Source organism: Dipodomys merriami, unplaced genomic scaffold (assembly GCF_024711535.1).
Source record: "Dipodomys merriami isolate MVZ:Mamm:240054 unplaced genomic scaffold, mDipMer1.0.p SCAF_73, whole genome shotgun sequence".
Classification (NCBI taxonomy): Eukaryota; Metazoa; Chordata; class Mammalia; order Rodentia; family Heteromyidae; genus Dipodomys; species Dipodomys merriami.
The window spans coordinates 6,267,920-6,334,356 of record NW_027206324.1 but is presented as its reverse complement, the minus strand read 5'-3'; positions in this window follow the sequence as shown (position 1 = coordinate 6,334,356).

Sequence of the window (66,437 nt, the reverse complement as noted above, 5' to 3'; positions counted from 1 at the left end):
GGGTGAGGGTTAGCATTAATGTGAGGATTAGGGTTAGGGTTATGATTAGTGTGAGGATAAAGGTTAGGGTGAGGGTGAGGGTTAGGGTTAGGGTGAGGGTTAGGGTTAGGGTGAGGGTAAGGATGATGGTTAGATTAGGGTTAGGGTTAGTGTTATTGTTAGTGTTATGGTTAGGTTGAAGTTTACAGTGAGGGTGAGGCTGAGGGTGACGGTTAGGTTTAGGGTTAGGGTGAGGTTTAGGTTAGGGTTAAGGTAAGGTTTAGGTTGAGGTTTTAGGTTAGATTTAGGGTTACGGTGAGGGTGAGTGTTAGGGTTAGGTTGAGGGTGAGTGTTAGGGTTAGGTTGAGGGTTCGTGTCATTGTTAGGGTTAGGGTTAGAGTTACGGTGAAGGTGAGGGTGAGTGTAAGGTTTAGGGTTAGGGTGAGGTTTAGGGTTAGGGTTAGGTTTAGGGTGAGGGTGAGGGTGAGGTTTAGGGTTAGATTTAGGGTTAGGTTGAATCTTTTGGTGAGGTTTAGTGTTAGGGTTAGTGTTAGGGTTAGGGTTAGGGTGAGGGTTAGGATGAGGGTGAGGGTTAGGGTTAGATTTAGGATTAGGAATAGGGTTAGTGTTAGGGTGAGTGTTTGGGTTAGGCTTAGGGTTAGGGTTAGGCTTAGCATTAAGCTGAGGGTGAGGGTGAGGGTGAGGGTTAGGGTTAGCGTTTGGGTGAGAGTTAGGGTTAGGGTGAGAGTTAGGGTTAGGTGTAGGGTGAGAGTTAGGATGAGGATTAGGATTAGGATTAGTGTTAGGGTTATTTTTAGGGTGAGGGTTAGGATGAGGGTGATGTTTAGGGTTAGGGTTAGGGTGAGGGTGAGGGTGAGTTTAGGATTAGAGTTAGGGTTAGGGTGAGGGATAGGGTGAGGTTTAGGGTTAGTGTTAGTGTTAGAGTTAGGGTTAGGGTGAGGATTAGTGTTAGGGTGAGGGTTAGGTTTAGGGTTAGGATTAGGATTAGGGTTAGTGTGAGGGTGAGTATGAGGGTTAGGGTTAGGGTTAGGTTTAGGCTAAGGGATAGGCTGAGGGTGAGGGTGAGGGTGAGGGTTAGGGTTAGGGTGAGGGTGAGTTTTAGGGTTAGAGTTAGTGCTAAGTTGAGATTTACTGTGAGGGTTAGTGTTAGGTTTAGTGTTAGGGTTAGGGTTAGGGTGAGGGTTAGGGTGAGGATTAGGATTACAGATAGGGTTAGGTTTAGGATTAGTTTTTGGGTGAGGTTGAGTGTGAGGGTTATGGTTAGGGTTATGAATAGGCTTAGCGTTAGGCTCAGGGTGAGGGTGAGGTTTAGGTTTAGGGTGAGGTTTAGGTTTAGCGTTAGGGTGAGGGTTAGGATGATGGTTAGGTTTAGGATTAGGATTAGAGTGAGGGCTAGCATGAGGGTGAGGTTTAGGGTTTCGGTTAGGGTGAGGTTTAGGGTTAGGATTATTTTTAGGCATAGGGTGGGTGTTAAGGTTAAGGTTATGATGAAGGTGAGGGTTAGGGTAAGGTTGAGGGTTAGGATTAGGTCTAGGTTTACGGTGAGGGTTAGGGTGAGGGCTAGGGTGAGGGTGAGGTTTAGGGTTAGGGTGAGGTTTAGGGTTAGGCTGATGGTTAGTGTTAGTGTGAGGATTATTGTTAGGGTTAGGGTTAGTGTTAGGGTGAGGGTAAGTGTTGGGGTGAGGGTTAGGGTTATGGTGACGGTTATGGTTACAATGAGGGTTAGGTTTAGGTTTAGTGTTATTGTTAGGGTTAGGGTTATGGTTACTGTGAGGGTGAGGGTTAGGGTTCGGTTTAGGGTGAGGTTTATATTAAGGGTTAGGGTTAGAGTTAGGGTTAGGGTGAGCGTGAGGTTTAGGGTTAGAGTTAGCGTTAGTGTTAGTGTTAGGGTTAGGGTGAGGGTTAGTGTGAGGGTTAGGGTTAGGCTTAAGCTTAGGGTTAGGCTTAGGCTTAGGCCGAGAGTGAGGGTGATTGTTAGGGTTAGGGTTAGGGTAAGGGTTAGGGTTAGGGTTAGGGTGAGTGTTAGGATGAGGTGTAGGATTAGGATTAGGGTTGGGGTGAGCGCTAGGGTGATGGTTAATGTGAGGGTTAGGGTTAGGGATAGGGTTACGTTTAGGATTAAGTTTAGATTGTGGGTAAGTGTGAGGGTTAGGGTTAGGCTTAGGGTTAGAGTCAGTGTTAGGGCTAGGGTTTGGTTTAGGGTGAGGTTGAGGGTTAGGGTTAGGGTTAGGGTGAGGGTGAGGGTTAGGATTAGGGTTAGTGTGAAATTTAGGGTTATGGTGAGGGTTATGGTTAGGGTGAGGTTTAGGGTTATGGTTAGGGTTAGGGTGAGGGCTAGGGTGAGAGTGAGGTTTAGGGTTAGGGTTAGGGTGAGGTTTAGGGTGAGGTTGAGTTTTAGGGTTAGTGTGAGGGTGAGTGTCAGGGTTAGGGTGAGGGTTAGTGTTATTGATAGGGTTAGGGTTAGAGTTACTGCGAAGATTAGGATGACTCTGAGGGTCAGGTTTAGGGTGAGGTTTAGGGTTAGGGTTAGGTTTAGGGTGAGGGTGAGTGTGAGGTTTAGGTTTAGTTTTAGGGTTAGGGTAAGGGTTAGGGTGAGGTTTAGGATTAGGGTTAGAGTTAGGGTTTGGGTTAATGTGAGGGTTAGGATGAGGGTGAGGGTTTAAGGTGAGGGTTAGGGTTAGGATTAGGATAAAGGTTAGTATTAGGGTGAGTGTTTGGATTAGGATTAGGTTAAGGTTAGGCTTAGCGTTAAGCTGAGGGTGAGGGTGAGGTTGAGGGTTAGGGTTAGGGTTTGGGTTAGGGTTAGCATTTGGGTGAGAGTTAGGGTTAGGGTTAGGGTGAGAGTTAGAATGAGGATTAGGGTTAGGATTAGTGTTAAGGTTAGTGTTAGGGTGAGGGTTAGGATGAGGGTGATGTTTAGGGTTAGGGTTAGGATGAGGGTGAGGTTGAGGTTTAGGGTTAGAGTTATGGTTAGGGTAAGGGATAGGGTGAAGTTTAGATTCAGGGTTAGTGTTAGTGTTAGGGTTAGGGTGAGGGTTAGTGTTAGGGTGAGGGTTAGGTTTAGGGTTAGGATTAGGATTAGGGTTAGTGTGAGGGTGAGTATGAGTGTTAGGGTTAGGGTTAGGTTTAGGCTTAGGGATAGGCTGAGGGTGAGGGTGAGGGTTAGGTTTAGGGTGAGGTTGAGTTTTAGGGTTAGAGTTAGTGTTAAGTTGAGATTTACTGTGAGAGTTAGTGTTAGGTTCAGTGTTAGGGTTAGGGTTAGGATGAGGGTTAGGGTGAGGGTAAGGGTTAGGGATAGGGTTAGGTTTAGGATTAGGTTTTGGGTGAGGTTGAGTGTGAGGGTTATGGTTAGGGTTATGATTAGGCTTAGGGTTAGGCTGAGCGTGAGGGTGAGGTTTAGGTTTATGGTGAGGTTTAGGTTTAGGGTTAGGGTGAGCGTTAGGATGAGGGTTAGGTTTAGGTTTATGGTTAGGGTGTGGGCTATCATGAGGGTGAGGGTTAGGGTTAAAGTTAGGGTGAGGTTTAGGGTTAGGATTAGCTTTAGGCATAGGGTGGGGATTAGGGTTAAGGTTATGATGAGGGTGACGGTTAGGGTAAGGTTGAGGGTTAGGATTAGGTCTAGGTTTAGGGTGAGGTTTAGGGTTAGGGTGATGGTTAGGGTTAGTGTGAGAATTAGTGTTAGGGTTAGGGTTAGTGTTAATGTGAGGGGAAGTGTTTTGGTGAGGGTTAGGTTTATGGTGACGCTTAGGGTTACAATGAGGGTTAGGGTTAGGTTTAGTGTTATTGTTAGAATTAGGGTTAGGGTTACGGTTACTGTGAGGGTGAGGGTTAGCGTTCGGTTTAGGGTGAGGTTTATATTAAGGGTTAAGGTTAGAATTAGGGTTAGGGTGAGGGTGAGGTTTAGGGTTTGAGTTAGCGTTAGTGTTACTGTTAGTGTTAGGGTGAGGGTTAGTGTGATGGTTAGTCTGAGGGTTAGGGTTAGGCTTAAGCTTAGGTTTAGGTTTAGGCTTAGGCCGAGATCGAGGGTTAGGGTTAGGGTTAGGGTGAGGCCTAGGGTGAGAGTGAGGTTTAGGGTTAGGTTTAGGGTGAGGTTTAGGGTGAGGGTGAGGTTTAGGGTTAGGGTTAGGGTGAGGTTTAGCGTTATGTTTAGGGTTACGGTTAAGGTGAGGGTGAGGGTTAGGATTAGAACTAGGTTTAGGGTGAGGTTTAGTGTGAGGATTAGTGTTAGTGTTAGTGTTAGGGGTAGGGTTAGGCTGAGAGTTAGGGTGAGGGTGAGGGTTAGGGTAAGGTTTAGAATTAGGATTAGGGTTAAGGTGAGGGTGAGTTTGAGGTTAGTGTTAGTGTTAGGGTTAGGGTTAGCATTAGGGTTAGGGTGAGGGTGAGGGTTAGCTTTAGGGTTAGGTTTAGAGTGAGGGTAAGGTTGAGGCTTATGGTGAGGGTTAGGGATAGGATTAGCGTTAGGTTATGTGCTAGGATGAGCAATAGGGTTAGGGTTAGCTTTAGAGTGAGGGTTAGGGTGAGGGTTAGGTTTAGGTTTAGTGTTAGGGTTAGGGTTGGTGTTAGGGTTAGGAGTAGGGTTACGGTGACTGTGAGTGTGACAATTAGGGTTAGGGTTAGTGTTAGGCTTAGGGTTAGGCTGAGGCTAAGGGTGAAGGTGAGGGTTAGATTTAGGGTGAGGGTTTGGTTTATGGTTAGAGTGAGGGTTAAGGTGAGGGTTAGGGTTAGATTAGGGTTAGGGTATGTCCTAAGGTGAGGATTAGGGTTAGTGTTAGGTTTAGGGTGAGGTTTAGCTTTAGGGTTAGGGTCAGGGTTAGGGTTAGGGTGAGGGTGAAGTTTAAGTTTAGGTTTAGGGTCATGGTTATTCTTAGGTTTAGGGTTAAGGTTATGATGAGGTTGAGGGTTAGGGTAAGGTAGAGGGTTAGTATTAGGTCTAGGTTTAGGGTGAGGGTTAGGGTTAGGGTGAGGGTAAGGGTTAGGGATAGGGTTAGGTTTAGGATTAGGTTTTGGGTGAGGTTGAGTGTGAGGGTTATGGTTAGGGTTATGATTAGGCTTAGGGTTAGGCTGAGCGTGAGGGTGAGGTTTAGGTTTATGGTGAGGTTTAGGTTTAGGGTTAGGGTGAGCGTTAGGATGAGGGTTAGGTTTAGGTTTATGGTTAGGGTGTGGGCTATCATGAGGGTGAGGGTTAGGGTTAAAGTTAGGGTGAGGTTTAGGGTTAGGATTAGCTTTAGGCATAGGGTGGGGATTAGGGTTAAGGTTATGATGAGGGTGACGGTTAGGGTAAGGTTGAGGGTTAGGATTAGGTCTAGGTTTAGGGTGAGGTTTAGGGTTAGGGTGATGGTTAGGGTTAGTGTGAGAATTAGTGTTAGGGTTAGGGTTAGTGTTAATGTGAGGGGAAGTGTTTTGGTGAGGGTTAGGTTTATGGTGACGCTTAGGGTTACAATGAGGGTTAGGGTTAGGTTTAGTGTTATTGTTAGAATTAGGGTTAGGGTTACGGTTACTGTGAGGGTGAGGGTTAGCGTTCGGTTTAGGGTGAGGTTTATATTAAGGGTTAAGGTTAGAATTAGGGTTAGGGTGAGGGTGAGGTTTAGGGTTTGAGTTAGCGTTAGTGTTACTGTTAGTGTTAGGGTGAGGGTTAGTGTGATGGTTAGTCTGAGGGTTAGGGTTAGGCTTAAGCTTAGGTTTAGGTTTAGGCTTAGGCCGAGATCGAGGGTTAGGGTTAGGGTTAGGGTGAGGCCTAGGGTGAGAGTGAGGTTTAGGGTTAGGTTTAGGGTGAGGTTTAGGGTGAGGGTGAGGTTTAGGGTTAGGGTTAGGGTGAGGTTTAGCGTTATGTTTAGGGTTACGGTTAAGGTGAGGGTGAGGGTTAGGATTAGAACTAGGTTTAGGGTGAGGTTTAGTGTGAGGATTAGTGTTAGTGTTAGTGTTAGGGGTAGGGTTAGGCTGAGAGTTAGGGTGAGGGTGAGGGTTAGGGTAAGGTTTAGAATTAGGATTAGGGTTAAGGTGAGGGTGAGTTTGAGGTTAGTGTTAGTGTTAGGGTTAGGGTTAGCATTAGGGTTAGGGTGAGGGTGAGGGTTAGCTTTAGGGTTAGGTTTAGAGTGAGGGTAAGGTTGAGGCTTATGGTGAGGGTTAGGGATAGGATTAGCGTTAGGTTATGTGCTAGGATGAGCAATAGGGTTAGGGTTAGCTTTAGAGTGAGGGTTAGGGTGAGGGTTAGGTTTAGGTTTAGTGTTAGGGTTAGGGTTGGTGTTAGGGTTAGGAGTAGGGTTACGGTGACTGTGAGTGTGACAATTAGGGTTAGGGTTAGTGTTAGGCTTAGGGTTAGGCTGAGGCTAAGGGTGAAGGTGAGGGTTAGATTTAGGGTGAGGGTTTGGTTTATGGTTAGAGTGAGGGTTAAGGTGAGGGTTAGGGTTAGATTAGGGTTAGGGTATGTCCTAAGGTGAGGATTAGGGTTAGTGTTAGGTTTAGGGTGAGGTTTAGCTTTAGGGTTAGGGTCAGGGTTAGGGTTAGGGTGAGGGTGAAGTTTAAGTTTAGGTTTAGGGTCATGGTTATTCTTAGGTTTAGGGTTAAGGTTATGATGAGGTTGAGGGTTAGGGTAAGGTAGAGGGTTAGTATTAGGTCTAGGTTTAGGGTGAGGGTTAGGGTTAGGGTGAGGGTAAGGGTTAGGGATAGGGTTAGGTTTAGGATTAGGTTTTGGGTGAGGTTGAGTGTGAGGGTTATGGTTAGGGTTATGATTAGGCTTAGGGTTAGGCTGAGCGTGAGGGTGAGGTTTAGGTTTATGGTGAGGTTTAGGTTTAGGGTTAGGGTGAGCGTTAGGATGAGGGTTAGGTTTAGGTTTATGGTTAGGGTGTGGGCTATCATGAGGGTGAGGGTTAGGGTTAAAGTTAGGGTGAGGTTTAGGGTTAGGATTAGCTTTAGGCATAGGGTGGGGATTAGGGTTAAGGTTATGATGAGGGTGACGGTTAGGGTAAGGTTGAGGGTTAGGATTAGGTCTAGGTTTAGGGTGAGGTTTAGGGTTAGGGTGATGGTTAGGGTTAGTGTGAGAATTAGTGTTAGGGTTAGGGTTAGTGTTAATGTGAGGGGAAGTGTTTTGGTGAGGGTTAGGTTTATGGTGACGCTTAGGGTTACAATGAGGGTTAGGGTTAGGTTTAGTGTTATTGTTAGAATTAGGGTTAGGGTTACGGTTACTGTGAGGGTGAGGGTTAGCGTTCGGTTTAGGGTGAGGTTTATATTAAGGGTTAAGGTTAGAATTAGGGTTAGGGTGAGGGTGAGGTTTAGGGTTTGAGTTAGCGTTAGTGTTACTGTTAGTGTTAGGGTGAGGGTTAGTGTGATGGTTAGTCTGAGGGTTAGGGTTAGGCTTAAGCTTAGGTTTAGGTTTAGGCTTAGGCCGAGATCGAGGGTTAGGGTTAGGGTTAGGGTGAGGCCTAGGGTGAGAGTGAGGTTTAGGGTTAGGTTTAGGGTGAGGTTTAGGGTGAGGGTGAGGTTTAGGGTTAGGGTTAGGGTGAGGTTTAGCGTTATGTTTAGGGTTACGGTTAAGGTGAGGGTGAGGGTTAGGATTAGAACTAGGTTTAGGGTGAGGTTTAGTGTGAGGATTAGTGTTAGTGTTAGTGTTAGGGGTAGGGTTAGGCTGAGAGTTAGGGTGAGGGTGAGGGTTAGGGTAAGGTTTAGAATTAGGATTAGGGTTAAGGTGAGGGTGAGTTTGAGGTTAGTGTTAGTGTTAGGGTTAGGGTTAGCATTAGGGTTAGGGTGAGGGTGAGGGTTAGCTTTAGGGTTAGGTTTAGAGTGAGGGTAAGGTTGAGGCTTATGGTGAGGGTTAGGGATAGGATTAGCGTTAGGTTATGTGCTAGGATGAGCAATAGGGTTAGGGTTAGCTTTAGAGTGAGGGTTAGGGTGAGGGTTAGGTTTAGGTTTAGTGTTAGGGTTAGGGTTGGTGTTAGGGTTAGGAGTAGGGTTACGGTGACTGTGAGTGTGACAATTAGGGTTAGGGTTAGTGTTAGGCTTAGGGTTAGGCTGAGGCTAAGGGTGAAGGTGAGGGTTAGATTTAGGGTGAGGGTTTGGTTTATGGTTAGAGTGAGGGTTAAGGTGAGGGTTAGGGTTAGATTAGGGTTAGGGTATGTCCTAAGGTGAGGATTAGGGTTAGTGTTAGGTTTAGGGTGAGGTTTAGCTTTAGGGTTAGGGTCAGGGTTAGGGTTAGGGTGAGGGTGAAGTTTAAGTTTAGGTTTAGGGTCATGGTTATTCTTAGGTTTGGGTTAAGGTTATGATGAGGTTGAGGGTTAGGGTAAGGTAGAGGGTTAGTATTAGGTCTAGGTTTAGGGTGAGGGTTAGGGTTAGGGTGAGGACTAGGGTGACGGTGAGGTTTAGGGTTAGGGTGAGGTTTAGGGTTAGGGTGATGGTTAGTGTTAGTGTGAGGATTAGTGTTAGTGTTGGGGTTAGTGTTAAGGTGAGGGTAAGTGTTAGGGTGAGGGTGAGGGTTATGGTGACGGTTATCTTTACAATGAGGGTTAGGTTTAGGTTTAGTGTTATTGTTAGGGTTAGAGTTAGGGTTACGGTTACTATGAGGGTTCGGGTTAGGGTTCGGTTTAGGGTGAGGTTTATATTAAGGGTTAGGGTTAGAGTTAGGGTTAGGGCAAGGGTGAGGTTTAGGGTTAGAGTTAGCATTAGTGTTACTGTTAGGGTTAGGGTGAGGGTTAGTGTGAGGGTTAGGGTTAGGCTTAAGCTTAGGGTTAGGCTTAGGCTTAGGCCGAGAGTGAGGGTGATTGTTAGGGTTAGGGTTAGGGTCAGGGTTAGGGTTAGGGTTAGGGTGAGTGTTAGGATGAGGTGAAGTGTTAGGATGAGGGTTAGAGTGAGCACTAGGGTGATGGTTAATGTGAGGGTTAGGCTTAGTTATAGGGTTAGGTTTAGGATTAGGTTTAGATTGAGGGTGAGTGTGAGGGTTAGGGTTAGTGGTAGGCTTAGGGTTAGAGTCAGTGTTAGGGTTAGGGTTTGGTTTAGGGTGAGGGTGAGGTTTAGGTTAGGGTTAGGGTGAGGGTGAGGGTGAGCGTTAGGGTTAGGGTTAGTGTGAAAGTTAGGGTTATGGTGAGGGTTATGGTTAGGGTGAGGGTTAGGGTTAGGTTTAGGGTTAGGGTGAGGGCTAGGGTGAGAGTGAGGTTTAGGGTTAGGGTTAGGGTGAGGTTTAGGTTGAGGGTGAGGTTTAGGGTTAGTGTTAGCGTGAGGTTTAGGGTTATGGTTAGGGTTACGGTTAAGGCGAGTGTGAGGGTTAGGGTTAGAATTAGGTTTAGGGTGAGGGTTATGGTGAGGGTTTGTGTTAGTGTCAATGTTAGGGGTTGGGTTAGGATGAGGGTTAGGGTGCGGGTGAGGATTACGGTAAGGGTTAGGATTCAGATTAGGTTTAAGGTGAGGGTGAGTGTGAGCATTAGGGTTAGGGTTAGGGTTTGCATATGGGTTAGGGTGAGGGTGAGGTTTAGCTTTAGGTTTAGGTTTAGAGTGAGGGTCTGGGTGAGGGTTATGGTGAGTGTTAGGGATAGGATTAGCGTTAGGGTATGTTCTAGGATGAGCAATAGGCTTAGGGTTAGGATTAGAGTGAAGGTTAGGGTGAGGGTTAGGTTTAGGGTTAGTGCTAGGGTTAGATTTGGTGTTAGGGTTAGGATTAGGGTTAAGGTGACTGTGAGCGTGACAGTTAGGTGTAGGGTTAGTGTTAGGCTTAGGGTTAGGCTGAGTTTGAGTGTGAGGGTTAGAGTTAGGTTTTGGGTTAACGTTAGGCTTAGTGTTAGGCAGAGGGTGAGGGTGAGGGTGAGGGTTAGGTTTAGGGTGAGGGTGAGGTTTAGGGTTAGGGTTAGTGTTAGGGTGCGGGTTAGTGTGAGGGTTAGGGTAAGGGTTACTGTTACGGTTACGGTGAGAGTGAGGGTGAGTGTGAGGGTTAGGGTTTGCCTTAGTGTTAGACTTATGCTTAGGCCGAGCTTGAGGGTGAAGGTGAGGGTTAGGGTTAGGGTGATTTTTAGGGTTTTAGGGTTAGGGTGAGTGTTATGGTTAGGCTTAGGGTGAGGTTTAGGTTTAAGATTAGGGCTTGGGTTAGTGCTAGGGTGAGGGTGAGTGTTAGGGTTAGAGTTAGGGTGAGGTTTAGTGTTAGGGTTAGGTTCAGGGTTAGGGTGAGTGTTACGTTGAGGGTGAGGGTTAGGGTTAGGGTGAGGTTTAGGGTTAGTGTGAGGTTTAGGTTATGGTTAGGGTAAGGGTTAGGGTGAAGGTTTGTGTTAGGGTTAGGGTTACGGTGAGGGTGAGTGTTAGGGGTAACGTGAGGGTTCGTGTTATTGTTAGGGTTAGGGTTAGAGTTACGGTGAAGGTGAGGGTGAGTGTGAAGGTTAGGGTTAGGGTGAGTTTTAGGGTTAGGGTTAGGTTGGGGGTGAGGGTGAGGGTGAGGGTGAGGTTTATTGTTAGATGTAGGGTTAGGGTTAGTGTTAAGGTGAGGTTTAGGGTTAGGGTTAGTGTTAGGGTTAGGGTGAGGGTTAGAATGAGGGTTAGGGTTAGGGTGAGGGTTAGGGTTAGGGTTAGGGTTAGGATTAGGATCAGAGTTAGTGTTAGGGTGAGTGTTTGGGTTAGCCTTAGGGTTAGGGTTAGGCTTAACATTAAGCTGAAGGTGAGGGTGAGGGTGAGGGTTAGGGTTAAGGTTTGGGTTAGGGTTAGCGTTTGTGTGATAGTTAGGGTTAAGGTTAGGGTGAGAGTTAGGATGAGGAATAGGGTTAGGATTAGTTTTAGGATTAGGGTGAGGGTTAGGATGAGGGTGATGTTTAGGGTTAGGTTTAGGGTGAGGGTGAGGGTGAGGTTTAGGGTTAGAATTAGGGTTAGGGTGAGGGATAGGGTGAGGTTTAGGGTTAGGGTTAGTGTTAGAGTTAGGGTGAGGGTTAGTGTTAGGGTGAGGGTTAGATTTAGGTTAGGATTAGGATTAGGGTTAGTGTGAGGGTGAGTATGAGGGTTAGGGTTAGGGTTAGGTTTAGGCTTAGGGATAGGCTGAGGGTGAGGGTGAGGGTGAGGGTTAGGGTTAGAGTTAGTGTTAAGTTGAGGTTTAGTGTGAGGGTTAGTGTTAGGATTAGTGTTAGGGTTAGGGTTAGTGTGAGGGTTAGGGTGAGTGTTAGGGTTAGGGATAGGGTTACGTTTAGGATTAGGTTTTGGGTGAGGTTGCGTGTGCGGTTTATGGTTAGGGTTAGGATTAGGCTTACGGTTGGGCGTAGGGTGAGGGTGAGGTTTAGGGTTAGGGTGAGGGTTAGGATGAGGGTTAGGTTTAGGATTAGGATTAGGGTGAGGGCTAGCATGAGGGTGCGGGTTAGGGTTGGGATTAGGGTGAGGTTTAGGGTTAGGATTAGGTTTAGGCATAGGGTGGGGGTTAGGGTTAAGGTTATGATGAAGGTGAGGGTTAGGGTAAGGTTGAGGGTTAGGATTAGGTCTAGGTTTAGGGTGAGGATTAGGGTTAGGGTGAGGGCTAGGTTGACGGTGAGGTTTAGGGTTAGGGTGAGGTTTATTGTTAGGGTGATTGTTAGGTGTTAGTGTGAGGATTAGTGTTATGGTTAGGGTTAGTGTTAGGGTGAGGGTAAGTGTTAGGGTGAGGGTTAGGGTTATGGTGACAGTTATGGTTACAATGAGGGATAGGGCTAGGTTTAGCGTTATTGTTAGGGTTAGGGTTAGGGTTACGGTTACTGTTAGGGTGAGGTTTAGGGTTCGGTTTAGGGTGAGGTATATATTAAGGGTTAGGGTTAGAGTTAGGGTTAGGGTGTGGGTGTGGTTTAGGGTTAGAGTTAGCGTTAGTGTTAGGGTTAGGGTTAGGGTGAGGGTTAGTGTGAGGGTTAGGGTTAGGCTTAAGCTTAGGGTTAGGCTTAGGCTTAGGCCGAGAGTGAGGGTAATGGTTAGGGTTAGGGTGAGGGTGAGAGTGAGGGTGAGGGTGAGGGTTAGGGTTAGTGTGAGTGTTAGGATGAGGTGTAGGGTTAGGATTAAGGTTAGGGTGAGCGCTAGAGTGATGGATAATGTGAGGGTTAGGGTTAGGGATAGGGTTATATTTAGGATTAGGTTTAGATTGAGGGTGAGTGTGAGTGTTAAAGTTAGGGTTTGTTTTAGGGTGAGGGTGAGGGTAAGGGTTAGGGTGAGTGTGAAAGTTAGGGCTATGTTGAGGGTCATTTTTGGGTGAGGGTTAGGGTTAGGGTTAGGCTTAGGCTTAGGTTTAGAGTGAGTGTTAAGGTTAGGGTTTGGTTTAGGGTGAGGGTGAGGTTTAGGGTTAGGGTTAGTGTGAAAGTTAGGGTTATGGTGAGGGTTAGGGGTAGGGTGAGCGTTAGGGTTAGGGTTAGGCTTAGGGTGAGGGCTAGGGTGAGAGTGAGGTTTAGGGTTAAGTTTAGGGTGAGTTTTAGGGTGAGGGTGAGGTTTAGGGTTAGGGTTAGGGTGAATTTTAGGGTTATGGTTATGGTTAGGGTTAAGGCGAGGGTGAGTGTTACAGTAAGGGTGAGGGTTAGGATGAGGGTTAGGATTAGGGTGAGGGTTAGGATGAGGGTGAAAGTAAGAGTAAAGGTGAGGGTTAGGCTGAGGGTTAGGGTTATGGTAAGGGTGACGGTGAGAGTTAGAGTTAGGGTGAGTGTGAGGGTTAGATTGAGGATTAGTGTTAGGGTTTGTATGAGGTTTAGGGTGAGGATGATGGTTAGGGTTAGGGTGAGGGATAGGGTGAAGTTGAGGGTTAGGGTTAGGGTTTGGGTGAGGTTTAGGTTTAAGATGATGGTTAGCGGTAGTGTGAGGGATTGTGTTAGGGTTAGTGTTAGTATTACGGTTATCGTAAGTGTTAGGGTAAGGTATAGTTTTAGGGTGAGGTTTAGGATTAGGGTTAGGGTTTGGGTTATGGTGAGGGTGAGGTTTAGGGTTAGAGTTAAGTTTAGGGTGAGGGTTAGGGTTAGGGTTAGGGTTAGGTAACTGTTAGGTTAGGGATAAGGTGAGGTTTATTGTGGGGGTGAGGGTTAGTGTTAGGGTTAAGATTAGGATTAGGGTTAAGGTGAGGGTGAGTGTGAGTGTTAGGGTTAGGGTTAGGATTAGGATTAGAGTTAGGGTGAGGGTGAAGGTTTCGGTTTGGGTGAGTGTTGGGGTTAGGTTTAGTGTGAGGGTTAGGGTGAGGGTTAATCTTAGACTTAGGATTTGGGTGTGGGCTAGGGTTAGGGTGAGGGTGAGGGTTAGGGTTGGGGTGAGAGTTAGGGTGAGGGTTAGTTTCGTGTTAGGTTTAGGGTTGGGATTAGGGTTAGGCGAAATGTTAGGCTGAGGGTGAGGTTGAGGGTGAGGGTTATGGCGAGGGTGAGGGTTAGGGTTAGGGTTAGGGTGAAATTTAGTGTTAGGGTTAGGGTTAGTGTTAATCTTAGGGTTAAGTTGAGAGTTAGGGGGAGGTTTTGGGTTAGGGTGAGACTTAGGTTTAGCATTAGGGTTAGGGTGAGGTTGAGGTTTAGGGATAAATTAGGGTTAGGGTGAAGCTGAGGGTGAGGGTTAATGTTAGGGTTAGTGTTAGGGTTAGGGTTAGGGTGAGGGTTAGGGTGAGGGTGAGGATTAGGGTTAGGGTTAGGATTAGGATTAGAGTTAGGGTTAGTGTGAGAGTTAGGGTTAGGGTTAGCCTTAGGTTTAGGCTGAATGTGAGGGTGAGGGTTAGGGTTAGGTTTAGGTTGAGGGTTAGGTTTAGGGTTAGGGTGAGGTTTAGTGTTAGGGTTAGGGTTAGAATTAATGTTAGGGTGAGGGTGAAGTTTAAAGGTAGAGTAAGGGATAGGGTGAGGGTTAGTGTGAAGTTTAGGGTTAGGGTGAGGTTTAGGGTGTGGGTGACCATAAGGGTAAACATGAGGGTTAGGCTGAGGGTGAGAATTACTGTAAGGGTGAGGGTTAGGTTTAGGGTGAGGTTTAGGATGAGGATGAGTGTAAGGGTTAGGGTGAGTGCTAGGGTGAGGGTGAGGGTTAGGGTTAGGGTTAGGGTGAGGGTAAGTGTTAGGTTGAGGGTTGCGGTAAGGTTGAGGGTTATGGTTTGGGTGAGGGATAGGATTAGGGTTAGGGTTATTGTTATGTTTAGGGTTAGGGTTTAGGTTACGGTGAGGGTGAGTGTGAAGGTTAGGGTTAGGCTTAGGTTTAGGCTTAGGGTTAGGGTGAGGTTTAGGGTTACAGTTATGGGGAGGGTTAGGATGAACGTTAGGGTTAGGATTAGGGTTAGAGTGAGGGCTAGAGTGAGGGTGAGGTTTAGGGTTAGGGTTATGGTGAGGTGTAGGGTTAGGTTTAGGGTTAGGGTTAGGGTGAGGTTGAGATTTTGGGGTTAGAGTTAGGGTTAGGTTGAGCCTGAGGGTGAGGGTTAGGGTTAGGGTTAGTGTTAGGGTGAGGATTAGGTTGAGGGTTAGTGTGATGGTGAAGGTTAGGGTTAGGTTTAGGATTAGGATTAGGGTTAGTGTCAGGGTTAGGGTTAGGATTAGGGTTAGGGTGAGTTTGAGTGTTATGATAATGGTTAGGTTTAGGGTTATGGTTAGGTTTAGGGTTAGGATTAGTGTTATTGTTAGGGTTAGTTTTAGGGTTAGGCTGACCATTAGGCTGAGTGTGAGGTTTAGGGTGAGGATGAGCGTTAGGGTTAGTGTGAGGGCTAGGTTGAGGGTGAGGGTTAGGGTTAGTGTTAGGATGAGGTTTAGGATTAGGGTGATGGTTAGGGTTAGTGTGAGGGTTAGTGTTAGGGTTAGGGTTAGTGTTAGGTTGAGGGTTAGGGTTAGGGTGAGTGTTATGGTTATGGTTAGTGTGAGTGTTAGAATTAAGGTTAGGGTTATTGTTAGGGTTAGGGTTAGGGTTATGTTTAAGGTGAGGGTAAGGGTGTGAGTTAGGTTTGGGGTTAGGATGAGGTTTAGGTTTAAGCTTAGAGTTAGAATTAGGGTTAGGGTGAGGGTGAAGTTTAGGGTTAGAGTTAGGTTTAGTGTTAGGGTTAGGGTTAGGGTTAGGGTTAGGCTTAGACTTAAGCTTAGCCTTAGGCCGAGCATGAGGGTGAGGGTTAGAGTTAGGGTTCGGATGAGGGTTAGGGTTAGGGTTAGGATGAGGTTTACGTTTAGGATTAGGGTTGGGGTGAGGGCTAGGGTGAGGCTTAGCGTGAGGCTTAGGGTTAGGGATAGGGTTAGTTTTAGGATTAGGTTTAGGTTGAGGGTGAGTGTGAGCGTTAGGGTTAGGGTTAGGCTTAGGCTTAGGGTTAGGGCTTGTGTTAGGGTGAGGGTGCGGCTGAGGGTTATGGTTAGGTTTAGGGTTAGGTTTAGGGTTAGGGTTAGTGTTAGGTTGAGGGTTACAATGAGGATTAGGGTTACGCCTAGGGTTAGGCTTAGGGTTAGGCTGAGGGTGGGAGTGGGGTTAGGATTAGGGTTAGGGTTCGGGTTAAAATTAGTGTTATTGTCAGTGTTATGGTTTTGGTTAAGTTTGCGGTGAGGGTGAGGCTGAGGGTGAGGGTTATGGTTAAGTTTAGGCTTAGGCTTAGGGTTAGGCTGAGGGCGAGGTTGGGGGTGAGGAATAGGTTTTGGGTGATGGTTAGGGTTCGGTTTAGGGTGAGGGTTAGGATGAGGGTAAGGGTTAGGATTAGGTTTAGGGTGAGGGCTAGGGTGAGGTTGAGTGTTAGGGTTAGGGTTAGGGTTAGGCTTAGGTTTAGGCTGAGGGTGAGGGTGCGGGTGAGGGTTAGGGTTAGGGTGATGGATAGGGTTAGGGTTAGGGTGAGTGTTAGAATGAGGGTTAGGGTTAGGGTGAATGTTAGGGTAAGCGTGATGGTCAGAGTAAAGATGAGTGTTAGGCTGAGGGTGAATGTTCCCCTAAGGGTGAGGGTTAGGATTAGGGTGATTGTTAGGGTAAGGATTAGTGTGAGGGTGAGGGATAGATTGAGGATTAGGGTTAGGGTTAGTGTGAGGTTTAGGGTGAGGATGAGGGTTAGTGTTAAGGTGAGGGTTAGGGTTAGAATTAAGGTTAGAGTGGGGGCTAGGGTTACGCTGAGGGTTAGGGTTAGGGTGAGGTTTAGGGTTAGGGTGACAGTTAGGGTTACTATGAGGGTTAGTGTGAGAGTTAGGGTTAGTGTTAGGGTGAGGGTATGTGTTAGGGTGAGGGTTAATGTTAGGTTAAGGCTTTGGTTTAGGGTGAGGGTTAGGGTTAGGGTTTGGGTTAGGGTGTGGGTGAGGCTGAGGATTAGGGTTAGGTTTAGGGTTAGGGTTAGGGTTGGGTTTAGGGTTAAGGTTAGGATTATGGTGAGGGTTAGGGTTAGGGTTAGGCTTAGGCTAAGGGTTAGGCTGAGGGTGAGGGTGAGGGTGGGGGTGTGGATTAGGTTTAGGGTTACGGTTAGGTTTAGGTTTATTGTTAGTGTTATGGTTGGGGTTAAGTTTGCGGTGAGGGTGAGGCTGAGGGTGAGGGTTATGGTTATGGTTAGGCTCAGGGTTAGGGTTAGGGTTAGGGTTAGGTTTAGTGTTATTTTTAGGGTTAGGGTTAGAGTTACGGTGAGGTTGAGGGTGAGAGTGAGGGTTTTGTTTAGGGTGAGGGTGAAGTTTAGGGTTAGAGTTAGGGTGAGGGGGAGGGTTAGGGTGAGGGTTAGGGTTAGGTTTAGTGTTAGGGTTAGGGGGAGGGGGAGGGTTAGGTTGATGTTTAGGGATAGTGTTAGGTTTAGGATTAGGGTTAGGGTGAGGGTGAGTATGAGGGTTAGTGTGAGGGTGAGGCTTAGGCTTAGGGTTAGGCTGGGGTGAGGTTGGGTGTGAGGATTAGGGTTAGCGTGATGGTTCAGGTTTGGGTTGGTGTTATTGTTAGGGTTAGGGTTACAGTTACGGTGAGGGTGTGGGTGCGGGTGAGGATTAGGGTTAGGGTTTGGGTGAGGGTTAGGATGAGGATTAGGGTTAGGATAAGGGTTAGGGTGAGTGCTAGGGTTTGGGTGAGGGTTAGGGTTAGTGTTAGGGTGAAGTTTAGGGTTAGGATTAGGGTTAGGGTGAGGGTGAGTGTTAGGATTAGGGTTGGGTTTAGGTTTAGGTTAGGATTAGTGTTATTGTTAGGGTTAGGGTTAGAGTTATGGTGATGGTGATGGTACGGGTGAGAGATTGGGTTAGGGTTATGGTGGGGTTTAAGGTTAGGGTTAGTGTTAGGGTTAAGGTGAGGGTGAAGTTTAGGGTTAGATAGAGTTTTGGTGGGAGGGTTAGGGTGAGGGTTAAGTTTAGGGATAGTGTTAGGGTTAGTGTGAGGGTGAGAGTTAGGTTGAGGTTTAGGGTTGGGATTAGGGTTAGTGTGAGGGTTAGTGTTAAGGTTAGGGTTAGTGTTAGGTTGAGGGTATTTGTTAGAGTGAGGGTTTGGGTTAGGGTGAGGGTTATGGTTCGGGTGAGGGTTCGGGTTAGGTTTAGGGTTATTGTTAGGGTTAGGGTTAGATTTACAGTTACGGTGATGGTGAGAGTGAGTGTTATATTTTGGGTTAGGATGAGGTTTAGGTTTAGGGTTAGGGTTAGAGTTAGGGTTAGAGTGAGAGTGAGGTTTAGGGTTAGAGTTAGCCTTAGTGTTACAGTTAGGGTTACGGTGAGGGTTAGGGTTAGGATTAGGCTTAGGCTTAGGCTTAGGCCGAGCATGAAGTTGAGGGTTAAGGTTAGGGTTAGGGTGAGGGTTAGGGTTAGGGTTAGGGTGAGGGTGAGCAGAGGTTTAGGGTTAGAGTTAGGTTTAGGGGGAGGTTTAGGATGAGGGTTAGGGTTAGGATTAGGGTTAGGGTAAGGGCTAGGTTGAGGCTGAGTTTTAGGGTTAGGGTTATGTTGAGGTTTACGTTAGGGTAAGGGTTAGGGTTAGCCTGAGGCTGAGTGTGAGGATTAGGGTTAAGGTGAGTGTTAGTGTTAGGGTTAGGTTGAGGGTTTAGCTGAGGGTGAGGGTTAGGATTAGGGTTAGGATAAGGATTAGGGTTAGGGTTTCAGTGAGTTTGAGGGTTAGGGATAGTATTAGGTTGAGGGTTAGGTTTAGGGTGAGGGTTATGTTTAGGGCTAGGATTACGGTTATGATGAGGGTGAGTGTGAGGTTTAGGGTTAGGGTGAGGTTTAGTGTTAGGGTTAAGGTTAGAGTTAGGCTTAGGATGAGAGTGAGGTTTAGGGGTAGAGTTAGGGTTAGGGAGGGGGGTTAGGATGAGGGTTATGGTTAGCGTGCGGGTTAGGGTGGGGGTGACGGTAAGGCTAAAAATGAGGTTTATGCTGAGTGTGAGGGTTATGGTAAGGGTGAGGGTTAAGTTTAGGGTGAGGGTTAGGGTTAGGGTTCAGGTGAAGGTGAGGGTTAGATTGAGGATTAGTGTTAAGGTTAGTGTGAGGTTTAGGGTGGGGATGAGAGTTAGGGTTAGGGTGAGGGCTAGGGTGAGGATGAGGTTTAGGATTAGTGTTAGGGTGAGGTTTAGGGTTAGGGTGATGGTTAGGGTTAGTGTGAGGGTTAGGGTTAGGGTTAGCGTTAGTGTTAGGTTGAGGGTTAGGTTTAGGGTGAGGGTTATGGTTATGGTTATGTTTAGGGTGAGGGTTAGGGTTAGGGTTAGGGTTATTTTTAGTGTTAGGGTTAGGGTTATGTTTACCGTGATGGTAAGGGTGTGGGTTAGGGTTGGGGTTAGAATGAGGTTAGGTTTAGGATTAGGTTTAGAGTTAGGGTTAGGGTGAGGTTGAGGTTTAGGGTTAGAGTTAGGGTTAGTGTTAGGGTTAGGGTTAGGGTGAGGATTAGTTTTAGGATTAGTGTGAGGGTTAGGGTTAAGTTTCGGCTTAGGCTTAGGCTTAAGCTTAGGCTTAGGCTTAGCATGAGTGTGAGAGTTAGGGTTAGGGTTAGGGTGACGGTTAGGGTTAGGGTTAGGATGAGGTTTTGGTTTACACTTACGGTTAGGGTGAGGGCTAGGGTGAGGGTTAGTGTGAGGGTTAGGGTTAGTGATAGGTTTAGGTTTCAGATTAGGGTTAGGGTGAGGTTTAGTGTGAACGTTAGGGTTAGGGTAGGTTTAGGCTTAGGGTAAGGGTGAGGCTGAGGACTAGAGTTAGGTTTAGGGTTAGGTTTAGGGCTAGGGTTACGGTGAGGGTTAGGTTTAGGCCTAGGTTTATGCTTAGGGTTAGGCTGAGGGTGAGGGTGGGTGTGAGGATTAGGGTTAGAGTTAGGGTTTAAATTAGGGTTATTGTTAGTGTTATGGTTTGCTTTAAGTTTGCAGTGAGGGTGAGGTTGAGGGTGAGGGTTATGGCTAGGGTTAGGCTTAGGCTTAGGATTAGGCTGAGGGTGATCTTGGGTGTGAGGAATAGGTTTTGGGTGATGGTTAGGATTATGGTTATGGTGAGGTTTATGATAAGGGTTAGGGTTAGAATTAGGTTTAGGGTGAGGGCTAGGGTGAGGGTGAATGTTAGGGTTAGGGTTAGGCTTAGGCTTAGGTTTAGGCTGAGGGTGAAAGTGAGGGTGAGTTTTAGGGTTAGGGTGATGGATAGGGTTAGGGTTAGGGTGAGTGTTTGGATGACGGTTAGGGTTAGGGTTAGTGTTAGAGTGAGGGTGAGGGATAGATTGAGGATTAGGGTTAGGGTTAGTGTGAGGATTAGGGTGAAGATGAGGGTTAGGGTTAGGGTGAGTGTTAGGGTTAGAATTAAGTTTAGGGTGGGGGCTAGGGTGAGGCTGAGTGTTAGGTTTAGGGTGAGGGTGAGGTTTAGGGTTAGGGTGAGATTTAGGGTTACTGTGAGGGTTAGTGTTAGAGTTAGGGTTAGTGATAGGGTGAGGGTAAGTTTTAGGGTGAGGTTTAGGGTTAGTTTTAGGGTTATTGTGAGGTTTAGGGTTAGGGGTACGGTGAGGGTGAAGATGAGGGTTAGAGTTAGGGGAGGTTTAGGGTTAGGGTTAGGGTTAGAGTTAGGGTTAGGGTGAGTGTGAGGTTTAGGGTTAGAGTTAGGGTTCAGGTGAGGGTTAGGATGAGGGTTAGGGTTAGTGTTAGTTTTAGGTTTAGGGTTAGGGTGAGGTTAAGTGTTAGGGTTATGGTTAAAATTAGCGTTAGGGAGAGGGTGAGTATGTGGGTTAGGGTTAGGTTTAGTTTAGGCTGAGGGTTAGGCTGAGGGTTCGGTTGAGGGGGAGGTTTAGGGTTCGGGTCCAGGTTAGGGTTAGGGTTAGTGTGAGGGTTAGGATGAAGGTTAGGTTTAGGATTAGGGTTAGGGTGAGGGCTACTGTGAAGTTGAGGTTTAGGGTTAGGGTTAGGGTGAGGTTTAGTGTTTGGGTTAGGGTCAGTGTGAGTTTGAGATTTAGGGTTAGAGATAGGGTTAGGGTGAGTGTTAGGGTGAGGGTTTGGCTTAGTGTTAGTCTTATAGTTAGGGTTAGGGTGAGGGTTATGGTGAGGGTGTGTGTTAGGGTTAGGGTTAGGATTAGGATTAGGGTTAGGGAGAGCGGGAGTGTGAGGGTTAGATTTAGCCTTATGTTTAGGCTGAGGGTGAGGGTGACGGTGAGTGTTAGTGTTAGTTTGAGGGTTAGGTTTAGGGTGTGGTTTAGTGTTAGGGTTAGTGTTAGAGTTAGGGTTTGCTGAGTTTTAGGTTGAGTGTGAGGGTTAGGGTGAGGTTTAGGGTGGGGGTGAAGGTAAGGGTAAACGTGAGGGTTAGGCTAAGGGTGAGGGTTTGGGTTAGGTTTATGTTTAGGGTGAGATTTAGGGTTCGGGTTAAGTTAGGGTTAGGGTGAGGGTTAGGGTAAGGGTTAGGGTGAGGGTGAAAGTTAGGGTTAGGTTGAGGGTTAGGGTTAGGATTAGGGTTAGGGTAAGGGTGAGGGTTAGGGTTAGTGTTAGGGTGAGTGTTAGAATGAGAGTTAGGGTTAGTATTAGGGTTAGGGTGAGGGCTAGGGTGAGGGTGAGAGTTAGGGTTAGTGTTAGGTTGAGGTTTAGGATTAGGGTGATGGGTAGGGTTAGTGTGAGGGTTAGTGTTAGGGTTAGGGTTAGTGTTAGGTTGAGGGTTAGGGTTAGGGTGAGTGTTATGTTTATGGTTAGGGTAAGTGTTAGGGTTAGGGTTAGGGTTATTGTTAATGTTAGGGTTAGGGTTATGTTTAAGGTTAGGGTAAGGGTGTGGTTTAGGGTTGAGTATAGGATGAGGTTTAGGTTTAAGATTAGGGTTAGAGTTAGGGTTAGGGCGAAGGTGAGGGTGAGGTTTAGGGTTAGAGTTAGCTTTAGTGTTAGGGTTAAGGTTAGGGTGAGGGTTAGGGTTAGGGTTAGGGTTAGGCTTAGGCTTAAGCTTAGGCTTAGGCCGAGCATGAGGGTGAGGTTTAGAGTTAGGGTTAGTGTGAGGGTTAGGGTTAGAGTTAGGATGAGGTTTAGGTTTAGGATTAGGGTTAGGGTGAGGACTAGGGTGAGGCTTAGGGTGAGGTTAAGGTTAGGGATAGGGTTAGGTTTAGGGTTAGGGTGAGGGTTAGGGTTAGGGTTTCGGTTAGGGTGAGGGTGCGGCTGAGGATTAGGGTTAGGTTTAGTTTTAGGTTTAGAGTTAGGGTTAGGGTTAGATTTAAGGTTACAGTGAGGATTAGGGTTAGGCCTAGTTTTAGGCTTAGGCTGAGGGTGAGGGTGGGGGTGAGGATTAGGGTTAGTGTTATGGTTAAAATTAGGGTTATTGTCAGTGTTATGGTTTGGGTTAAGTTTGCGGTGAGGGTGAGGCTGAGGGTCAGGGTTAGGGTTAGGCTTAGACTTAGGCTGAGGGTTAGGCTGAGGGTGAGGTTGGTGGTGAGGAATAGGTTTTGGGTGATGGCTAGGATTCGGGTTAGGATGAGGGTTAGGATGAGGATTAGGGTTAGGATTAGGTTTAGGGTGAGGGCTAGTGTGAGGATGAGTGATAAGGTTAGGGTTAAGCTTAGACTTAGGTTTAGGCTGAGGGTAAGGGTGAGGCTGAGGTTTAGGGTTAGGGTGATGGATAGGGATAGGGTTAGGGTGAGTGTGCGAATGAGGGTTAGGTTTAGGGTGACTGTTAGGGGGAGCGTGACAATAAGAGTTAAGGTGAGGGTTAGGCTGAGGGTGAATGTTCCCCTAAGGGTGAGGGTTAGGATTAGGGTGATTGTTAGGGTCAGGGTTAGGGTGAGGTTTAGTGTGAGGGTGAGGGATAGATTGAGGATTAGGGTTAGGCTTAGTGTGAGGTTTAGGGTGAGGATGAGGATTAGGGTTAGGGTGAGGGTTAGGGTTAGAACTAAGGTTAGGGTGGGGGCTAGGGTGAGGCTGAGGGTTAGGTTTAGGGTTAGGGTGAGGTTTAGGGTTAGGGTGAGAGTTAGGGTTACTGTGAGGGTTAGTGTGAGAGTTAGGGGTAGTGTTAGGGTGAGGGTAATTGTTAGGGTGAGGGTTAGGGTTAGGTTAAGGCTTAGGGTTAGGGTGAGGGTTAGGGTTAGGGTTTGTGTTAGGGTGTGGTTGAGGCTGAGGATTAGGGTCAGGTTTAGTAGGGTTAGTGTTAGGGTTAGGTTTAGGGTTAAGGTTAGGATTATGGTGAGGGTTAGGGTTAGGGTTAGCCTTAGGCTTAGGGTTAGGCTGAGGGTGAGGGTGAGGGTGGGGGTGCGGATTAGGTTTAGCATTAGGGTTAGGTTTAGGTTTATTGTTAGTGTTATGATTAGGGTTAAGTTTGCAGTGAGGGTGAGGCTGAGGGTGAGGGTTATGGTTAGGGTCAGGGTTAGGGTTAGGGTTAAGGTTAGTGTTATTGTTAGGGTTAAGGTTAGAGTTACGGTGAGGTTGAGGTTGAGGGTGAGGGTTTTGGTTAGTGTGAGGTTTAGAGTGAGTTTTAGGGTTAGGGTTAGTTTTAGGGTGAGGGTGAGGTTTAGCGTTAGAGTTAGGGTGAGGGTGAGGGTTAGGGTGAGCGTTAGGGTTAGGTTTAGTGTTAGGGTTAGGGGGAGGGGGAGGGTTAGGTTGAGGTTTATGGACAGGGTTAGGTTTAGGATTAGGGTTAGGGTGAGATTGAGTATGAGGGTTATGCTTAGGCTTAGCGTTAGGCTGAGGGTGAGGTTGGGTGTGAGGATAAGGATTAGGGTGATGTTTCGGTTTGGGATAGTGTTATTGTTAGGGTTAGGGTTAGAGTTACAGTGAGGGTAAGGGTGGGGGTGAGGGTTAGGGTTAGGGTTAGGGTGAGGGTTAGAATGAGGATTAGGGTTAGGATTAGGGTTAGGGTGAGTGCTAGGGTTTGGGTGAGGGTTAGGGTTAGTGTTAGCTTGAGGTTTAGGGTTAGGATTAGGGTTAGGGTGAGGGTGAGTTTTAGAATTAGGGTTGGGCTTTACGTTAGGGTTAGGTTTAGGGTTAGGGGTAGTGTTATTGTTGGGGTTAGGGTTAGAGTTATGGTGAGGGTTGACGGTACTGGTGAGGGTTTGGGTTACTGTTATGGTGTGGTTTAGGGTTAGGGTTAGGGTTAAGGTGAGGGTGAGGTTTAGGGTTAGATAGAGTTTTAGTGGGAGGGTTAGGGTGAGGGTGAAGTTTAGGGTTAGTATTAGGGTTAGTGTGAGGGTGAGGGTTAGGTTGAGGTTTAGGGTTAGGATTAGGTTTAGTGTGAGGGTTAGAGTTAGGGTTAGGGTTAAGGTTAGGCTTAGTGTGAGGTTTAGGATGAGGATTTGGGTTAGGATTAGGGTTAGGGTGAGGGCTAGGGTGAGGGTGAAGGTGTGGGTGTGGGTTAGGGTTATTGTTAGGGTTAGGGTTAGGTTTAGGGTTAGGGTGAGGGTGAGTGTTAGGGTTAGGGATAGCATTAGGGTTAGCATGAGGGTGAAGGAGAGAGTTAGGTTTAGGCTTAGGGTTAGGGTGATGGTTAGGGTGAGTCTTCAGGTCAGGGTTAGGGTTAGGGTTGGGGTGAGGTTAGTGTTAGGGTGAGATTTAGGGAAAGGGTGAGGATTAAGGTGAGGGTGAGGGTTAGGGTGATTGTGAGCATTAGGGGTTGGGTGAGGGTTAGGGTGATTGTGAGGGTTAGGGTGAGGGTGAGGGTTAGGGTTAGCATTAGGGTGAGCGTTAGGGTTAGGGTTATGTTGAGGGTGAGTTTTAGGATTAGGGTTATGTTGAGGGTGAGGGTTAGGGTGAGGGTTAGGGTTAGGTTTAGCTTTAGGGTTAGCATGAGGGTGAGGGAGAGGGTTAGGTTTAGGATTAGGGTTAGGTTTGGGATTACGCTTAGGGTGAGGGTGATGGTGAGGATGAGGCTAAGGGTCAGGGTTAGGTTTAGTGTTAGGGTGAGGGTTAGTGTAAGGGTGATATTTAGGGAAAGGGTGAGGGTTAGGGTGACGGTGAGGGTTAGAGTGAGGGTGAGGTTTAGGGTTATGGTTAACATTAGCATGAGTGTTAGGGTTAGGGTTAGTGTGAGGTCTAGGGTTAAGGTTATGGTTAGTGTGAGGGTAAGGTTTAGGGTGAGGTTTAGGTTGAGAGTGAGGTTTAAGGAGAGGGTTAGGTTTAAGGTGAGGGTTAGTTTGAGGGTTAGGGTTAGGATTAGGTTGAGGGTCTGTGTTAGGGTGAGGTTAAAGTTAGGGTGAGGGTTAGGGATACGATTAAGGTTAGGGTTAGGGTGAAGGTGAGGGTGAGTGTTAGTTTTAATGTTAGGTTCAGCGTGAGGGTGAGGTTCATGGTTAGAATTAGGGTTAGGGTTAGGGTTTGGCTAGGGTGAGGGTGAGGGTGAGGGTTAGGGTTGGGGTGATCTGTAGGGTTAGGGAGAGGTTTAGGATTAGGTTTAGGATGAGGATTAGGCTGAGGGGTGGGGTTAGGATAAGGGTTAGGGTGAGGGTTAGGGTTAGGGTTAGGGTTATTGTTAGGGTTAGGCTTAGGTTAGAGTTTGGGTTAGGGTGAGGGTGAGGATGAGTGTTAGGATTAGGCTTAGGAATAGGGTTTTTGTTAGGGTTAGGGTTAGCGTTAGGGTGAGGGTGAGGGTTAGGTTTAGGATTAGCGTTAGGATTATTGTTAGGGTTAGGGTGAGGGTGAGGGTTAGGTTTAGTGTGAGGGTTAGGTTTAGGGTTAGGTTTAGGATGAGGTTAAGTTTTAGGGTGAGGGTTAGGTTAAGGTTGAGCTTTAGGGATAGCATTAGGGTTAGGGTTAGGGTGAGGGTTAGGGTTAGGGTTAGGGTGAGCGTGAGGGTGAGGGTTAGGGTGAGGGTGAGGTTGAGGGTGTGGGTTAGATTTAGGTAAGGGAGAGGGTGAAGATAAGGTTTAGAGTTAGGATTAGGGTTAGGGTTAGGGTGAAGTTGAGGGTTAGGGTAACGGTTAGGTTGAGGTTTAGGGTTAGTGTGAGGGTTGGGTGAGCATGAAGGTAAGGGTTAGGGAGAGGGTTATTGTGAGGGTGAGACTTAATGTTAAGGTTAATGTTAGGGTGAGGGTTAGTGTGAGGGTAAGGGTTAGTGTTTGGTTTAGGGTTAGTGTGAGGATGAAGGTTAGGGTTAGGGTTAGGGGGAGGGTTAGGGTTAGTGTGAGGGGTAGGGTGAAGGTGAGGGTAAGGGTTAGGGTGAGGGTTAGGGTTAGGTTTAGGGTTATGTTTAGGATGAGGGTTATGGTGAGGGTGAGGGTTAAGGTGAGGGTGAGGGTTAGTGTGAGGATGAGGATTAGGTTTAGGTGAGTTTTAGGGTTAGGATTAGGGTTAGGATGAGGGTTATGGTGAGGGTCAGGGTTAGTGTTAGGGTTAGGGTTAGGTTGAAGGTTAGGGTTAGGTTGAGGGATAGGGTGAGGGGTACGTTTAGGGTTAGGTTTAGGGTAAGGGTAAATGTTAGGATGAGTTTTAGGGTGAGGATGAGGTTTAGGGAGAGGAATAGGGTTAGGTTGAAGGTTAGGGTTAGGATTAGGGTGAGGGTATGTTTTAGGGTGAGGGTTAGGGTGAGGGTTAGGTTTAGGGTGAGGGTTAGGGATATGGTTAGGATTATGGTTAGAGTGACAGTGAGAGTGAGGGTTAGTTTTAAGGTTAGGGTTAGGATTAGGGTTAGGGTTAGGGATACGGCAAGGTTTAGGGTTAAGGTGACAGTGAGGGTTAGGGTTAGGGTTAGGGTTATGGTGAGGGTAAGGTCTAGGGTGAGGTTTAGGGTGAGGGTGAGGTTTAGGGTGAAGGTTAGTGTGAGGGTTAAGGTGAGGGTGAGTTTATGTGTTAGATTGAGGGTTAGGTTGAGGGTTAGGGTTAGGGTGAGGTTTAGTGATAGATTTACGGTTAGGGTTAGGGTGAGGGTGAGTGTGAGGGTTAGGGTTAGGTTTAGGTTCAGGGTGAGGGTGAGGTTCAGGGTTAGGATTAGGGTTAGATTTAGGGTTAGGCTGAAGGTGAGGGTGTGATTGAGGGTTAGGGTTCGGGTGAGGGTGAGGATTAGGGTGAGTTTTAGTGTGTGGGTTAGTGTTAGGGTTAGTGTGAGGATTAGGGTTAGGGTTATGGTGAGGGTAAGGGTTAGGTTTAGGTTTAGGGTAAGGTTTAGTGTTAGGGTTATGGTGAGAGTGAGGGTTAAGTTTAGTGTGAGTGTTAGGGTGAGGTTTAGGTTTAGCGTTAGCTTTAGGGTGAGAGTGAGGGTTAGGTTGAGTATGAGGGTTAGGGTTTGGGTGAGGGTTAGGGTGAAGGTGAAGGTTAGGGCGAGGGTGAGACTTAGAGTTAGGGTTAGGGTTAGGATGAGGGTTAGTGTGAGGATAAGGGTTAGGGTTAGGTTTAGGTTTAGTGTGAGGATTAGGTTTAGGGTGAGAGTTAGAGTTATGGTGAGGGTGAGGGTTAAGTTTAAGGTTGTGTGAGGGTTAGGGTTAGAGTCAGGGTTAGGGTTAGGTTTTGGGTTAGGGTGAGGGTGAGGGTGAGGGTGAGGGTGAAGTTGAGGGCGATGGTGAGGGTTAGGGTTAGGGTTAGGTTGAGGTTTAGGCTTAGTGTGAGGGTTGGGTGAGGGTTAAGGTGAGGGTGAGAGTTAAGGTTAGGGTTAGGGTTAGGTTGAGGGTTCGTGTGAGGGTTAGGGTTAGGGTTAGGTTTAGGGTTAGGGTGAAGTTTAGGGTTAGGGTGAGGGTAAGTGTTAGGGTGAGGGTTAGGATTATGGTGAGGGTTATGGTTAGGGTGAGGGTTTGGGTTAGGGTTATTGTTAGGGTTAGGTTTAGGGTTACAGTTAAGGTGAGTGTGAGGGTGAGTGTTAGGGTTAGGGCTAGGGTGAAGTTTAGTGTTAGGGTTAAGATTAGAGTTAGGGTTAAGGTGAGGGTGAGGTTTAGGGGTAGAGTTAGGATTAGGGTGAGGATTAGGGTGAGGGTTAGTGTTAGGTTGCGGGTTAGGGTGGTGTTGAAGGTAAGGGTAAATTTGAGCGTTAGGCTGAGGGTGAGGGTTACAGTAAGGTTGAGGGTTAGGGTTAGGGTGAGCGTTAGTGTTAGCATTAGGGTTTATGTTAGGGTGAGGGTAAGTGTTAGGGTGATGGTTAGGGTTAGGGTGAGGGTTATGGTTAGGGTGAGTGTGAGTGTTAGGGTTATATTATTGTTAGGGTTAGGGTTAGGGTTAGGGTTATGCTTAGGGTTAGGGTTAGGGTTAGGTTTAGGATGAAGTTTACTTTTAGGGTTAGGATTAGAGTTAAGGTTAGAGTGAGGGTGAGATTTAGGGTTAGAGTTAGGGATAGTGTTAGTGTTAGGGTGAGGGTTAGGTTTAAGCTTAGACTTAGGCTTAGGCTTAGGCTGAGCATGAGGATGAGTTTTAGGGTTCGGGTTAAGGTTCGGGTTAGCCCGAAGGTTAGATTGAGGTTTAAGGTTAGGATTAGGGTAAGGGTGAGGGCTAGGGTTAAGGTTAGGGTGAGGGCTAGGATTAGGGATAGCGTTAGGTTTAGGATTAGGGTTAGGGTGAGGGTGAGTGTGAGGTTTAGTGTTAGGGTTAGGCTTAGAGTTAGGGTGAGGGTTAGGGTTAGGGTTTGGGTTCGTGTGAGGGTGAGGCTGAGGATTAGGGTTAGGTTTAGGGTTAGGTTTAGCGTTAGGGTTAGTGTTAGTGTTAGGGTTAGGTTTAGGGTTAGGATTAGGGTGAGGGTATGATTTAGGGTGAGGTTTAGGGTGAGGGTTAGGGATACAGTTAGGGTTATGTTTAGAGTGACGATGAGAGTGAGTGTTAGTTTTAAGTTTAGGGTTAGGGTTAGGCCTAGGGTTAAGGATACGTTTAGGGTTAGGGTTAGGGTGATGGTGAGGTTTAGGGTGAGGTTCAGGGTGAGGGTGAGGTTTAGGGTGAGGGTTAAGTTGAGGGTTAGGGTGAGGGTGAGGGTATGTGTTAGATTGAGGTTTAGGTTGAGGGTTAGGATTAGGGTGAGGTTAGTGATAGGTTTACGGTTAGGGTTAGGGTGAGGGTGAGGGTGAGGTTTAGGGTTAGGGTTAGGTTCAGAGTGAGGGTGAGGTTCAGGGTTAGGATTAGGGTTAGAGATAGGGTTCGGCTGAAGGTGAGGGTGTGGGTGAGGGTTAGGATTAGGGTGAGGGTGAGGGTTAGGGTGAGTTTTAGTGTGTGGGTTAGTGTTAGGGTTAGTGTGAGGATTAGGGTTAGGGTTATGGTGAGGGTAAGGGTTAGGGTAAAGGTTAGGGTAAGGTTTAGTGTTAGGGTTATGGTGAGAGTGAGGGTTAGGTTTAGTGTGAGTATTAGGGTGAGGTTTAGGTTTAGTGTTAGCTTTAGGGTGAGGGTGAGGTTTAGGGTGAGTGTGAGGGTTAGGGTTTGGGTGAGGGTTAGGGTGAAGGTGAAGGCTAGGGTGAGGGTGAGACTTAGAGTTAGGGTTAGGGTTAGGGTGAGGGTTAGTGTGAGGATAAGGGTTAGGGTTAGGTTTAGGGTTAGTGTGAGGATTAGGGTTAGGGTGAGGGTTAGAGTTAGGGTGAGGGTGAGGGTTAAGTATAAGGTTGTGTGAGGGTTAGGGTTAGGCTGAGGGTTAGGGTTAGGTTTTGGTTTAAGGTGAGGGTGAGGGTGAGGTGGAGGGTGAGGGTGAAGTTGAGTGTGATGGTGAGGGTTAGGGTTAGGGTTAGGTTGAGTTTTAGGCTTAGTGTGAGGGTTGGGTGAGCATGAGGTTAAGGGATAGGGTGATGGTTAGGGTTAGGGTGAGGGTTAGGGTTAGGGTGAGTGTGAGTTTTAGGGTTATTGTTAGGGTTAGGGTTAGTGTTAGGGTTATGGATATGGTTACGGTTACGGTTACGGTTAGAATGAAGTTTAGTTTTAGGGTTTGGGTTAGAGTTAAGGTTAGGGTGAGGGTGAGATTTAGGGTTAGAGTTCGGGTTAGTGCTAGTGTTAGGGTTAGGGTGAGGGTTAGGGTTAGGCTTAGGCTTAGGCTTAGGCTTAGGCCGAGCATGAGGGTGAGTGGTAGGGTTCTGGTTAGGGTTCGGGTTAGGGTGAACGTTAGATTGAGTTTTAGGTTTAGGGTTAGGGTGAGGGCTAGGGTTAGGGATAGGTTTAGGTTTAGGATTAGGGTTAGGGTGAGGGTGAGTGTGAGGTTTAGGCTTAGAATTAGGGTGAGGGTTAGGGTTAGGTTTTGGGTTAGTGTGAGGGTGAGGCTGAGGATTAGGCTTATTTTTAGGGTTACGTTTATTGTTAGGGTTAGTGTGGGGTTAGGGTTAGGGTTATGCTGAGAGTTAGGGTTAGAGTTAGGATTAGGCTTAGGGTTAGGATGAGGGTGAGGGTTTGTTTGAGGATTGGAGTTAGGGTTAGGGTTAGGCATAGGGTTAGGCTTATTGTTTGTGTTATGCTTAGGGTTAAGTTTGCGGTGAGCATGACGCTGAAGGTGAGGGTTATGCTTATGGTTAGTGTTAGGGTTAGTGTTATTCTTAGGGTTAGGGTTAGGGATACGGTGAGGATGAGGTTGAGGGTGAGGGTTAGGTTTAGGGTGCGGTTTCGGGATAGGTTTAGAGTAAGGGTTAGGGTGAGGGTGAGGTTTAGAATTAGAGTTATTGTTAGGGGGAGGGTTAGGGTTAGGGTTTGGGTTAGGGTGAGGGTGGGGGTGAGGATTAGGGTTAGGTTTAGGGTTAGGGTTAGGGTTAGGTTTTTAAGATAGGGTTAGGGTTAGGGTTACGGTGAGGGTTAGGGTTAGGGTTAGGCTTAGGGTTAGGCTGAGGGTGATAGTGGGTGTGAGGATTAGGGTTAGGGTTAGTGTTAGTGTTAGGGTTATTGTTAGTGTTATGGTTAGGGTTAAGTTTGCTGTGAGGGTGAGTCTTAGGGCGAGGGTTTTGGTTATGGTTATGGTTATGGTTAGGGTTAGAGGTATTGTTAGGGTTAGGGTTAGAGTTACCGTGAGGGTGAGGGTGAGGGTGAGGTTTAGGGTTCAGATTAGGGTTCGGGATAGAGTGAAGGTTAGATTGAGGTTTAGGGTTAGGATTAGGGTAAGTGTGAGGGCTAGGGTTAGGGTTAGGGTGAGGGCTAGGGTTAGGGATAGGGTTTTGTTTTGGATTAGGGTTAGGGTGAGGGTGAGTGTGAGGTTTAGGGTTAGGGTTAGGCTTAGAGTTAGGGTGAGGGTTAGGGTTAGGGTTTGGGTTAGTGTGAGGGTGAGGCTGAGGATTAGGGTTAGGTTTAGGGTTAGGTTTAGGGTTAGGGTTAGTGTTAGGTTTAGGGTTAGGATTAGGGTTATGGTGAGGTTTAGGGTTAGAGTTAGGATTAGGCTTAGGGTTAGGATGAGGGTGAGGGTGGGTTTGAGGATTAGAGTTAGGGGTAGGTTTAGGCTTAGTGTTAGGTTTATTTTTAGTGTTATGCTTAGGGTTAAGTGAACATGAGGTGAGCATGAGGCTGAAGCTGAGGGTTATGGTAAGGGTTATGGTTAGGGTTAGTGTTAGTGTTATTCTTAGGGTTAGGGTTAGAGATATGGTGAGGATGAGGTTGAGGGTGAGGGTTAGGGTTAGGGTGCGGTTTAGGGATAGGTTTAGGGTAAGGGTTAGGGTGAGGGTGAGGTTTAGAATTAGAGTTATTGTTAGGGGGAGGGTTAGCGTTAGGGTTTGGGTTAGGGTGAGGGTGGGGCTGAGGATTAGGGTTAGGTTTAGGTTTAGGGTTAGGGTTAGGTTTTTAAGTTAGGGTTAGGGTTAGGGTTACGGTGAGGGTTAGGGTTAGGGTTAGGCTTAGGGTTAGGCTGAGGGTGAGGGTGGGTGTGAGGATTAGGGTTAGCGTAAGGGTTAGTGTTAGGGTTATTGTTAGTGTTATGGTTAGGGTTAAGTTTGCTGTGAGGGTGAGTCTGAGGTTGAGGGTTATGGTTATGGTTAGGGTTATTGTTAGAGTTAGGGTTAGAGTTATGGGGAGGGTGAGGGTGAGGGTGAGGGTTAGGGTTCGGGTTACGGTGAAAGTTAACTTACGGTTTAGGGTTAGGATTAGGGTAAGGGTGAGGGCTAGGGTTAGGGTTAGAGTTAGGGATATGGGGAGGGATAGGGTTAGGTTTAGGGTTAGGTTTAGGGTTAGGGTTAGGATTACGGTGAGGGTTAGGGTTAGGATTAGGCTTAGGCTTACAGTTAGGCTGAGTTTGAGGCTGAGGGTGAGGGTTATGTTGATGGTTAGGGTTAGGATTAGGGTTAGGGTAGGTGTTATTGTTAGGGTTAGGGTTAGAGTTATTGTGAGGTTCAGGGTGAGGTTGAGGGTTAGGGTTAGGTTGAGGTTTAGGGTTAGGTTTAGTGTTAGGGATAATGTTAGGGTGAGGGTATCGGTAAGGTTAAAGTTGAGTGTTAGGCTGAGCATGAGGGTTACGGTAAGGGTGAGGGTTAGGCTTAGGGTGAGGGTTAGGGTTAGGGTTGGGGTGAGAGTTAGGGTTCGGGTTCAATTTAGGGTTAGGTTGAGGGTTAGGGTAAGGGTTACGGTGACGGTGAGGGTTAGGGTTAGGTTGAGGGTTAGTGTTAGGATTAGGGTTAGTGTGAGGTGAAGGTTAAGGTTAGTGTTAGGGTGAGGGTTAGGATGAGGGTTAGGGATAGGATTAGGGTTAGGGTGAGGGCTAGTTTGAGGGTGAGGTTTAGGGTTAGGGTTAGGTTTAGGGTTCGGGTTAGGGTGAGGGTGAGGTTTACGGTTAGAGTTATGGTTAGGGTGAGACTGAAATTGAGGGTTAGGGTTAGGGTTAGTGTTAGAGTTAGGGTTAGGGTGAGGGTTAGGTTGAGGGTGAGGGTTAGGCTAAAGGTTAGGATTAGGATTAGCATAAGGTTTAGGGTGAGTGTGAGGGTTAGGGTTAGGGTTAGGCTTAGGGTTAGGCTGAGGGTGAGGTTGAGAGTGAGGGTTTGGGTTAGGTTTACTGTGAGAGTTAGGGTTCGGGTAAATTTAGGGTTAGGGTGAGGGTTAGGGTTAGGTTTATGGTGAGCTTGAGTTTTAGGGTAAGGTTGAGGCTTAGGGTTAGGATTATGTTTAGGGAAAGGGTTAAGGTTAGGGTTAGGGTGAGGTTAAGAATGAAGATTAGGAATAGGGTGAAGGCTAGGTTGAGGGTGAGCTTTAGGGTTAGTGTTAGATTAAGGTTTAGGGTTAGAGTTAGGGTTAGGGTGAGGGTTAGGTTGAGGGTTAGATTTACTGTGAGGGTGAGGGTTAGGGTTAGGGTGAGGATGATGGTAAGAGTAAAGGTGAGGTTTAGGCTGAGGTTGAGTGTTAGGGTGAAGGTTAGGGTTAGGTTTAGGGTTAGGGTAAGGGATAGGGTTAGGTTCAGGGTGAGTGTTAGATTGAGGATTAGGGTTACTGTTAGTGTGAGGTTTAGGGTGAGGATGTGGGTTAGGGTTAGGGTGAAGGTGAGGGTTAAAATTAGGGTTATGTTGAGGGCTAGGGTGAGGATGAGTGTTAGTGTTAGGGTTAGGGTTATGGTGAGGTTTAGGATTAGGTTGAGGGTTAGCGTTAGTGTGAGGGTTAGTGTTCGGGTTAGGGTCAGTGTTAGGGTGAGGGTAAGTGTTAGGGTGAGGGTTAGGTTTAGGGTGAGGGTTATGGTTATGGTGAGGGTTAGGGTTAGGGTTATTGTTAGTGTTAGGGTTAGGGATACGGTTACGGTGAGTGTGAGGGTGAGAGTTAGGGTTAGGTTTAGGGTGAAGTTTAGTGTTAGGGTTAGGGTTAGGGTTAAGGTGAGGGTGAGGTTTAGGGGTAGAGTTAGGTTTAGGGTGAGGGTTAGGGTCAAGGTTAGGGTTAGGGTGCGGGTTAGGGTGGGGTTGAAGGTAAGGGTAAATTTGAGGGTTAGGCTGAGGGTGAGGGTTACAGTAATGGTGAGGGTTAGGGTTAGGGTGAGGGTTAGTGTTAGGGTTAGAATGAGGGTGAGGGTTAGATTGAGGATTAGTGTTAGGGTTAGTGTGAGGTTTAGAGTGAGCTTGAGGGTTAGGGTTATTGTTAGGATGAGGTTTATGGTTAGGGTGAGGCTTAGGGTTAGTGTGAGCATTGGTGTTAGCGTTAGGGTTTATGTTATGGTGAGGGTAAGTGTTAGGGTGAGGGTTAGGTTTAGGGTGAGAGTTATGGTTAGGGTAAGTGTGAGGGTTAGGGTTAGGGTTATTGTTAGGGTTAGTGTTAGGGTTATGGTTAGTGTTAGTGTTAGTGTTAGGGTTAGGGTTAGGGTTAGGATGAGGTTTAGTTTTAGTCTTAGGATTAGATTTAAGGTTAGATGAGAGTGAGATTTAGGGTTAGAGATAGGTTTAGTGCTAGTGTTAGTGTTAGGGTGAGGGTTAGGGTTAGGTTTAGGCTTAGGCTGAGGCTTGGGCTTAGGCCGAGCATGAGGGTTCGGGTTAGGGTTCGGGTTAGGGTTCGGGTTAGTGTGAAGTTTAGATTGAGGTTTAGGGTTAGGATTAGGGTAAGGGTGAGGGCTAGGTTTAGGGTTAGGGTATGGGCTAGGGTTAGGGATAGGGTTAGGTTTAGTATTAGGGTTAGGGTGAGGGTGAGTGTGAAGTTTAGGGTTAGGGTTAGGCTTAGAATTAGGGTGAGGGTTAGGGTTAGGGTTTGGGTTAGTGTGAGGGTGATGCTGAGGATTAGGGTTAGTTTTAGGGTTAGGTTTAGGGTTAGAGTTAGGGTTAGGCTTAGGCTTAGGATGAGGGTGAGGGTGGGGTTGAGGATTAAAGTTAGGGTTTGGGTTAGTCTTAGGGTTAGGTTATGATTAGGGTTAATTTTGCGGTGAGCATGAGGCTGAAGGTGAGGGTTATGGGTAGGGTTAGGGTTAGGGGGAGGGATAGGGTGAGGTTTAGGGTTAGGGTTAGTGTTAGGGTAAGTGTGAGGGTGAGGGTTAGGTTGAGCTTTAGGGATAGGGTTAGGTTTAGGATTAGGGTTAGGGTGAGACTGATTGTGAGGTTTAGGTTGAGGATTAGGCTTAGGCTTATGGTTAGGCTAAGAGTGAGGGTGGGGGTGAGGATTAGGGTTAGGGCTAGGCTATGGCTTAGGCTGAGGGTGAGGATGGATGTGAGGATGATCGTTAGGATTAGGGTAAGGGTGAGGGCTCGGGTGAGGGTAAATGTTAGGGTCAGGCTTTGGCTTAGTCTTCCAGTTAGACTGAGGGTGAGTTTGAGGGTGAGGGTTAGGGTTAGCGTGATGGTTAGGTTTAATGTTAGGGTGAGGGTTAGAATGAGGTTTAGGGTTCGGTGAGGTTAGGGTGAGGATGATGGTAAGGGTAAAGGTGAGGTTTACGCTGAGGGTAAGGGTTAAGATGAGGGTGAGGGTTAAGGTAAGGGTGAGGGTTAGGGTTAGGGTGAGGCTGAGTGTGAGGTTTAGGGTGAGGATTAGGCTTAGGTTTACAGTTAGGCTAAGGGTGAGGGTGGGGGTGAGGGTGGGGGTGAGGATTAGGGTTATGGTGATGGTTAGGGTTAGGGTTAGTGTTATTGTTAGGGTTAGGGTTAGAGTTACGTTGAGTGTGAGGGTGCGGGTGAGGGTTAGGGTTAGGGTTAGGGTGGGGTTTAGGGTTGGGTTAGGATTATGGTTAGGTTGAGGGTGAGGTTTAGGGTTAGATATAGTGTTAGGGGTAGGGTTAGGGTGAGGGTCAGGGATAGGGTTATTGTTACTCTTAGGGTGAGTGTGAGGGTTAGGTTGAGGTTTAGGGTTATGGTTACGATTAGGGTTAGTGTGAGGGTTAATGTTATGGTTAGGGTTAGTTTTAGGTTGAGGGTGGTTGTTAGGGTTTGGGTTATTGTGAGGGTTATCGTTGGGATGAGGGTTAGGATAAGGGTTAGTGTTATTGTTAGGGTTAGGTTTAGTGTTTCGGTTACGGTGAGGGTGAGGGTTAGGGTTAGGTTCAGGGCGAGGTTTAGGGTTTGGTTTAGGGTTAGAGTGAGGGTTAGGGTGAGTGTGAGGATTAAGGTTAGAGTTAGGTTTAGGGTGAAGGTTAGGTTGACCTTTAGGGTTAGGGTTAGTGTTAGGGTTAGGGTTAGGCTGAGAGTTAGGGGGAGAGTTAGGATTACTGTTAGGTTTAGGTTTATGGTTAGGGTTATCTTTAGTGATAGGGTGAGGGTGAGGTTTAGAGTTTGAATTAGGGTTAGGGTGAGGCTGAGGCTGAGGGTGAGGGTTAGGATTAGGGTTAGCATTAGGATTAGGGTTTGGGTTAGGGTGAGTGTGAGGGTTAGGGTTAGGGTTAGTGTTAGCCTTAGGTTTAGGCTGAGGGTGAGGGTGAGGGTGAGGGTTAGGGTTAGTTTAAGGGTTAGGGTTAGGGTGAGGTTTAGTGTTAGACTTAGTGTTAGAGTTAGGGTTAGAGTGAGGGTGAGGTTTAGGGGTAAAGTTAGGGTTAGGGTGAAGGTTAGGTTGAGAGTTAGGGTTAGGGTTAGGGTTAGGATGGGGGTGAAGGTAAGGGTAAACGTGACAGTTAGGCTGAGTGTGAGGGTTATGGCAAGGGTGAGGATTAGGGTTAGGGTGAGAGTTAGGGTTAGGGTTAGTGTGGGAGTTAGGGTTCGGGTTAAGTTTAGGGTTAGGGTTAGGGTTAGGCTAAGAGTTTCGGTGAGGGTGAGGGTTAGTGTCAGTTTGAGAGTTAGGGTTAGGATTAGGGATAGGGTGAGGGTTAGTGTTAGGGTTAGTGTTACGGTGAGGGTTAGGATGAGGGTTAGGGTTAGGATTAGGGTTAGGGTGAGGGCTAGTGGCAGGTGAGGTTTACGGTTAGTGTTAGGGTGAGGTTTACGGTTAGGGTTAGGGTTAACGTTAGGGTGAAGTTGAGTTTCGGGTTAGAGTTAGGGTTAGGGTGAGGCTGAGGTTGAGGGTTAGGGTTAGGGTGAGGTTTAGTGTTAGGATTAGTGTTAGAGTTAGGGTTAGAGCAAGGGTTAGGTTGGGAGTGAGGGTTAGGCTTACCTTTAGGAATAGGTTTAGGCTGAGGGTGTGGGTGAGTTTGAGGGTTATGGTTAGGTTGAGGGTTCGGCTTAGGTTGAGGGTTAGGTTTAGGATTAGGGTTAGGGTGAGGGTTAAGTTTAGGGTTAGGGTGAGGGTAAGAATGAGGATTAGGGTTAGGATTAGGGTTATGGTGAGGGCTAGGGTGAACGTGAGGGTTAAGGTTAGTGTTAGATTAAGGTTTAGGGTTAGGGATAGCTATAGGGTGAGGGTTCGGTTGAGGTTAGGGTTACAGTGAGTGTGAGGGTTAGTGTTAGGGTGAGGGTTAGGGTTAGGATTAGGGTTAGGTGAGAGTGAATGTTAGGATTAGGGTTAGGTTTAGGGTTAGGGTTAGGTTTAGGGTTAGGGTGAGGGTTAGGGTTAGGATGATGGTAAGGGTAAAGGTGAGGTTTAGGGTGAGGCTGAGGGTTAAGATAAGGGTGAGGGTTAGGTTGAGGCTTAGGTTTAGAGTAAGGGGTAGGATTAGGGTCAGGGTGATTGTTAGATTGAGGATTAGGGTTAGGGTTAGTGTGAACTTTAGAGTGAGGATGAGGGTTAGGGTTAGGGTGAGGGTGAGTGTTAGAATTAGGTTTAGGGTGCGGGCTAGGGTGAGGGTGAGGGTTAGGGTAAGGGTTAGGCTTAGGCTTAGGATTAGGCTGAGCGTGAGATTGAGGGTGAGGGTTAGGGTTAGTGTGATGGTTAAGTTTACAGTTAGGGTTAGGGTTAAAATGAGGTTTAGGGTTAGGGTGAGGTTTAGGATGAAGTTTAGTTTTAGGGTTAAGGTTAGACTTAGGGTTATGGTGAGGGTGAGGTTCTGGGGTACAGTTAGGGTTAGGATGAGGGTTACGGTTAGGGTGCAGGTTAGCCTGAGGGTGACGGTTAGGTAAAGGTGAGGGTTAGGCTGAGGGTGAGGGTTCCGGTAAGGGTGAAGTTTAGGGTTAGGGTGAGGGTTAGTCTTAACATTAAGGTGAGGGTGAGGGTTAGATTGAGGATTAGTGTTAGGGTTAGTGTGAGGTTTAGGGTGAGGATGAGGGTTAGGGTTAGGGTGAAGGCTAGGGGAGTGTGAGGGTTCGGGTTAGGGTTAGGGTGAGGGTAAGTGTTAGGGTGAGGGTTAAGGTTAGAGTGAGGTTTATGATTAGGGTGAGGGTTAGGGTTAGGGTTAGGTTTATTGTTAGGTTGAGGGGTAGGGTTACTGTTTCTGTGAGGGTAAGCATGAGGATTATGGTTAGGGTTAGGATGAGGTTTAGGTTTAGGGTTAGGGTTAGAGTCAGGGTTAGGGTGAGGGTTAGGCTTAGGCTTAGGCTTAGGCTTAGGCTTTGGCCGAGCATGAGGTTGAAGGTTCGGGTTCGAGTTCGGGTTTGGTTTAGGATTAGGTTTAGGGTTAGGTTGAGAATTAGGTTGAGGTTTAGGGTTAGGATAAGTTTAAGGGTGAGGGCTAGGCTGAGGTTTAGGGTGAGGGTTAGGGTTAGGGATAGGGTTATGTTTAGGATTAGGGTTTGGGTGGGGATGAGTGTGAGGGTTAGGATTAGGGTTAGGATTAGGGTTAGGGTTAGGCTTAGAGTTAGGATGAGTGTTAGGGTTAGGGTTTGGGTTAGGGTGAGGTTGAGCCTGAGGATTAGGGTTAGGTTTAGGCTTACTGTTAGTGTTAGGGATAGGTTTAGGGTGAGGGTGAGGTTTAGATGTAGGGTTTGGGGGTGGGTTAGGGTGAGGGTTAGGGTTAGGGTTAGTGTTTGGTTTAGGTTGAGGGTGAGTGTTAGATTGAGGTTTAGTGTTAGGTTTAGGGTTAGGGTCAGTGTGAGGGTTAGTGTTAGTGTTAGGGTTAGTGTTAGGGTGAGGGTAAGTGTTCGGGTGAGGTTATGGGTTAGGGTGACGGTTATGGATAGGGTGAGGTTTAGAGTTAGGGTTAGAGTTATTGTTAGGTTTAGGTTTAGGGTTTCGGTTACGGTGAGGGTGAGTGTGAGGGTTAGGGTTAGTGTTAGGTTGAGGTTTAGGGTTTGGGTTAGGGTTAGAGTTAGGGTTAGGGTGAGGGTGAGGTTTAGTGTAAGAGTTAAGGTTAGGGTGACGGTTAGGGTTAGTTTAGGGTGAGAGTTAAAGGGAGGGTAAGGCTTAGTGTTAGTTTTAGGGATAGGATTAGGGTTAGGGTTAGGGTGAGGGTCCGTGTGTTTGTTAGGGTTAGTTCTGGGTTTAGGCTTAGGTTTAGGCTGAAGGTGCGGGTGATGGTTAGAGTTAGGGTTAGGGTTAGTGTTAGGGTTAGGGGGAGGGTTAGGATGAGGGTTAAGGTTAGGATTAGGGTTAGGGCAAGGGCTAGGGTGAGGTTGAGGTTTAGGGTTAGAGTTAGGTTGAGGTTTATGGTTAGGGTAAGGGTAAAGGTGAGGGTGAGGTTTAGGGTTAAAGTTAGGGTTAGGGTGAGGCTGAGGGTGAGAGTTAGGGTTAGGTTTAGTGTTAGGTTTAGGGTTAGGGTTAGGATGAGGGTTAGGGTGAGTGTTAGGGTTAGGTTTAGGGTTAGGTTTAGGCTGAGGGTGAGGGTGAGGGTGAGGGTTTGGGTGAGGTTAAGGGTTAGGGTTAGGATGAGGGCTAGGGTTGGGTGAGGGTTAGGGATAGGGTTATCGTGAGGTTTAGGGTTAGGGTGATGGTTAGGGTTAGTGTGAGGGTTAGTGTTAGGGTTAGGGTTATTGTTAGGGTTGGGGTAAGTGTTAGGGTGAGGTTTAGGGTTAGGGTGATGGTTATAGTTAGGGTGAGGGTTAGGATTATGGTTAAGGTTATTGTTAGGGTTAGGGTTAGGATTATGGTGAGTGTGAGGGTGAGGGTTACGGTTAGGGTTAGGATGAGGTTTAGGTTTAGGGTTAAGGATAGAATTAGGGTTCGGGGGACAGTGAGGTTTAGGGTTAGAGTTAGGGTTTTTGATAGTTTTAGGATTAGGGTGAGGGTTATAGTTAGGCTTAGGCTTAGGCTTAGGCTTAGGCTGAGCATGAGAGTGAGGGTTAGGGTTAGGGTGATGGTTCTGGTTAGGATTATTGTTATTGTTAGGGTTAGGGTTAGAGTTACAGTGAGGGTGAGGTGCAGGTGAGGGTTAGGGTTAGGGTTAGGGTGGGGTTTACCGTTAGGGTTAGGGTTAGGGTTAGGTTGAGGGTGAGGTTTAGGGTTAGATTTAGGTGAGGTTTAGTGTTAGGGTTAGGGTTAGGGTTAGGTTAAGGTGAGGTTTAGTGTTAGGGTTAGGGTTAGGGTGAGGCTGAGGGTTAGGGTTAGGGTTAGGGTTAGGTTTAGGGTTAGATTTAGGGTTAGGGTGAGGGTGAAGTTGAATGTGAGGGTTAGGCTTAGGGTTAGGATTAGGTTTAGGATATGTGTTAGGGTGAGTGTGAGCGATATGTTTAGGGTTAGGGTTAGGCTTAGGGTTAGACTGAGGGTGAGGGCTGGGGTGAGGGTTAGGTTAAGGTTGAGTGTGAGGGTTAGGGTTAGGGTGAGGGTTAGGGTTAGGGTTACTGTGAGCGTGAGGGTTAGGGTAGGTTGAGAGTTAGGGTTAGTGTTAGAGTTAGGGTGAGGGTTCAGGTTAGGGTTAGGGTGAGTGTAAGGATGAGGATTAGGGTTAGGATTAGGGTTATGGTGAGGGCTAGGGTGAGGTTGAGGGTTAGGGTTCGTGTAAGATTAAGGTTTAGGTTTAGGGTTAGGGTTAGGGTGAGGATTAGGTTCAGGATTATGGTTACAGTGAGGGTGAGGATAAGGGTTAGGGTTAGGGTTAGGGTTAGGATTAAGGTTAGCTTGAGGGTGAGTATTAGCATTAGTGTTAGGGTTAGGTTTAGGGTTAGGATTAGTGTTATTGTTAGGGTTAGGGTTAGAGTTATTGTGAGGGTGAGGGTGTGGGTGGGGGTTAGGGTTAATGTTAGGTTGAGGTTTAGGGTTAGAGATTAGGATTAGGGTAAGTGTGAGGGTGAGGTTTAGGGTTAGATTTAGGGTTAGTTGGAGGATTAGGTCGAGGGTGAGGGTTAGGTTTAATTTTAGTATTAAGGTTAGGGTGAGGGTTAGGTTGAGGTTTAGGCTTACCGTTAGGGTTAGGGTTAGGATTAGGGTTAGGGTGAGGGTGAGTGTGAGCGTTAGGGTTAGGGTTAGGCTTAAGCTTAGAGTTAGGCTGAGAGTGAGGGTGGGGGTGAGGATTAGGTTTAGGGTGATGGTTAGGGTTAGGGTTAGGGTGAGGGTTAGAATGAGGGTTAGGATTAGGATTAGGGTGAGGGTGAGGGCTAGGCTGAGGGTGAGGGTTAAGGTAAGGGTTAGGCTTAGGATAAGGTTTAGGCTCAGCTTGAGGTTGAGGGTGAAGGTTATGTTTAGTATGATGGTTAGGTTTACAGTTAGGGTGATGTTTAGGATGAGGCTTAGGGTTAAGGTGTGGGTTAGGGTGAGGTTTAGTGTTTGGGTTAGGGTTAGACTTAGGGTTATGGTGAGCTTGAGGTTCTGGGATACAGTTAGGGTTAGGATGAGGGTTAGGGTTAGGGTGCAGGTTAGCCTGGGGTTGACCATAAGGGTAAAGGTGAGGGTTAGGATGAGGGTGAGGGTTTCCCTATGGGTGAGGGTTAGGGTTAGGGTGAGGGTTAGTGTTAGCATTAGATTGAGGGTGAGGGTTAGATTGAGGATTAGTGTTAGGGTTAGTGTGAGGTTTAGGGTGATGATGAAGGTTAGGTTTAGGATGAAGGCTAGGGTGAGTGTGAGGGTTAGGGTTAGGGTTAGGGTGAGGGTAGGTGTTAGGGTGAGGGTTAAGGTTAGGGTGAGGGTTATGGTTAGGGTGAGGGTTAGGGTTAGGGTTAGTTTTATTGTTAGGTTTAGGGGTAGGGTTACGGTTACTGTGAGGGTGAGGGTGAGGATTAGGGTTAGGCTTAGGCTTAGGCTTATGCTTAGGCCGAGCATGAGGTTGAGGGTTCGGGTTCGTGTTGGGATGAGGGTTAGGTTTAGGTTTAGGGGTAGGTTGGGAGTTAGGTTGAGGTTAAGGGTTAGGATAAGTTTAAGGGTGAGGGCTAGGCTGAGGGTTAGGGTGAGGGTTTGGGTTTGGGATAGGGTTAGGTTTAGGATTAGGGTTAGGGTGAGGGTGAGTGTGAGGGTTAGGATTAGGGTTAGGGTTAGGCTTAGAGTTAGGATGAGTGTTAGGGTTAGGGTTTGGGTTAGGGTGATGTTGAGGCTGAGGATTAGTGTTAGGTTTAGGGTTAGGTTTAGGGTTAGTGTTAGTGTTAGGGTTAGGTTTATGGTTAGGGTTAGGGTGAGGGAGAGGTTTAGATATAGGGTTAGGGGGAGGGTTAGGGTTAGGTTTAGTGTTAGGTTTAGGTTGAGTGTGAGGGTTAGGTTGAGGTTTAGGGTTAGGGTTAGGTTTAGGGTCAGTGTGATGGTTAGTGTTAGTGTTAGGTTTAGTGTTAGGGTGAGGGTAAGAATTAGGGTGAGGTTATGGGTTAGGGTGATGGTTATGTTTAGGGTGAGGGTTAGGGTTAGGGTTAGGGTTATTGTTAGGTTTAAGTTTAGGGTTACGGTTACGGTGAGTGTGAGTGTGAGGGTTAGGGTTAGGTTGAGGTTTAGGGTTTGGGTTAGGGTTAGAGTTAGGGTAAGGGTGAGGCTGAAGTTTAGGGTTAGAGTTAGGGTTAGGGTGACGGTTAGGGTTAGGGTTAGGGTGAGAGTTAGGGGGAGGGTAAGGGTTAGTGTTAGGGTTAGGGATAGGATTAGGGTTAGGGTTAGGGTGAGGGTCAGTGTGTTTTTTAGGGTTAGGTCTAGGGTTAGGCTTAGATTTAGGCTGAGGGGGAGGTTGATGGTTATGTTAGGGTTAGGGTTAGGGGGAGGGTTAGGATGATGGTTAGGGTTAGGATTAGGGTTAGGGCAAGGCCTAGGGTGAGGGTGAGGTTTAGCGTTAGAGTTAAGGTGAGATTTATGGTTAGGGTTAAGGTTAGGGTGAGGGTGAGGTTTAGGGTTAGAGTTAGGGTTAGCGTGAGGCTGAGGGTGAGGGTTAGGGTTAGGCTTAGTGTTAGGTTTAGTGTTAGGGTTAGGGTGAGGTTTAGGGTGAGGGTTATGGTTAGATTTAGGATTAGGGTTAGGCTGAAGGTTAGGGTGAGGGTGAGGGTTAGGGTGAGGATAAGGGTTAGGTTTAGGGTGAGGGCTAGGTTTTGGTGAGGTTTAGGAACAGGGTTAGCGTGAGGTTTAGGGTTAGGTTTATTTTTAGGGTTAGGCTAAGTGTTAGGGTTAGTGTTAGGTTGAGGGTGAGGTTTAGGGTTAGATTTAGGGTGAGGGTTAATGTTAGCGTTAGGTTCAGTTTTAGGGTGAGTCTAAGGGTTATGGTGAGGTTTTGGGTTAGGGTGAGGTTTATGGTTAAGCTGAGGGTTAGGAATCGGTTTAGAGTTATTGTTAGGGTTCGGTTTAAGTTTACGGTTACAGTGAGGGTGAGGATGAGGGTTAGGGTTAGGCTCAGGGTGAGGTTTACTGTGAGGGTGAGGTTTAGGGTTAGAGTCAGTGTGAGGGATAGTTTGAGGGTTTGGGTTAGGGTTAGTGTTAGTGTTAGGGTTAGGGTGAGAGTTAGGGGGAGGTTTAGGGTTAGGGTTAAGTTTAAGATTAGGTTAAGAATGAGGCTGAGTGTGTGTGTTAGGGTTTGGTTTAGGGTTAGGCTTAGGGTTAGGCTGAGGGTGAGGTTGAGGGTGAGGGTTAGGGTTAGGTTTAGGGTTAAGATTAGGGTTAGGGGGAGGGATAGGATGAGGGTTAAGGTTAGGATTAGGGTTAGGGTGAGGGCTAGGGTGACGGTAAGGTTTAGGGTTAGGGTTAGGGTGAGGGTTAGGGTTTTGTTTAGGGTGAGTGTTAGGGTTTGGGTTAAGTTTAGGTTTAGGGTGAGCGTTAGGGTAAGGGTTACAGTGAGGGTGAGGTTTAGGGGTAGGTTGAGGGTTAAGGTTAGGATTAGGGATAGTGTGAGGGTGTGGGTGAGGGTTGGGGTTTGGTTTAGGGTGAGGTTTAAGATGAGGGTTAGGGTTAAGATTAGGGTAAGGGTGAGGGCTAGGGTGAGGGTGAGGGTTAGGGTAAGTGTAAGGCTTCGTCTTAGTGTTAGGTTGAGTGTGAGGTTGAGGGTGAGAGTTAGAATTAGGGTAATGGTTAAGTTTACACTTAGTGTTAGAGTTAGTATGAGGTTTAGGCTTAGGGGGATTTTTAGGGTGAGGATGATGGTAAGGGTAATGGTGAGGTTTAGGCTGAGGGTGAGGGTTAAGATAAGGGTGAGCGTTAGGGTTAGGTTTAGGGTTAGATTAAGGGCTAGGGTTAGTGTTAGGGTGAGGGTTAGATTGAGGATTAGGGTTAGGGTTAGTGTGAGGTTTAGAGTAAGGATGAGGGTTAGGGTGATGGTTATGCTTAGGGTGAGAGTTATGGTTAGGTTGAGGGTTAGGGTTAGCATTAGGGTGAGGTTTAGTGTTAGGGTTAGGTTTAGAGTTAGGGTTAGGGTGAGGGTGAGGTTTAGGGTGGAGTTAGGGTTAGGGTGAGGGTTAGGATGAGGGTTACTGTTAGTGTTAGTGTTAGTGTGAGAGTTAGGGGCAGGGTTAGGGTTAGGGTTAAGTTTAAGATTAGGGTTAGGATGAGGGTGAGTGTGTGTGTTAGGGTTTGGTTTAGGGTTAGGCTTAGGGTTAGGCTGAGGGTGAGGTTGAGGTTGAGGGTTAGGGTTAGGATTAGGGTTAGGGGGATGGTTAGGATGAGGGTTAAGGTTAGGATTAGGGTTAGGGTGAGGGCTATGGTGAGGGTAAGATTTAGGGTTAGGGTTAGGGTGAGGGTTAGGGTTTTGTTTAGGGTGAGCGTTAGGGTTCGGGTTAAGTTTAGGGTTAGGGCGAGCGTTAGTGTTCGGGTGACAGTGAGGGTGAGGTTTAGGGTTAGGTTGAGGGTTAGGGTTAGGATTAGGGTTAGTGTGAGGGTGTGGGTGAGGGTTAGGGTTAGGGTTAGGGTGAGGGTTAGGGTTAAGATTAGGGTTAGGGTGAGGGCTAGGGTGAGGGTGAGAGTTAGGGTAAGTGTAAGGCTTAGTCTTAGTGTTAGGCTGAGTGTGAGGTTGAGGGTGAGGGTTAGGGTTAGTGTGATGGTTAGGTTTACAGTTAGTGTTAGAGTTAGTATGAGGTTTAGGGTTAGGGGGATTTTTATGTTGAGGATGATGGTAAGGATAATGGTGAGGTTTAGGCTGAGGGTGAGGGTTAAGATAAGGGTGAGCGTTAGGGTTAGGTTTAGGGTTAGATTAAGGGCTAGGGTTAGGGTTAGGGTGAGGGTTAGATTGAGGATTAGGGTTAGGGTTAGTTTGAGGTTTAGAGTGAGGATCAGGGTTAGGGTGAGGATTAGGGTTAGCGTGAGAGTTATGGTTAGGTTGAGGGTTAGGGTTAGGGTTAGGGTGAGGGTGAGTATTAGATTGAGGATTAGTGTTAGGTTTAGTGTGAAGTTTAGGGTGAGGATGAGCTTTCGGGTTGAGGGCGAGGTCTAGGGAGAGTTTGAAGTTTAGGGTTAGTGTTAGGGTGAGGGTAAGGGTTAGGGTGAGGGTTAGGGTTAGGGTGAGGGTTATGTTTAGGGTGAAGGTTAGGGTTAGTGTTAGGGTTATTGTTAGTGTTAGGGTTAGGGTTAAGGTTATGGTGAGCGTGAGGTTAAGGGTTAGGGTTAGGTCTAGGATGAGGTTTAGGGATAGGGTTAGGGTTAGGGTTAGGGTCAGAGTGAGGTTCAGTGTTAGATTTAGGGTTAAGGTGAGGCTGAGTGTGAGGGTTAGGGTTAGGAATAATGTTAGGGTTAGGCTTAAGTTGAGGGTTAGGTTGAGGGTGAGGGTTAGGGTTAGGATTAGGAGTAGGATTAGGGTTAATGTTAGGGTGAGCCTGAGGGTTAGGGTTAGGGACAGGCTTAGGGTTAAGCTGAGGTTGAGGGTGAGGGTTAGGGTTAGGGTGAGGTTTAGGGTTAGGGTTAGGGTGAGTGTGAGGGTTATTGTTAGGTTTAGGCTTAGGATTAGGCTCAGAGTTAGGGTGTGGATTAGGGTTAGGGTTAGTGTTAGGGTGAGGTTTAGGGTTTGGGTTAGGGTTAGAGTTAGGGTTAGGGTGAGGGTGAGTTTTAGGGTTAGAGTTAGGGTTACGGTGAGGTTTAGGTTGAGGGTTATGTTAAGGGTTAGTTTTAGGGTTAGGGTTAGGGTGAGAGTTAAGGGAAGGGTTAGGGTTAGGGTAAGGGTTAGGGATAGGATTAGGGTTAGAGTGAGGGGGAGTTGTGTGTTAGGTTTAGGTTTAGGGATAGGCTTAGGGTTAGGCTGAGGGTGAGGTTGAGGGTGATGGTTAGGGTTAGGGGGAGGGTTAGGATGAGGGTTAGGGTTAGGATTAGGGTTAGGGTAAGGTCTAGGGTGAGTGTGAGGGTGAGGTTTAAGGTTATGGTTAGGGTTAGCGTTAGGGTGAGGGTGAGGTTTAGGGTTAGATTTAGGGTTAGGCTGAGGCTGAGGGTGAGGGTTAGACTTAGGATTAGGATTAGGTTTAGGGTAAGGGATAGGGTGAGTGTTAGGGTTAGGGTTATGCTTAGGGTCAGGCTGAAGATGAGGGTGAGGGTGAGGGTTAGGGTTAGTGTTAGATGAGAGTTAGGGTTCATTTATGTTTAGGGTTAGGTTGAGAGTTAGAGTTACGGGGAGCGTGAGGTTTAGGGTTTTTTTGAGGGTTATGGTTAGGGTTAGGGAGAGGGTTAAGGTTATGGTTAGGGTGAGGGTAAGGATGAGGATTAGGTTTAGCATTTGTGTTAGGGTGAGGGCTAGGTTGAGGGTGAGGGTTAGTGTTAGTGTTAGGTTAAGGTTTAGGGTTAGGGTGAGGGTTAGTGTGAGAGTTAGTTTGAGGGTTAGGGTTACTGTGAGGGTGAGATTTAGGGTTAGCTTGAGGGTTAGGTTTAGGATTAGGGTTAGCAAGAGGGTGATGGTTAGGATTACAGTTAGGGTTAGGGTTAGGGTTAGGTTTAGGGTTAGGATTAGTGTTATTGTTAGGGTTAGGGTTAGAGTTATGGTGAGGGTGAGGGTGAGGGTGAGGGTGAGGGTTAGGGTTAGTGTTAGGGTGAGGTTTAGGGTTAGGGTTGGGGTGAGGTTTAGGTTTAGGGTGAGGGTGAGGTTTAGGGTTAGATTTAGTGTTAGTTGGAGGGTTAGGTCGAGGGTTATGGTTAGGGTTAGTTTTAGGCTTAAAGTTAGAATGAGGGTTAGGTTGAGGTTTAGGGATAGGGTTAGGATTAGGGTGAGGGTGAGGGTGAGGTTGAGGGTTAGGGTTAGGCTTATGCTTAGGATTAGGGTTAGGCTGAGTGTGAGGTTGAGGGTGAGGGTTAGGGTTAGGGTGATGGTTAGGTTTACGGTTAGGGTGAGGGTTAGGATGAGGTTTAGCTTGAGGGTGAGGGTTAGGGTGATGATGATGGTAAGGGTAAAGATGAGGTTTAGGCTGAGGTTGAGGGTTAAGATAAGGGTGAGGGTTAGGGTTAGGTTTAGGGTTAGGGTAAGGATTAGGGTTAGGTTAGGGTTAGCGTGAGGGTTAGATTGAGGAGTAGGGTTAGGGTTAGTGTGAGGTTTAGGGTGAGGATCAGGGTTAGGGTTAGAGTTAGGGTGAGGTTTAGGGTTTGGATTAGGGTTAGAGTTAGGGTTAGGGTGAGGGTGAGGTTTAGGGTTAGAGTTAGGGTTAAGGTGAGGTTTAGGTTGAGGGTTATGGTAAGGGTTACTTTTAGGGTTAGGTTTAGGGTGAGATTTAGGGGAAGGGTTAGGATTAGGGTTAGGGTTAGGTATAGGATTAAGGTTAGAGTGAGGGGGAGTGTGTGTGTTAGGTTTAGGTTTAGGGATAGGCTTAGGGTTAGGCTGAGGGTGAGGGTGAGGGTGAGGGTTAGGGTTAGGGTGAGGGTTAGGATGAGGATTAGGTTTAGGTTTAGGGTGAGGTTTATGGTTAGGGTTATGGTTAGGGTTATGGTTATGGTGAGGGTGAGGTTAAGGGTTAGGGTTAGGTCTAGGATGAGGTTTAGGGATAGGGTTACTGTTAGGGTTAGGGTCAGGGTGAGGTTCAGTGTTAGAGTTAGGGTTAGGTTGAGGCTGAGGGTGAGGGTTAGGGTTAGGATTAATGTTAGGGTTAGGCTTAAGGTGAGTGTTAGGTTGAGGGTGAGGGTTAGGTTTAGGATTAGGAGTAGGATTAGGGTTAATGTTAGGGTGAGCCTGAGGGTTACGGTTAGGGACAGGCTTAGGGTTAAGCTGAGGTTGAGGGTGAGGGTTAGGGTTAGGGTGAGGTTTAGGGTTAGGGTTAGGGTGAGTGTGATGGTTAAGGTTAGGTTTAGGCTTAGGATTAGGCTGAGAGTTAGGGTGTGGATTAGGGTTAAGGTTAGTGTTAGATTGAGGTTTAGGGTTTGGGTTAGGGTTAGAGTTAGGGTTAGGGTGAGGGCGAGTTTTAGGGTTAGAGTTAGGGTTAAGGTGAGGTTTAGGTGAGGGTTATGGTAAGGGTTAGTTTTAGGGTTAGGGTTAGGGTGAGAGTTAAGGGAAGGGTTAGGGTTAGGGTTAGGGTTAGGGATAGGATTAGGGTTAGAGTGAGGGGGAGTTGTGTGTTAGGTTTAGGTTTAGGGATAGGCTTAGGGTTAGGCTGAGGGTGAGGTTGAGGATGATGGTTAGGGTTAGGGGGAGGGTTAGGATGAGGGTTAGGGTTAGGATTAGGGTTAGGGTAAGGTCTAGGGTGAGTGTGAGGTTGAGGTTTAAGGTTATGGTTAGGGTTAGCGTTAGGGTGAGGGTGAGGTTTAGGGTTAGATTTAGGGTTAGGCTGAGGCTGAGGGTGAGGGTTAGATTTAGGGTTAGGATTAGGTTTAGGGTAAGGGTTAGGGTGAGTGTGAGGGATACGGTTATGCTTAGGGTCAGGCTGAAGGTGAGGGTGAGGGTGAGGGTTAGGGTTAGGGTTAGAGTGAGAGTTAGGGTTCATTTATGTTTAGGCTTAGGGTGAGGGTTAGAGTTACGGGGAGCGTGAGGTTTAGGGTTTTGTTGAGGGTTATGGTTAGGGTTAGGGATAGGGTTAAGGTTATGGTTAGGGTGAGGGTAAGGATGAGGATTAGGTTTAGCATTAGTGTTAGGGTGAGGGCTAGGTTGAGGGTGAGGGTTAGGGTTAGTGTTAGGTTAAGGTTTAGGGTTAGGGTTAGGGTTAGGGTTAGGGTTAGTGTGAGGGTGAGGGTGAGGTTGAGGGTTAGGCTTAGGCTTAGGCTTAGGCTTAGGGTTAGGCTGAGCGTGAGGTTGAGGGTGAGGATTAGGGTTATGGTGATGGTTAGGTTTATGGTTAGGGTGAGCATTAGGATGAGGTTTAGCATTAGGGTGAGGGTTAGGGTGATGATGATGGTAAGGGTAAAGATGAGGTTTAGGCTGAGGTTGAGGGTTAAGATAAGGGTGAGGGTTAGGGTTAGGTTTAGGGTTAGGGTAAGGGTTAAGGTTACGTTTAGAGTTAGGGTGAGGTTTAGATTGAGGATTAGGGTAGGTTTATTGTGAGGTTTAGGGTGAGGATGAGGGTTAGGGTTAGGGTCAGGGTGAGGTTTAGGATTAGGGTGAGGGTTAGGGTTAGTGTGAGGGTTAGTGTTAGGGTTATGGTTAGTGTTAGGGTGAGGGTAAATGTTAGGTTGAGTGTTAGGTTTAGGGTGAGGGTTATGGTTAGTGTGAGGGTGAGGGTTAGGATTAGGGTTAGAGTGAGGTTTAGTGTTAGGGTTAGGGTAAGTGTTAGGGTTAGGGAGAGGGTGAGTTATAGGGGTACATTTAGGGTTAGGGTGAGGGTTAGGGTTAGGGTGCTGGTTAACGTGGGGGTGACGGTAAAGGTAAAGGTGAGGGTTAGGCTGAGGCTGAGGGTTACGGTAAGGGTGAGTGTTAGGGTAAAGGTGAGGGTTAGTGCTAGCCTTAGGGTGAGGTTGGGGGTTCGATTGAGGATTAGTGTTAGGGTTAGTTTGAGATTTATGGTGAAGATGAGGGTTGGGGTTACCCTGAACTCTAGTGTGAGGGTGAGGGTTAGGGTTAGTGTTAGGGTGAGGTTTAGGGTTAGGGTGATGTTTAGGGTTATTGTGAGAGTTATTGATAGGATTAGGTTTAGTGTTAGGGTGAGGGTAAGTGTTAGGGTGAGGTTTAGGGTTAGGGTGAGGGTTATGGTTAGAGTGAGGGTTAGGGTTAGGATTAGATTAAGGGTGAGGGCTAGGTTAAGGTTTAGGCTGATGGTTAGGGTTAGGGATAGGGATAGCTTTAGGATTAGGGTTAGGGTGAGGGTTAGGACTAGGGTTATGGTTAAGCTTAGAGTTAGGATGAGGTTTAGGGTTAGGGTTTGGGTTAGGGTGAGGGTGAGGCTGAGGATTAGGGTTAGGTTTATGGTTAGGTTTGGGTTAGGTTTAGCGTTAGTGTTAGTGTTAGGGTTAGTGTTAGGGATCCAGTGAGGGTTGGTGTTAGGGTTAGGGTTAGGTTTAGGCTTAAAGTTAGGGTGAAGGTTAGAATGAAGTTTAGGTTTACGATTAGGGTTAGGGTCAGGGCTAGGGTGAAGGTGAGGATTAGGGTTAGTGTTACGGTAAGATTTAGGGTTAGTGTTAGAGTTAGGGTGAGGGTTAGGATGAGCATTAGGGTTACAGTGAGGATGAGGGTGAGGGTGAGGGTGAGGGTTAGGGTTACGGTGAGCGTGAGGGTTAGGGTTAGGTTGAGGGTTAGGTTTAGGGTTAGGTTTAGAGTGAAGGTTAAGGTTAGGGATAGGGTGAGGGTAAGCATAAGGATTAGGGTAAGGATTAGGGTTAAGGTGAGGGCTAGGTTGAGGGTGAGGGTTAGGGTTAGTGTTATATTAAGGTTTAGGGTTAGGGTTAGGGTTAGGGTGAGGGTTAGGGTTAGGGTTAGGGTGAGGTTTAGTGTTAGGGTTAGGGTTAGAGTTATGGTTAGGGTGAGGGTGAGATTTAGAGTTAGAGTTAGTTTTAGGATGAGGGTTAGGGTGAGTGTTAGTGTTAGGGTGAGGGTTAGGGTAGGGGTGACGCTAAGGCTAAATGTGAGGGTGAGGCTGAGGGTGATGGTTACAGTAAGGTTGAGGGTTAGGGTTAGGGTGAGGGTTAGAGTTAGGGTTAGGGTGAGAGTTAGGGTTCGGGTAAAGTTTAGGGTTAGGGTGAGGGTTAGAGGAAGGGTTATGGTGAGGGTGAGGGTTAGGGTTAGGTTGAGGTTTAGGTTTAGGATTAGGGTTAGGGTGAGGGTGAGGGTTAGTGTTAGTGTTAGCGTGAGGGTACGTGTTAAGTTGTGGGTTAGGGTTAGGTTGAGGGTTATGTTTAGGTTGAGGGGTAAAGTTAGGGTTAGGGTTAATGTTAGGGTTAGGGTTAGGGTTATAATTATGGTGAGGGTGAGGGTGAGGGTTAGGGTTAGGTTTAGGCTGAGTGTGAGTGTGCGGGTGAGGATTAGAGTCAGGGATAGGGTTAGGGTTATTGTTAGTGTTATAGTTAGGATTAAGTTTGCAGTGAGGGTGAGGCTGAGGGTGAGGGTTATGGATAGTGTTAGGATTAGGGTTAAGTTAGTGTTATTGTTAGGGTTAGGGTTAGAGTTACAGTGAGGTTGAGGTTGAGGGTTAGGTTTAGGGTGAGGTTTAGGTTTAGAGTTAGGGTTAGGGTTAGGGTGAGGGTGAGGTTTAGTGTTAGGGTTAGGGTTAGGGGGAGGGTTACAGTGAGGTTTAGGGTTAGTTTTAGGGTTAAGGTGAAGGTGTGTGTTAGGTTGAGTTTTAGGGATAGGCTTAGGGTTAGGATTAGGGGTAGGGTGAGCGTGAGTATGAGGGTTAGGGTGAGGGTTAGGCTTAGGCTTAGGGATAGGCTGAGGGTGAGGGTGGGGGTGAGAATTAAGGTTAGGGTGATAGATAGGGTTAGGGTTAGTGTTATTGTTAGGGTTAAGGTTCATGTTAGGGGGAAGATGAAAGTACGGGTGAAGGTTAGGGTGAGGGTTAGGGTGAGGGTTAGGATGAGGGTGAGGATTAGGGTTAGGTGAGGTTTAGGGTGACTTTTAGGATTAGTGTGAGGTTTAGGGTTAGTGTGAGGGTAAGTGTTAGGGTTAGGGTTAGTGTTGGGGTGAGGGTAAGTGTTAGGGTGAGGGTTAGGTTTAGGGTGAGTGTTATGTTTAGCGTGAGGGTTTGGATTAGTTTTAGGGTTACTGTTAGGTTTAGGGTTAGGGTTACAGTTACGGTGAGGGTGAGCGTTAAGGTTAGGGTTACAGTGAGGTTTAGTGTTAGGGTTAGGGTTAGAGTAAGTGTTAGGTTGAGGGTGAGGTTTAGGGGTACAGTTTTAGTTAGGGGGAGGGTTAGGTTTATGGTGCGGGTTAGCGTGGGGGTGACGGTAACGGTAAAGGTGACGGTTAGGCTGAGGGTGAGGGTTACGGTAAGGGTGAGGGTTAGGGTTAGGGTGAGGGTTAGAGTTAGCGTTAGGGTGAGGTTGAGGGTTGGATTGAGGATTAGTGTTAGGGTTAGTGTGAGGTTTATGGTGAGGATGAGGGTTAGGGTTAGGCTGAAGGCTAGGGTGAGGTTGAGGGCTAGGGTTAGTTTTAGGGTGAGGTTTAGGGTTAGGGTGATGTTTAGGGTTAGTGTTAGGGTTAGTGTTAGGATTACGGTTAGTGTTAGGTTGAGGGTAAGTGTTAGGGTGAGGTTTAGGGTTAGGGTGAGTGTTATGGTTAGGGTGATGGTTAGGGTTAGGATAAGTGTAAGGGTGAGGGCTAGGCTAAGGTTTAGGGTGAGGGTTAGGGTTAAGGATAGGGTGAGGTTTAGGATTAGGTTTAGGGTGAGGGTGAGTGTGAGGGTTAGGATTCGGGTTAGCATTAGGCTTAGAGTTAGGATGAGTGTTAGGGTTAGGGTTTGGGTTAGGGTGAGGCTGAGGCTGAGGATTAGGGTTAGGTTAAGGTTTAGTGTTAGTGTTAGGGTTAGTGTTAGCGTTACAGTGAGGGTTGGGGTTAGGGTTAGGGTTAGGGTTAGGCTTAGAGTTAGGGACAGGGTTAGAATGAGGATTAGGTTTATGATTAGGGTTAAGGTGAGGGCTAGGGTGAAGGTGAGGATTAGGGTTAGTGTTAGGGTAAGGTTTAGGGTTAGGTTTAGGGTTAGGTTGAGGGTTAGGTTGAGGGTTAGCGTTATGGTGAGGGTGATGGTTAGGGTTAGGGTGAGGGTTAGGGTTAGGATTAGGGTTAGGGTGAGGTTGAGTGTTAGGTTGATGGTTAGGGTTAGGGTTAGGTTTAGGGTTAGGATTACTGTTATTGTTAGGGTTAAGGTTAGAGTTATGGTGAGGGTGAGGGTGAGTGTTAGGGTTAGGGTGAGGTTTAGGTTTAGGGTTAGGTTTAGGGTTAGGGTGAGGGTGAGGTTTATGGTTAGATTTAGGTTATTTGGAGTGTTAGGTCGAGAGTTAGGGTTAGGGTAAGTGTTAGGGTTAAGGTTATAGTGAGGCTTAGGTTGTGGTTTATGGTTATGGTTAGGTTTAGGCTTAGGGTGAGGGTGAGGTTTATGGTTAAATTTAGGTTATTTGGAGGGTTAGGTCGAGACTTAGGGTTTGGGTAAATGTAATGGTTAAGGTTAGGGTGAGGGTTAGGTTGAGGTTTAGGTTTTGGGTTAGGTTTAGGGTTAGGATTAGGGTAGGGTGAGGGTGAGTATGAGGTTTAGTGTTAGGGTTAGGCTTAGGCTTAGGGTTAGGCTGAGGGCGAGGGTGGGGGTGAGGATTAGGTTTAGGGTGATGGTTAGGGTTAGGGTTAGGTTGAGGGTTATTATTAGGGTTAGGGTTAGAGTTAGGGTTAGGTTGAGGGTGAGGTTTCGGGGTACAGTTAGGGTTAGAGTGAGAGTTTGGGTTACAGTGAGGGTTATCGTGGGGGTGACGGTAAGGGTAAAGTTGAGGTTTAGGCTGAGGGTGAGGGTTACGGTAAGGGTGATGGTAAGGGTTAGGGTGAGGGTTAGTGTTAGTGTTAGGGTGAGGTTGAGGGTTAAATTGAGGATTAGTGTTAGGGTTAGTGTGAGGTTTATGGTGAGGATGAGAATTAGGGTTAGGGTGAAGGCTAGGGTGAGGGTGAGGTTTAGGTTTAGTGTTAGGGTGAGGTTTAGGGTTAGGGTGATGTTTAGGGTTAGTGTGAGTGTTAGTGTTACAGTTAGGGTTAGTGTTAGGTTGAGGGTAATCGTTAGGGTGAGGGTTAGTGTTAGGGTGAAGTTTATGGTTAGGGTGAGGGTTAGGGTTAGGATAAGTGTAAGGGTGAGGTCTAGGCTGAGGGTTAGGGTGAGTGTTAGGGTTAGGGATAGGCTTAAATTTAGGATTAGGTTTAGGTTGAGGGTGAGTGTGAGGGTTAGGATTAGGGTTAGAGTTTGGCTTAGAGTTAGGAGGAGGGTTAGGGTTAGGGTTTGCGTTAAGGTGAGGGTGAGGCTGAGGATTAGGGTAAGGTTTAGTGTTAGGTTTAGGGTTAGTGTTAGTGTTAGGGTTAGTGTTAGTGTTACAGTGAGGGTTGGGCTTAGGGTTAGGGTTAGGGTTAGGCTTAGAGTTAGGGTGAGTGTTAGGATGAGAATTAGGTTACAATTAGGGTTAGGGTGAGGGCTAGGGTGAAGGTGAGCTTTAGGGTAAGTGTTAGGCTAAGGTTTAGGGTTAGGGTTAGGGTGAGGGTGATGGTTAGGGTTAGGATTAGGGTTAGGGTTAGGATTAGTGTTAGGGTGAGGTTGAGTGTTAGCATTAGGTTTAGGTTAGGGTTAGGGTTAAGTTTAGGGTTAGGATTACTGTTATTGTTAGGGTTAGGGTTAGAGTTATGGTGAGGGTGAGGGTGAGGGTGAGTGTTAGGATTGTGGTGAGGTTTAGGGTTAGGGTTAGGATTAGCGTTAGGTTGAGCTTGAGGTTTAGGGTTAGATTTAGGTTTAGTTGGAGGGTTGCGTCGAGGGTTAGGGTTAGGGTAAGTGTTAGATTTAAGGTTAGGTTGAGGGTTAGGTTGAGATTTAGGGTTAGGTTTAGGGTTAGGATTAGGTTAGGGTGAGGGTGAGTGTGAGGTTTAGGGTTTGATTTAGGCTTAGGCTTAGGGTTAGGCTGAGGGTGACGGTGGGGGTGAGGATTAGGGTTAGGGTGATGGTTACAGTTAGGGTTAGGGTGAGGGTTAGTTATAGGCTCAGGGTTAGAGTTAGAGTTAGGGTGAGGGTGAGGTTTAGGGGTAGAGTTAGGGTTAGGGTGTGGTTTAGGGTTAGAGTGAGGGTTAGGGTGGGGGTGACGGTAAGGGTAAAGGTGAGGGTTAGGCTGAGGGTGAGGGTTATGGGAAGAGTGACGTTTAGGGTTAGGGTGAGGGTTAGGGTTAGGGATAGGGTGAGGGTGAGGGTTAGATTGAGGATTAGTGTTAGGGTTAGTGTGAAGTTTAGGGTGAGGATGAGGATTAGGGTTAGGGCGAGGTCTAGCGAGAGGGTGAGGTTTAGGGTTAGTGTTAGGGTGAAGATTATGGTTAGGGTAATTGTTAGGGTTAGTGTGAGGTTTAGTTTTAGGGTTAGGGTTAGTATTAGGGTGAGGGTAAGCGTTATGGTGATGATTAGGGTTAGGGTGAGGGTTAGGGTTAGGGTTAGGTTTATTGTTAGTGTTATGGTTAGGGTAAAGGTTATGGTGAGGGTGAGTGTGAGGGTTAGGGATAGGGCTAAGATGAGGTTTAGGGATAGGGTTAAGGTTAGGGTTAGGGTCAGGGTGGGGTTTAGTGTTAGAATTAGGGTTAGGGTGAGGCTGAGCGTGAGAGTTCGGGTTACAATTAATGTTAGGGTCAGGCTTAAGGTGAGGGTTAGGATTAGGGTTAGTGTTAGGGTTAGGGTTAGGGTGAGTGCTAGGGTGAGGATGATGTTTAGGTTTAGGGTCAGAGTTAGGGTTAGGCTTAGGCTTAGGCTTAGGTTAAGGCTGAGACTGAGGGTGAGGCTGAGGGTTAGTGTTAGGGTGAGGGTTAGGGTAAGGGTTAGGGGGAGGGTTAGGAAAAGGGATAGGGTTAGGATTAGGGTTGGGTGTGGTTAGGGTTAGAATGAGGTTTAGGGTTAGGGTTAGCTTGAGGGTTAGGATTATGGTAAGGATGATAGTTAGTGTTCGGGTTAAGTTTAAGTTTATGTTGAGGGTTAAGGTAAGGGTTACAGTGAGGGTGAGGGTTAGGGTTAGAATGAGGGTGAGGGTTTGGATTAGGGTTAAGGTTAGCGTGAGGGTTATGGTTAGTGTTAGGGTGAGGGTTAGGATGAGGGTTAGGGTTAGGATTAGTGTTAGGGTGAGGGCTAGGGTGAGGGTGAGGTTTAGGGTTAGGGTTAGGGTTAGGGTGAGGTTTAGGTTTAGAGGTAGGGTTAGTGTTAGGGTGAGGGTGACGTTTAAGGTTAGAGTTAGGGGTAGGATGAGGCTGAGGTTGAGGGTTAAGGTTAGGGTTAGTGTTAGATTTAGGGTTAGGGTGAGGGTTAGGTTGAGGGTGAGGGTTAGGCTTAGGGTTAGGATTAGGTTTAGGGTAAACGTTAGGGTGAGTGTGAGCATTAGGGCTAGGGTTAGGGTTTGGCTTAGGGTTAGGCTGAGGGTGAGGGTGAGGGTTAGTGTTAGATTAAGGTTTAGGGTTAGGGTTAAGGTTAGGTGAGAGTTAGGGTTTGGTTATGTTTATGGTTAGGGTGAGGGTAAGGGTTAGCGTTAAGGTGAGCATGAGGTTTATGGTTACTTTGAGGATTACCCTTAGGGTTAGGGCTAGGGTGAGGGTTAAGTTTAGGGTGAGGGCTAGGGTGAGGGTGAGGTTTAGGGTTAGTGTTAGGGTAAGGTGTAGGGTTAGGGGTAGGGTTTGGGTTAGGGTTAGGATGAGGGTTAGTGTTAAGATTATGGTTAGGGTGAGTGTTAGGATTAGGGTTAGGGTTAGGGTTAGGTTTAGAGATAAGATTAGTGTTATTTTTAGGGTTAGGGTTAGAGTTATGGTAAGGGTGAGGGTGAGGTTGAGGGTTAGGGTTAGGGATAGGGTTAGGGTGAGGTTTAGGGTTAGGTTTAGGATTAGAGTTAAGGTGAGGGTGAGGTTTAGTGATAGATTTAATGTTAGTTGGAGGGTTAGTTCGAGCGTTAATGTTAGGGTTAGTGTTAGGGTTAAGGTTAGGGTTAGGGTTAGGCTGAGGTTTAGGGATAGGTTTAGGTTTAGGCTTAGGGTTAGGATTAGGGTTAGGTTGAGGGTGAGTGTGAGGGTTAGGGTTAGGCTTAGGCTTAGACTTTGGGTTAGGCTGAGGGCGAGGGTGCTGGTGAGGATTAGGGTTAGGGTGATGGTTATGGTTAGGGTTAGGGTGAGGGTTAGAATGAGGGTTAGGGTTAGGATGAGGGTTAGGGTTAGGATTAGGGTTAGGGTGAGGGCTAGGATGAGGGTGAAGTTTAGGGTAAGGGATAAGCTTAGTCTTAGGGTTAGGCTGAGCATGAGGTTGAGGGTTAGGGATAGGGTAAGGTATAGTGTTAGGTTTAGGGTTAGAGTCAGGGTTAGGGTGAGGGTGAGGTTTAGGGATAGGTTTAGGGTCGGAGTGAGGGGTAGGGTTAGGGTGAGGGTTAGGGTGGGGGTGACGGTAAGGGTAAAGGTGAAAGTTAGGCTGAGGGTCAGGGTTATGGTAAGGGTGAGGGTTACCTTTAGGGTGAGGGTTAGGGTGGGGGTGACGGTAAGGGTAAAGGTGAAAGTTAGGCTGAGGGTCAGGGTTATGGTAAGGGTGAGGGTTACCTTTAGGGTGAGGGTTAGTGTTAGGGTGAGGGTGAGGGTGAGGGTGAGGGTTAGATTGAGGATTAGTGTTAGGGTTAGTGTGAGGTTTAGGGTGAGGATGAGGGTTAGGGTTAGGGTGATGGCTAGGGTGAGGGTGAGGTTGAGGGTTAGATTGAGGATTAGTGTTAGGGTTAGTGTGAGGTTTAGGGTGAGATTGAGGTTTAGGGTTAGGATTAATGTTAGGGTTAGTCTTAACATGAGGGTTAGGGTGAGGGTGAGGTTTAGGCTTAGTGTTAGGATTAGGATTAGGGTTGGGTTTAGGGTGAGTGTGAGGGATAGGGTTAGGGTTAGGCTTAGGCTTAGTGTTAGGCTGAAAGTGAAGGTGAGTGTGAGGGTTAGGGTTAGGATGAGTGTTAGGGTTAGGGTGAGAGTTAGGGTTAGGATTAAGTTTAGGGTTAGAGTGAGGGTTAGCGTAAGGGTTACAGTGAGGGTGAGGGTTAGCGTTAGGTTGAGGGTTAGGGTCAGGGTTACTGTTAGGGTGAGGTTTAGGATCAGGGTTCGGGTTAGGATTAGGTTTAGGTTGAGGGCTAGGGTGAGGGTGAGTTTTAGGGTTAGGGTTATGGTGAGGTTTAGTGTTAGGTTTAGGTTTGGGTTAGGGTGAGCGTGAGGTTTAGGGTTCAATGTAGCTTTAGGGTGAGGCTGAGGGTGAGGGTTAGGGTTAGGGTTAGTGTTAGAGTTATTGTTACTGTGAGGGTTAGGGTGAGGGTGAGGGTAAGGCTTCATGTTAGGATTAGGATTAGAGTAAGGGTTTGGGTTAGTGTGAGGGTTAGGGTTAGGGTTAGGGTTAGGTTTAGGGTTAGGCTTAGGGTGAGGGTGAGGCTGAGGGTTAGGGTTAGGGTAAGGGTTAGGTGTAGGGTTAGGGTGAGAGTTAGGGTTCTGGGTAAATTTAGGTTTAGGGTGAGGGTTAGAGTTAAGGTTACAGTGAGGGTGAGGGTTAGGGTTAGGTTGAGGTTTAGGGTTAGGCTTAGGATTAGGGTGACGGTTAGGATTACGGTTAGGGTTAGGGTGAGGGTAAGGGTGAGGTTTAGGGTTAGATATAGGGTTAGGGTGAGGATGAGGGTTAGGGTTAGGGTGGGGGCTAGGGTGAGGGTGAGGTTGAGGTTTAGATTGAGGATTATTGTTAAGGTTAGTGTGAGTTTTAGGGTGAGGATGAGGTTTAGGGTTAGGGTTAGGTTTAGGATTAATGTTAAGGTTAGTCTTAACGTGAAGGTTAGGGTGAGGGTGAGGTTTAGGATTAGTATTAGGGATGGGTTTAGGGTGAGTGTGAGGGTTAGGGTTAGGATGAGTGTTAGGGTTAGGGTTAGGGTGAGAGTTAGGGTTCAGGTTAAGTTTAGGGTTAGAGTGAAGGTTAGTGTAAGGGTTACAGTGAGGGTGAGGGTTAGAGTTAGGTTGATGGTTAGGATTCAGATTAGGGTTAAGGTGAGGGTGAGGGTTAGGTTTAGTGTTAGGATGAGGGTTAGGTTCAGGGTTAGAGTTAGGATTAGGGTTAGGGTGAGGTTTAGGGTTAGGATTAGGGTTTTAGGGTTAGGGTTACGGTTAGGTTGAGGGTGAGGTTTAGATTTAGAGTTACCGTTAGGGTGAGGATGAGGTTTAGGGTTAGGGTTAGGATTAATGTTAGGGTTAGTCTTAACGTGAGGGTTAGGGTGAGCGTGAGGTTTAGGGTTAGAGGTAGGTTTAGGGTGAGGCTGACGGTGAGGGTTAGGGTTAGGGTTAGTGTTAGAGTTATTGTTACTGTGAGGGTTAGGGTGAGGGTGAGGGTAAGGCTTCGTGTTAGGATTGGGATCAGAGTAAGGGTTAGGGTGAGTGTGAGGGTTAGGGTTAGGGTTAGGGTTAGGCTTAGGGTGAGGGTGAGGGTGAGGGTTAGGGTGAGGGTGAGGGTTAGGTGTAGGGTTAGGGTGAGAGTTAGGGTTCTGGTTAAATTTAGGGTTAGGGTGAGGGTTAGGGTTTGGGTTACAGTGAGGGTAAGGGTTAGGGTTAGTTTGAGGTTTAGGGTTAGGCTTAGGATTAGGGTGAGGGTTAGGGTTAGGGTGAGGTTGAGGTTTAGGGTTAGATATAGGGTTAGGGTGAAGATTAGGGTTAGGGTTAGGGTTAGGGTTAGGGTGAGGTTTAGGGTTAGGGTTAGAGTTAGCGTTAGAATTACAATGACGGTGAGGGTGCAGGTTAGTGTGAGGTTTAGGTTTAGAGTTAGGGTTAGGGTTATGCAGAGTGTTAGGGTTAGTGTTAGTGTTAGAGATAGGGTTATGGTGAGGGAGTAGGGTGAGGGTGAGGATAAGGCTTAGTGTTAGGATTAGCAATAGGGTAAGGGTTAGGGTGAGTGTGAGGGTTAGGTTTAGGGTTAGTGTTAGGCTTAGGGTAAGTCTGAGCATGAGGTTGAGTGTGAGGGTTAGGGTTAGGGATATGGTGAGGTTTAGTGTTAGGGTTAGGGTTAGATTTAGGGTTAGGGTTAGGATGAGGGTGAGGGTGGGTCTGAGGATTAGGTTTAGGCTTAGGGTTATTGTTAGGGTGATGGTGAGTTTTAGGGTTAGAGTTAGGATTAGGGGGAGGGTTGGGGTGAGGTTTCGGGTTAGGGTTAGTGTTAGGGTTAGGGTGAGGGTGAGGGTTAGGTTGAGGTTTAGGGATAGGGTTAGGTTTAGGATTAAGGTTAGGTTGAGAATGATTATGAGGCTTAAGGTAAGGGTTAGGCTTAGGCTTAGGGATTTTGCTGAGGGTGAGGGTGAGGGAGAGGATTAGGGTTAGGGTGATAGTTAGGGTTAGGGTTAGTGTTATTGTTAGGGTTAGGGTTTGCGTTACGGTGACAGTGAGGGTGCAGGTGAGGGTTAGGTTTAGGGTTAGGGAGGGGTTTAGGGTTAGGGTTAGGTTTAGGGTGAGGGTGAGGTTTAGGGTTAGATATAGGGTTAGGGGGAGGGTTAGGGGGAGCGTTAAGTCTAGGTTTAGTGTTAGGGTTAGGTTCAGGTTGAGGGTTAGGTTTAGGGTTAGGGTTAGGGTGAGGGTGAGTGTGCATATGAGTGTGACGTTTAGGGTTAGGTTTATGCTTAAGCTTAGGTTTATGCTTAGGGTTAGGCTGAGGTTGAGTGTTAGGGTTAGGATGAGGGTTAGGATTAGGTTTATGGGGAGGGTTAGGATGAGGGTTAGGGTTAGGATTAGTGTTAGAGTTAGGGCTAGGGTGAGGGTTATGTTTAGGCTTAGGTTTAGGGTGAGGTTTATGGTTAGGGTTAGGGTGAGGGTGAGGTTTAGGGTTAGACTTTGGGTTAAGGTGAGGCTTAGGGTGAGGTTTTGGATTAGGGTTAGGATTAGGATTACAGTAAGGGTTATGTTGAGTGTGAGTGTTAGGGTTACAGTTAGGGTGAAGTTTAGGTTTTGGATTAGGGTTAGCGTGAGGGTTCGGATGAGGTTTAGAGTTACATTGAGGGTGAGGGTTAGGGTTAGGTTGTTGGTTAGGGTTAGGGTTAAGGTGAGGTTTAGGGTTAGGGTTAGTGTGAAGGATAGGATGAGTATTAGGGTTACGATTAGGGTTAGGGTGAGGGCTAGGTTGAGTGTGAGGTTTAGTGTTAGTGTTAGGGTGAGGTTTAGGGTTAGGGTTAGGGTTAAGGTGAGGGTTAGGGTGAGAGATATGGTTAGGGTGAGGGTTAGGGTTAGGGTTAATGTTATTGTTAGGGTTAGGGTTACTGTTATGGTGAGGGTGAGGGTTACGCTTAGGGTTAGGATGAGGTTTAGGTTTAGGGTTAGTGTTAGAGTTAGGTTTAGGGTGAGGGTGAGACTTAGGGTTAGAGTTAGGTATAGTGTTAGGGTTAGGGATAGGGTGAGGGTTAGGGTTAGACTTAAACTTAGTCTTAGGCTTAGGCCGAGCATGAGGGTGAGGTTTAGGGTTAGGGTTAGGGTGAGGGTTAGGTCAGGATTTGGGTGAGGTTTATGATGAGGTTTAGGGTTAGGATTAGGTTTAGGGTGAGGGCTAGGATGAGGTTTAGGAATAGGTTTAGGTTTAGCATTTGGGTTTGGGTGAGGGTGAGTGTGAGGGTTAGGAGTAGTGTTAGGGTTAGGCTTAGGGTTAGGGTGAGGGTTAGTGATAGGATTTGGGTTAGGGTGAGGGTGAGGCTGAGGATTAGGGTTAGGTTTAGGGTTTGGTTTAGGGTTAGGGTTAGGGTTAGTGTTACCTTTAGTGTTAGGGTTAGGGTTAGGGTTAGGCTGAGGGTGAGGGTGGGTGTGAGGATTAGGGTTAGGGTTCAGGTTAGGGTTATTGTTAGTGTTATGGTTAGGGTTAAGTTTGCTGTGAGGGTGAGGATGAGTGTGAGGGTTATGGTTAGGGTTAGGATTAGGGTTAGGTTTAGTGTTATTGTTAGGATTAGGGTTAGAGTTACAGTGAGGTTGAGGTTGAGGGTGAGGGTTAGGTTTAGGGTGAGGTTTAGGGTTAGAGTTAGGGTTAGGGTTAGGGTGAGGGTGAGGTTTCGGGTTAGAGTTAGGGTTAGGGGAAGGGTTATGGTGAGGTTTAGGGTTAGGGTTATGGTTAGGGTGAGGGTGAGGGTGAGGGGTCGGTTGAGGTTTAGGGATAGGGTTAGCGTTAGGATTAGGGTTAGGGTGAGAATGAGTATGGGGGTTACTCTGAGGGTTAGGCTTAGGCTTAGGGTTAGGCTGAGGGTGGGGGTGGGGGTGAGGATTAGGGTTAGGTTGATGGTTAGGGTTATGCTTAGTGTTATTGATAGGGGTAAGGTTCGAGTTACGATGAAGTTGAGAGTGCGGGTGAGGGTTAGGGTTAGGGTTAGGCTGGGGTTTAGAGTTAGGGTGAGGGTTAGGGTAAGGGTGAGGGTGAGGTTTACGGTTAGATATAGGGTTAGGATGAGGGTTAGGGTGAGGGTTAGAGTTAGTGTTAGGGTTAGGGTGAGGGTGAGTTTTAGGGTTAGACATAGGGTTGGGGGAGGGTTAGGGTTAGGGTTAGGGTTACGGTTAGGGTGAGGTTTAGGGTTTGGGTTAAGTTTAGGGTTAGAGTTACTGTGAGGATGAGGGTTAGGGTTAGGATTAGAGTTAGGGTGAGGTTTAGGGTTAGTGTTAGGGTTAGGTTTAGAATTACAGTGATGGTGATGGTGCATGTGAGTGTGAGGTTTAGGGTTAGAGTTAGGGTAAGGGTTAGGCTGAGTGTTAGGGTTAGGGTTAGTGTTAGGCTTAGGGTTAGGCTGAGCATGAGGTTGAGTGTGAGGGTTAGGGTTAGGGATAGGGTGAGGTTTTGTGTTAGGTTTAGGGTTAGATTTAGGGTTGGGTTGAGGTTGAGATTTAGGGGTAGGGTTAGGTTCAGGGTGAGGGTTAGGGTTAGGGTGAGGGTGAGGGTTAGATTGAGGATTAGTGTTAGGGTTAGTTTGAGGTTTAGGGTGAGGTTGAGGGATAGGGTTAGGGTGAGGGCTAGGGTGAGTATGAGGGTGAGGGTTAGATTGAGGATTAGTGTTATGGTTAGTGTGAGGTTTAGGGTGAGTATGAGGTTTAGGGTTAGGGTTAGGATTAGGATTAATGTTAGGGTTAGGCTTAAGGTGAGGGTTATGATGAGGGTGTGGATTAGGGTTAGTGTTAGAATTAGGATTAGGGTTAGGTTTAGGGTGAGTATGAGGGTTCGGGTTAAGGTTAGGTTTCGGCTTAGTGTTAGGCTGAAGGTGAAGGTTAGGGTGAAGGTTAGGGTTAGGGTGAGTGTTAGGGTTAGGATTAGGGTGAGAGTTAGTGTTCGGGTTAAATTTAGGGTTAGGGTGAGTGTTAGGGTATGGATTACAGTGAGGGTGTGTGTTAGGGTTAGGTTGAGGGTTAGGGTTATGGTTAGTGATAGGGTGAGGGTTAGGATGAGGGTTAGGGTTAGGATTAGGTTTATGGTGAGGACTAGGGGGAGGGTGAGGTTTAGGGTTAGGGTTAGGGTGAGGTTTTGGGTTAGGTTTAGGGTTAGGGTTAGGGTGAGGGTCAGGTTTAGGGTTAGAGTTAGGGTTAGGGTGAGTCTGAGGGTGAGGGTTAGGGTTAAAGTTAGTTTTAGAGTTAGGGTTATGGTGAGGGTTAGGGTGAGGGTAAGGCTTAGTCTTAGCATTAGGATTAGGGTAAGGGTTAGGGTGAGTGTGAGGGTTAGGGTTAGGGTTAGGCTTAGGGTTAGGCTTATGGTGAGGGTGAGGGTGAGGGTTAGGGTTAGGGTGAGAGTTAGGGGTAGGATTAGGGTGAAAGTTAGGGTTCGGGTTAAGTTTAGGGTTAGGGTGAGTGTTAGGGTTAGGGTTCCATTGAGGGTGAGCGTTAGGGTTAGGTTGAAAGTTAGGGTTAGGATTAGGATTAGGGTGAGTGTTAGGGTTAGGTTTATGGTGAGGGTTAGGATGAGGATTAGGGTTAGGATTAGGGTTCGGGTGAGGGCCAGGGTGAGGGTGAGGGTTAGGGTTAGTGTTTGGGTGAGGTTTAGGATTAGGGTTAGGGTTAGCGTTAGGGTTAGGGTTAGGTTGAGGGTCAAGGTGGGGGTGAGTATTAGGGTTAGGCTTAGGGTTATTGTTAGGGTGAGGGTGAATTTTAGGGTTAGAGTTAGGTTTAGTGGGAGTTTTAGGGTGAGGTTTATGGTTAGGGTTAGTGTTAGGGTTAGGGTGAGGGTGAGGGTTAGGTTGAGATTTAGGGATAGGATTAGGTTTGGGATTACGGTTAGGGTGAGCATGAGTATAAGAGTTAGTTTGAGGGTTAGGATTAGGCTTAGGTTTAGGCTGAGGATGAGGGTGGGGGTGAGGATTATAGTTAGGGTGGTGCTTAGGGTTAGGGTTAGTGTTATTGTTAGGTTTAGGGTATTAGTTTTGGTGAGGGTGAGGGTGCGGGTGAGGGTTAGAGTTAGGGTTAGGTTTAGGGTGAGGGTGAGGTTTAGGGTTAGATATAGGTTTAGGGAGAGGGTTAGGTTGAGGTTGAGGGTGAGGGTGAGTGTGAGATTTAGGGTTAGGTTTATGCTTAAACTTAGGTTTATGCTTAGGGTTACCTGAGGGTGAAGGTGAGGGTGAGGGTTAGGGTTAGGGTGAGGGTTAGGTTTAGGGTTATGGGGAGGGTTAGGATGAGGGTTAGGGTTAGGATTAGGGTTAGGGTGAGGGCTAGGGTGAGGGTTATGTTTAGGGTTAGGGTTAGAGTGAGGTTTAGGGTTAGGGTTAGTGTGAGGTTTAGGATGAGTGTTAGGGTTAGGATTAGGTTTAGGGTGAGGGCTAGGTTGAGGGTGAGGTTTAGTTAGTGTTAGGGTGAGGTTTAGGTTTAGGATGAGGTTGAGGGTTAGGATGAGTGTTAGAGTTACATTAAGGGTGAGAGTTCGGTTTAGGGTGAGTATTAGTGTTAGGATTAGGTTTAGGGTGAGTGTGAAGTTTAGGATTAGGGTTAGGGTTAGGGTTATTGTGAGGGTTATGGTTAGGGTTACGGTGATGGTGAGGTTGAGGGTTAGTGTTAGGGTTGGGTTGCGGTTTAGGGTTAGAGTTAGTATTAGGGTGAGGGTGAGGTTTAGGGTTAGATTTAGGTTTACGGTGAGGGTTGGGTTGAGGGTTGGGGTTAGGGTTATTGTTAGGGTTAGGTTTAGAGTGAGAGTTACGGGGAGGGTTTGGGTTAGGGTTAGGTTTAGGGATAGGATTATTGTTAGGGTGAGGGTGAGTGTGTGTTTAGGGTTAGGTTTAGGCTTAGGCTTAGGGTTAGGGTGAGGGTGCAGTTGAGGTTGAGAGTTAGGGTTAGGGTGAGGGTTAGGGTTAGGGTTAGGGTTAAGGTTAGGATTAGGGTTAAGTTAAGGACTAGGGTGAGGGTGAGGTTTAGGGTTAGGTTTAGGATGAGGTTTAGCTTTAGGGTTAAGGTTAGGGATAGGGTGAGGTTGAGGTTTAGGGTTAGAGTTACGGTTAGGGTGAGGCTGAGGGTGAGGGTTAGGTTTAGGGTTAGTTTTAGGGTTAGAGTTAGGGTTAGGGTGAGGGCTATGGTGAGAGTGAGGGTTAGGGTTACGGTTAGGATTACGATTAGGGTTAGGGTTAGGTTGAGTGTGAGGGTTAGTGTTAGGTTTAGGGTTAGGCTTAAAGTTAGGCTGAGGCTGAGGGTGAGGGTGAGGATTAGGGTTAGGGTGAGGGTTAGGGTTAGGGTTATGGGGAGGGTGAGGATGAGGGTTAGGTTTAGGATTAGGGTTAGGGTGAGGGCTAGGATGAGGGTGAGGTTTAGAGTTAGGGTTAGGGTGAGGTTTAGGGTTAGGGTTAGGGTTAGGGTGAGAGTGAGGTTTAGGGTTATTGTTATTGTAAGGTTGAGGCTGAAGTTGATGGTTAGTGTTAGGTTTAGTGTTAGAGTTAGCGTTAGGATGAGGGTGAGGGTTAGGCTTAGTGTTACGATTAGGATTAGGGTAAGTTAAGGTTGAGTGTGAGGATTAGGGTTAGGCTTAGGCTTAGGCTTATGTTTAGGCTGAGGGTGGGGGTGAGGGTGAGGGTTAGGGTTAAGGTGAGGGTTAGGGTTAGGGCTAGAGTGAGAGTTACGGTTCGGTTAAATTTAGGGTTAGGGTGAGGATTAGGTTTAGGGTGAGGGCTAGGGTGAGGGTGAGGGTTAGGGTTAGTGTTACAGTAAGATTCAGGTTTAGGGTTAGGGTTAGTGTGAGGGTTAGGATGGGGGTTAGGGTTACGGTGAGGGTGAAGGTTACGTGAGGGTGAGGGTTAGGGTTAGGATTAGGGTTAAGATGAGGGTGAGGGTTATTGTTAGGGTTAGGATTATGGTTGGGGTTACGGTGAGGGTGAGGGTTAGGGTTAGGGTAAGGGTGAGGTTTAGTGTTAGGGTAGGGTTAGAGTTAGGTTTAGGGTGAGGGTGAGATTTAGGGGTAGGGTTTGGGTCAGGGTGAGGGTTAGGTTTAGGTGAAGGTTAGGGTTAGGGTTAGGGTGAGGGTGAGGGTTAGGATGAGGGTGAGGGTAATGGTAAGGGTGAGGGTTAGGTTTAGGTGAGGGTTAGATTTAGGGTTAGGGTGAGGGTGAGGGTTAGATTGAGGATTAGTATTAGGGTTAGTGTGAGGTTTAGGGTGAGGATGAGGGTTAGGGTTAGGTTGAGGGCTAGGGTGAGGGTGAGGGTGAGGGTTAGATTGAGGATTAGTGTTAGGGATAATGTGAGGTTTAGGGTGAGGATGATGTTTAGGGTTAGGATTAGGGTTAAGATTAATGTTAGGGTTAGGCTTAAGGTGAGGGTTAGGGTGAGGGTTAGGTTTAGGGTTAGTGTTAGGATTAGGATTAGGGCTATGGTTAGGGTGATTGTGAGGCGTTGGGTTAGGGTTAGTGTTAGGCTTAGTATTAGGCTGAAGGTGAGGGTGAGGGTTATGTTTAGGGTGAGTGTTAGGGTTAGGGTTAGGGTGAGAGTTACTGTTCAGATTAAGTTTAGGGTTAGGGTGAGGGTTAGGGTAAGGGTTACAGTGAGGGTGAGGGTTAGGATTAGTTTGAGGGTTAGGGTTAGGGTTAGGGTGAGAGTGAGGGTTAGGGTTAGGGATAGGGTGAGGGTTAGGATGAGGGTTAGGGTTAGGGTGAGGGTGAGGGTTAGATTGAGGATTAGTGTTATGGTTAGTGTGAGGTTTAGGGTGAGGATGAGGATTAGGTTTAGTGTGAGGGCTACGGTGAGGGTGAGGGTTAGGGTTAGTGTTAGGGTGAGGTTTAGGGTTAGGGTGATGGTTAGCCTTAGTGTGAGCATTAGTGTTAGCGTTAGGGTTAGTCTTAGGGTGAGCGTAAATGTTAGGGTTAGGGTGAGTGTTAGGGTGAG